We start from the raw sequence: 55,913 nt of genomic DNA, 5'->3' as shown, positions 1-55,913 counted from the left end.
GAACTTGTGAGGGTCTATATATCAATTGATGCCCCACAAGTCCAGGATTGGACGAATGCCATCATCTTTTTTGGGAACTAAAATGCATTGAGAAAAATAAGTTGTGAATCAGATATCAACACTGGCAATGTATAGCATCCTTTTGCAGTAAGGCCCCAACCACCTTTCTGAGCGAGGCAAGAGGTGTAATTCTGAGATGGCCAACTGGCAGGAAACTCAATAACATAACCTCTCCTGATGTATTCAGCACCCAGATAACTGTAGTCACGCCTCCGTAAGTTATCTGCACCACACCTCCAAAAAGGGGCGGAGGCAATCCAAAAATGTTGGCACTGATCTGAGGGGGAGAGTCAACATCAGCTGGAGACAACCATGTTGTGAACCCTATTAAAGGGGCAAAAAGCAAGAAAAGAAAGTGCAAAATAAGCAGAGCTGGCCTGTTGCCCTGCTACGTCAAGCAAGACCACGTCCAAAGAGAAATTAGAAATGGCACCTGGATTGAGCAGGGTGCCTTACCCTACCTCATGTTGGGTTCTGGGTGGAAACTCAGAGTAGGGATATTTGCATTGCTGCCCTTCATAGTAAGGGTGGTAAGGACCTGATAATTCTCCTTCAAGGGGCAGATGGCCAGCAAGTTCTCCAGGAACTGCGACATGCAAATAAGGGTTGCTGAGGCCATAAAATGCCTCTCTGCAGGGAGAGTTACATCCAAGGGGAAAGGTCTGTTGGGCTGAGACTACTCCTGGAAGTCTGCGAGGCCACCTCCAAGGCAGAGTAGGGAGAAGCCTGTTGAATCGAGCCTCTGAAGTATGAATTGTGATGATGCAGCCCTCCCTCCTGCATAGGCTTTTGGAGATGGCATCCCTCAGCTGATTGAGTGTGCATCATTGCACCCTCTCACCTCTGATATAGAGAGGTGGCTTTGGATTTCGACATCATCTAGGGCATAGCCCAAGTCATACAGCACCTGGAAAAGAGGTGGGATGGCGTGTACTCACCAACTCAGCAGTGGATTAGGCACAGTTGAGACCAACTGCTGTGGCGAGAGCAGTTAGGGCAGAGTGCTCACCCCCTTCATTCACTTCTTCCCCTTTATTTGTGCTTCTTGCACGGGTGGAAGGGCTATGGGTGCAGAGGGGGCAGCATGGGTGGTCCTGCCGTTTTAGAGGCCACTGTCTGGCTTGTCAATGGAGATGCTGCCGCTGAAGCTGCATTAGTTGGCAACTGAGGAGAGGTGGTGAATGGTTCTGGTGTTGAGCGTTTCCTCAACCAGTTAGAAGAGGGTTGCAAGGCATGTTCATAAAGCAAAGTTTTTAGGTGTGCCTCACGGGACTTGTGTGCCGGGCGGGTAAATGTTTGGCAAATTTCAGAAGCCCCCACCACATCGGCTTCTCCTAGACACAATAAACAGAGGGCATAAGCATCTTTCTTGTTGATTTCCTTCCTACATGTCTGGTGTCTTCACAAATGCAGCTGCCATAGCGATGGGAACGTAAGGCCAATAAACCCCGAAAGACCCAAGAGAAACTTAGGGGAATAACAAACCCTTGAGAACACTCACAGCAGGAAGGCTAAAATATAGTCCAGGAATAAGGTGAAAGCATTGTCAAACAGTGTGGGCCAAACCAGGAGTCAAGAGTCCAAGGAATTAAGAAATCATTAAACCATCTGATGTCAACACCAGGAAGCATGTTTGTTCAAGGGATATCCACAAGAATAGTCAATTCCAGTCTAAGTCAACTACAATAGTCTTACTTATTCAATGTTCTGGATTATCCAAAGCAGTCTGCCTTTTAGTAGTCAATGTTTTTGTAGTCAATGTTTTCAATACATTGGGATGTTTTGGTACTAAATTCGTAAATACAGTAATTACTGTGCAGCATTACTGCGCATTGAACTACTTTTTCTGTCAAATTTGTTGTTAAACATGTTTTGGTGCTTAATTTGTAAAATCATAACCTAATTTGATGTTTAATAGGCTTTTCCTTAATCCATCCTTATTATCCAACATATTTGCTTATGCAATGGTCTGCCAGCCCATTTATGTTGGATAAGTGAGACTCTACTGTATCTGCTTTAGAGTGAGAGCTGAGAGCAATTCCTTTGCTGCTGCTACTGCAGCAGACGAAAAGGAAAGGAGGTGTTAGTCCCTATAGCAGGCTATATACTCAAGGGGAATTAGTGAGGCTAACACCATAAGATTTTTAAGAGCTCTAGAGAATTCTGACCTGTCTTGCACCTTGTGTACAAGACCCATATGTGCGATTTCACAGAGGCCACAAAGAAGAAAGAACTATACGGAAGAAACTTTGGATTTATCGTTCATGTAGAATTACTGTATTTTGACACCACTTGGAAGTGCCATGATTTAATGCAACAGAATCCTGGGAGTTGTACTTTGTTGAGGCACCAGCACTCTTTACTAGAGAATGATAAAGCACCTTGTAAAGCAACTTCTCTTATGATTATAAAGCATTGAGCCATTTCAGTAAAAGTTGTATGAAACCGCATTAATTCTACAGTACAAATGCATCGAGAGGTAAATGCTTCACAAAACTACAAACCCCAGAATTCCACAGCCTTGAGCCATGGCAGTGATGTCAAACTGCTATACTTCTACCATGTGGATCCAGCCCAAGACCTTTTATGCACCTGAATGTTATTAGTGTGGTCGTGTTCTGCGTTAACTACCCTGTGAAAGGGAAAGGGGCAAACGTTTCACTGCCACCACAAATGACTCGCACGGCAAAACTTGTCATCAATTTTATAGAAGAAAAATAATGATGAGAATAATAAAAGCAAAGGAAACCTAGAGCCAAAAACAGAAGAAGTCCAATGGCCAGTCAGGCAATGGGCCCCAGCACCCTCCGTCAAGGGGAATGGGGCAATGTCTTTTTTTTGGGGGGGGGGGGGACATTTCCTCCCAGCCTGGTCTCCCCCATTGGCCCAGGGCACACAGAGGTAGCAGGTTCAAAAGGTCTCTGTCCCGAGTCTCTATTGGTTTCTTGCGCCATGAGGTAATAAAGCGATTGGACTGACTAGCGTGGAGCTCTCCCGTGAGCACGGAGGGGAGCGCCTGGTGGGTCCGGTCACTTGACATTGCTCTTGCCTCTTATGTCACCGGAAAATCTTGCACATCACATTCATTCTTGGTTCAAATCGTGTTGGTGTCCGATGCCTTCCAGGATCAGGTTCTTTCTCCATCTATTCTTTTCAACTGACTTTATTCACTTTCCCTTTTTTGAGCCTTATTCTGGTATCTTCTCATACCCTCTTCCATCAATTTCTCCCAGAATATCCATTCTGTTTAGAAGAGGTGCCACTGAGTTTCCCCCCCAATGAATAATTTTTTACACACTCTATAGACTCCTTTCTGCTACTGTTCTAACTTCTCCCTTTCCGGCCCATAATCTCAACAGTTTTTAACTCTTCTAGTTTTAATATTCCTGCCTCCATATTTACTTTCCGTTCCCATTAGGAAATTTTAAAGTTTAGCATCCCACCATGTCTCCATTCCAGCAAGTTTTTATTCATCTTGTTTCACCGGTTCCAAGAGCTATCCATATCATCCAGTTTATGTCTCCGCATCTGTTCTTGGATCCAATGTTTTTTAGACTAACGTCTTCATCTTACTCCTCAGCTCAGTCTTTCTCGCTCAGATCATTCACACTCCATATTGTACTATTTACACATTCATACTATTCCCCCCTCCCCATCCTAATAGTGAAAATATACCTCTGAACTAAGCCCTCTATTGGGATTAAGCCAAATTTAACCTCATAGACCCAGGCGGTTACATCCCCTTGCATTGCGACAGAAGAGATGAGGAAAGAAAGAAAAAGGGGGAGGAAGGGAGGAAGGGTAGAAAGAAATTGGACAATCATAAATAGGTTGTGTTCCAATTATTTTTCCAAGCTGCTTTCTATCGGGACAAAAGAAAAACAGAAGCACAGGCACCAATGTGTTGAGTTGTGGTTTTGACTTTTGCAGATTTGGTTATTCACAGATTTGATTAAAGATGTCCTTTTTAGGAATGTCTAGGTCCTCCAATGCAATGCAATGTCAATGAAAGCTGACCACACAGCCATGCTGGAAGATCTAGAAATCCCTAGAGAGGAATTCCCTTACATAAAATAGTGGGTTTTTTAATCGTGTCAGAAACCACTTGAAAACATACTGCAAGTCGCTTCTGGTGTGAGAGAATTGGCTGTTTACAGAAACATTGCCCAGGGGATGCCCGGATGCTTTTCTCATGTCCCTGCAAGGGACAAAAGGTCAGCAACCCAACCTTTCGGTCAGCAGTCCAGCCGGCACAAGGGTTTAATCCACTGCACCACCGAGGCTCCTATAAAAATAATTTCTTTATTCATGGTTTTTGACTAGTGAATGTGGAAGGCCGGCTGTATCCAGAGCTTTTTTGCACAACCAAAGGCATACAGTACTAATATTGTGTTTTAGTCCACACAGCATACATTTTGACTGCAAAGCACTACACTGCCAGACTATTTAAAGCCATTACACTGTTCCTGACAAAACACTACTTTACCATCCATAGCTGTTTCTATGCTTTAGGTTTCCTTTGCAAGGAAATCTGTAACACACAGCTACGGCACCACTCCTAGGTACTGCAAAAGACATCTCACCCTGGAACCAGCAATTATTTTTTTCACTGAGCCAGGGACTGGAATCCCGTTTGTGTTCATTGGCAACAACCAGTCCTCTCCTGCAAATACTGTAGGGACTGGCAGCCAATAGATCAGGGAACACTATTTTGAGTAACACTATCCTATGACATCTATACAGTTTATATGGGAAACTGGTGAGGCTTCACCAACTTTCACATTTCCCTATGGGTGTGCACGCTAAACCATTTATACTATCTTCATATAATCTTCATAAGCCGCCCCGAGTCCCTTTGGGGAGATGGTGGAGGGGTATAAATAAAGTATTATTATTATTATTATTATTATTATTATTATTATTATTATTAATCTTGGCTGGCAGTTTTCAGGGAACTGTGATAATGGCCAAAAGAGACATTTCTTGAGATTTCTGAACCATACATTTCATTAAGCGTATCAGTTACCCCTCCACATTTGCCATTTTGATTTTTGCAGGTTTGATTATTCTCACAGGCACAAATGAGCAAGTTAATCATTCATGGTTTTTCTCTTTCATGAGGGTCCTGTGCCCCTAAACCCAGCAAATGTGGAGAGTTTACAGTTGTGATTTCCTCTTTTAAGATAAAAAAATAGCATTCAGGTGAGGTGAGCAAGACTCTAGGAAGCATGAAGGAGGAGTCAAGACTTTTCCCATCACGATCCCAGCAATCCTCCTATTGTATCCCAGTTCCTATGAATGGGAAATTTCCTTCCAATGACAGTAACAGGTCCACGGGGGATGATTTTCATTCAAAACTATAATGGTGTGTGAGACTACCTATTTTTAAAAAACCACACCATTTGGAATATATAATAAATGTAATTAAATCCTGAGCCGCCACATAGCCATCACTATTGCCACCAGACCAGCACTCACACCCAAATCTGTACCATTTTGTGGAAAACTTTTATCTTTGTTTCTGGACAGTACATTTTTCTGTTCTGCCCAAGATGACCGGCTGGCAAAAAATGTCTCAGAGAAGGGAAAACCTGGTTGGTTATAACATTTGACTCGTAGAAAGAAGCCCTAGCCCGGTGCTAGAGGTCAAGGGAGGGATAAGAATTGAAAAGACAGAAAAGCAGCAAGACTGTGAAATAGCAAGAAAAAATAGATAATAGGAAGTGATCAGTTTAAAATAAATGGTTGGGAGGGGGGTTTAAAAGGGATGGAAATCAAGACTGAAGGCAGTTTGATAAAGAGCATGGTTCAATGCTATGGGATACTTGGTATTCTAGTTTTAAGGTCTTCAGTACTCCCTGCCAAAGAGCGCTGGGCCTCTCCAAATCGCAACTCCCACGATTCTACAGCACTGAGCCATGACAACTCAAGTGGTGTCAAACTGCATTCATTCTACAGAGTAGATGCACTCTGATAGGAAGAAAAATGGATCCCCACTACTCGCAATGCAGCTAATGTAACAGGTATGCTTTGGGTGAGATGGGCTCCCTTTTCCCAATGGCTCCATCCATCCCTAGCCTATTTCAAGCATCCAGCCGTGCACAAAAGGAGGTCAGAAGTCTGTGCTTGCTACTCCTTCTCCTCCTCTAGTGTTCTGAACTGTGATCTAACCTCCACCAACTACCATGGTCTGTTAGATAAAAGTACCATATTGTGTTTGAGAGCTCAGCTTAATGGAGAGATGCCTGTCGGCTACATCTCTTAGTCTAAACAGGGGCACCTGTCAGCCACATATTGGCTCCCAAATTTCTTTCTAGATGGCATCTCAGAGGGACATCCACTTCCTCATTCAGATTATAGCTGTCTTACATCTTTGTATGCAAGGAAACACTTCTTCAAGCCAAGGTACTTGGGTTATCTATCCCACACAAGAGTTTATCGCTGTCATCTTGCACAATCTTGTGTCCAGACTGGAGCAAAGCAGCACTTTCTGTGTTCATTTTCATTCTTTTATTCTCTTTTCTTTTTTTAATGGATTCTGTATAGGATGACGCTGTCCTGGATGAGCACGGCCAGGGGAGAAGATGCCATCTTGGGGTCGACACAGAATCCAAATCTTTGATTGTTTCTCCTTTTTAAAAAAAAAACACTGCAAGTCAATTGTAACAGGAAGACACCGGTTTGCCATCTTGGAATCATCCCGTCATGGAGAGATGCCAACTTCGAAGCCCTGTTTGGCAAACTTCCTGTCTCATCCCAAGAGACCTCTCAGCGCTGCTGCCATCTTGGATCACATCTTACAGGAGATGCCATTTATATATAGGTCCCTCTCAGGCAGATGTTACCTATGAGATCAATCCAGCAGGTTGCGATACTGATCGCAGGTGCCATGTACGACTATTCCCCCAGTCCCTCCAAGGAGATAAACTGTCCTTCTTCTGCCCATCCCCACCCCACCGCCCCCTTGTCTTCATATTGGGTCCCCTTCACCATTTCCAGGCTTGCATCTTGTTTACTAAGAGGTGCCCCTCGGGATCATGGGATAGATCACATCGGGCGGCTTCTGACTTATTTTCCCCAGGGAGCACGGCCACCTTGAATCTTGAGGAGTGCAGTACTGGATTCCCTCCCCATCCCCACCCCAGCATAGTGATCCCTTGGCAGTGAAAAGAGTCCTTTCCCTGCCCGGCTGAGTTCAGGTGTGTTTTCCTTCCCTGGAGCCAGGAGGAGCATGAAAAAGAGGGCTTGGGGGAGGTTTTAGATAGAGGCATGGCACAACAGGATCAGTTGGAGGTGTCGGAGTGGACGCTGCCAGGACCTTCTGTTGGAGAAGTCACGGAGGATGGAGTGGCCGCTTCTTGCCAACCACCATTAGCCTAATGTGGGGAGAAAAAGAAAAAAAAATTGATAATTCATTTTCCTGCGAGATGTTATGTTGGAACTGCATTCTCTTGCAAGATCCAAGCGACCGAACATTTTGCCTTCTTAAAAGCTCAAGCTCAGAAATTTCAGTTGGCTCAAAAAGTGGCAGCCACGTCATTAACTGGGGTTGGCTACAGGGATCTCCCACGGCAATAGCTGCATTGGTTGCCAGCTTGTTTCCCAGCACAATTCAAAATGCTGGTTTTGCTCTACCCTGTTTCCCTGAAAATAAGACATCCTCTGAAAATAAGACCTAGCAGAGATTTTGCTGAATTGTAAATATAAGACCTAGCAAAAATTTTGTTTGGAAGCATGCTCACTGAACAGAACACCAGAGCATGCAGGATTGGTAAATGTATGTCCCATAGATGGAAATAATGGTAGAAATTCCTGATAGGATTCATAGTTTGTGTGGTTATGCTGGTTTGTGATGACAACTACTGTACAGTATATAATAAATTTTCATTTTTTTGTTCAACTATAAATGTGAATTCATATTCATGGAAAAATAAGACATCCCCTGAAAATAAAGACCTAGCAGTAGCTGCTGCATTTCCCACCCTCATCTTATACTCGAGCCAGTATGTTTTCCCACTTCTTTTGTTAAAAAATTAGGTGCCTCGGCTTACATTCGGGATGGCTTATACTTGAGTATATACGGTAATTGGATTTTGGAAAAAAAATGGCTTGTTGTGGAAACAAGGATTGGTGATAAAGCTTCAGCAAAGACATCTTTTCCCCTGATAACTGTTCCTAGGGGTAGATCTCTTCTCACCCCTGTTCTTAAATATGAGTCAGATGTAAGTCAGAAATTCTAGAAAGGGGTTCTTTCGGGAGGTAGGATTATTCAACTTCCAGTTTTTTTATTTTCAGAGGCTCACTTTCATTGTGCCCCTAATCCATGTGATTTTGGAGGGTTAATAGTGCTACAATAGTTATGAAAAATTTTGAAAACATGTAAGGCCGCATGATGGGGTTTAGCAATGTTGTGGCCTTTGTGGTGACATCTGAATGTCCGTCTCCTGGCTCAAGCTCACCCTCATTTCCCGTGGGCTGTACATCTGGGTGGCGGCCATACTGTCTCCGTAGCCACCGGGCCCCATGGAGTGACGCATCGATTCCACCTGGAAGAAAGAGAAAAACAAAGAGAGTACAGTTTTATGAACAAGAGAAATTATGCTGAGTTTCACCTTCCACAAAGACTAAGCAGGTAGGGCCAACATGTCATTCTGTTTCAGACTGCAACTCAAACAGACACACGTGAACATGCACCGTTGGCCCGTCAGATTTCAGAGTTTCATTTCTGCAGATGTGATTATTTTATGGATGAGATCAAAATGTTCTCTAGAATATTGCAAAATGAGGTGACTATAACTGAAAATGAGAAGTTGCAAAAAAATGGCAAAAGTAAACGGTTTCTGAACGCCACCCAGTGGCTGTTTTACACATTTACATGAAACTGGTTGAAGGCTTTCATGGCCAGAATTACTGGGTTGCTGTGGGGTTTTTGGGCTGTGTGGTCATGGTCAAGTAGCATTCTCTCCTGACGTTTCACCTGCATCTATGGTAGGCATCCTTGGAAATTTGTTCAGAAATCTGTTAGAAATGAGGCAGGTGGGGTGTATTTATCTCTGTAGAATGTCCAAGGTGGGAGAAAAAACTCTTTGTCTGTTTGTAGCAAGTGTAAATGTTGCATCAAGCTGGCGAACTGACTTTGCAGCTGCAAGGCAACTCAATGCTAATCAAGCTTGCTAATTGCCACATTCACACTTGCTTCAAACAGACAAGAGTTCTTTCTCCCACCCTGGACAGTCCTCAGATATATATGCACTCCATTTACCTCACATCCAACAGACCTCTGAACAAACCTGCTACAGATGCAGGTGAAACATCAGGAGAGAATGCTGCTGGAACATCGCCATACAGCCCGAAAAACTCAAAGCAATAAAACAATATGCAATGTTTATTACAGACTCTGCAGAAGATGCTTCAGCTATACTTCATAAAATTAAGTATCAGTCTGTTTAGCAAGCCTTGAAAACACTAATTTATTATCCATACACGTTTAATGTTTACACCTATTTTATAGGCATAAAAACCTGGGGTGGAGTAAAAATTTCTCAGGTGAGAGTGGAAAAAGCTCAAGAAGCTTTGCTTTAGTGGAACCTTTAGGTCCTCCTTATGAAAGTTGACTATAGAGTCACACTGGAGGATTTAAACAAGTGGTTCTCAACTTGTGGATCCCCACATGTTTTGGCCTTCAACTCCCAGAAATCGTAACACCTGGTAAACTGGCTGGGATTTCTGGGAGTTGTAAGAAAAAACACCTGGGGACCCACAGGTTGAGAACCACTGAGATAAAGATTCCTACGGGAACCCCTCTCTAGGAGTCACTAGGTGTGGGGAAGTCATAGGGAGGAGGGAGCAAGCTTGTTTTCTGCTGCCCTGGAGACTAGGACCCGGAGCAATGGCTTCAAACTACAGGAAAGGAGATTCCACCTGAACATCAGGAAGAACTTCCTCACAGTGAGAGCTGTTCAGCAGTGGAACTCTCTGCCCCGGAGTGTGGTGGAGGCTCCTTCCTTGGAGGCTTTTAAACAGAGGCTGGATGGCCATCTGTCAGGGGTGTTGTGAATGCGATTTTCCTGATTCTTGGCAGGGGGTGGCCCATGAGGTCTCTTCCAACTCTATGATTCTAGGTCCTCTGGTGTGATTCTATAGTCGATTTCCAACAGAAACTGACTAGAGTCATGTTGGAGAACCAAAAGATTCTTAGTGAAGTGGCCAGTCTTTGTACAAAAATTGCCAGAGAAGGAGACTTCACCACACTATCAGATAGATCAAAATGACCTTTGAGCTGTCATTGATAATGGGTTTTTTGGACATAATAGGTGTGCCACCCAAAACATAGATCATTGCTTTCTAATTCTAACCATCTCTCAGGGTAATCCAATATTTATCCAAATTAACATGCATGATTTAAAATCTAATTTTAGGTTTGGTAACGTCAATCCTCCTCTTTGTTTTTCTTCTTGCAAAATCTTAATTCTAGGCCTCTTGCCTTGCCATATGTATTTAGTTAAGATTTTTTTTCCATTGTTTAAAAGGAGCCTCATAAATTATAATTGGAATATTCTGAAAAAGAAATAGCATTTTTGGTAGTATTCATTTTGATAGTTGAGATTCTTCCCAATAGTGACAACTTTAAGTTATTCTATAACTGTTTCCATTTCTTTCCCTGTCTTTTCACAATTGTTTTGAAAATTGTTGTGTTCTTATTTAAGAGTGTTATTCCTATATATTATTTTTTTCATTTGTAATCCGATATTTCTTTTAATTTATTCTTCTCTTTTTCTGCTAAGATTTTTTTTGTAAGAACCTTTTTTGGTTGGTTTATTTTAAAACTTGTCATTTTCCAAATTCTTCTAATGTATGCAAAAATTCTGTTTTCTCTTAGATCTTCTAACCATTAAATCATCTGCAAATGTGTGTGAATATTTCATCATTAATTTTCAGCCCTTTGTTTTTTTTACCCCTCCTCTCATATCTTCTCTAATAACTTTGAATGATAAAGTGCACAGTGGGGATAATGGGCACCATTGTTTTGTGTTCTTTTGAATCTTACATTCTTTAGAAAGTTCTTCATTCACTAAAACTTTAGAACTTTCTGTTTTTAATTTATTCAATTTTACTATATTAGTTCAAAGTTCTGTTTTTTTTAAAGATTGCAAATAAAAACTCCCAATTTAAATTATCAAATGTTTTTTCTGCATCTATGAACACTAATGCTGCTTTTCTTTCATTATGTTTATCCAGGAATTCAATTATGTCCAAGACTACTCTCAGATAGTCCCAAATATGTCTTTTTGCAAACAAGTATTTTTGATCTTCATGTATGAATTTATTTAGGAACTTTTTGAATCTTTCAACTAATATTGTTGTGAAGATTTTTATACTCATCATTTAATAAAGACATTGATATAAAGTTGCTTGAATTAGTTAATTCTTGTCTTTCCTTTGGTATAAGTATAACTATGGCCATTTCTCATGTATCTAGAAATCTGCTTGATTATAGAATTGAGTTAAATAACTCCTACATGGGTCTTATTCACTTTCAAATTTCTTATAATCAATTGTCGAGAACCCATCTGGTCCTAAGAATTTATTTATTTTACTTTTCTATTAATATAATGATTTCTTCAATTGTAATTGGATTATTCATCTCTTTTTTTGTTCATTTGTTCATTTTGGAAGTTTACTCTTATCAAATAACTATCAATCATTTCATGTTGAATCTGTTTTTCTTTTATCCAATTTTGAATAAAATTTGTGGAAAATCTTCAATATTGTTTCATTATCTGTAATTACATTTTCTTTGCTTTTTATTACTGTGATTTTTTTTCTTTTCCTCCAGATTTGATTAATCATGGATCTGATTCTTAGGTTCTTTCTAGGAACATAAGAATTAATCCATGAATAATCCATGGAAGTTGATCAGAGTCACATTAAAAGACCTAGACATTCATAGAGAACACTCCTCTAGTTCACTGCTTCTTAATCTCTGGGTCCCAACCCCAAATGGCGTCCCTTTGGTTCAATATTGGGGTCCTAAAAACTTGTAACAGTAAAAGTTTTCTGAATGCCATCTAGTGACTGTTTTAGACATTTACACAAATCTGTGGTGCAGTGTTAGCAGTGGATTCTGCAGATGATTCAGTTTTTTTTTTTTTAAAAAAAAAAAGGAAAAGTCTGTTTAGTAGGCTTTGCAAATGGTGATTTGTTACCAGTCACGTAAACATTTCTTGGTCTGAAAGGTGTAATGAGTTGAAAAGTTTAAGAAGCCCTGCTCTAGACATTTATAGGCCCTCCAGTGTGATTGTATAGGTCAACTTCCAAGGGGCCTAGGGATTCCTAGTGTTCTCTCAGATAATGTTTTTAAATTTACTGTTTTTCCATTTTTCTGGAGATTCTTCATTTTTACTGTGCCACGAGCCCCAGTGAAAGTGAAGGATTGATCAGATGACCCTTGGGGTCTTTTCCAATTCTGTGGCTCTACAGCAGTGGTTCTCAACCCTTGGCCTCCGAGTGCTTTGGACCTCCCAGAAATCCCAACCAACTTACCAGCTGTTAGGAAGTGCAGGAGCTGAACTTTTGGAGGCCCAAAAAGGTTGGGAACCACTGCTCTACAGATATTTACTTGTATTTATTTACTCTATTTTTATCTCACCTCCCTCTGAATATAGAGATCCCATGGCATGAGTAACAGATGGAGCCTTAAGTTTAAGGTGTTGTCCTTGAGGACTAAGCAAAGCTGTTCTCCAAGTTTGACAAGTATGGAGCTTTGGGGAAGGGCCTCACCTGACGCTTCAATGACCGAGCAGGCCGAATTTAACCCACAAGTTCCCCATTCCTATCACGACAGCATTGTTTTGACTTAATCAGTGAAGGAAACCAAAATGCCTGGCCAGCCTACGATGTGAAGGAAACTGACCTGTGATGTCGGGTAGGAGTCTCCATTCAGACCTTGCAGGCCCATGAACATGTCCCCAGAACTGGAGAGATTGAAGGAGCCACCAGAGCCTACCGGAAAACAGAAGAAGAGGTGGGAGGGAAGACAGTGGGAGGGTAAATGGGGCGGCAGATGCAGCTGCCTCTAGCAAAGCAAAGGTTAATAATAAATAGCACTGCGAAGACTAGCTGGGGAGCAAGCGAAGAAAACACAACGGAGGGAGGAGCCCTTGGCTACTCTGAGGCCAGAAGTGTTGGGGCACCAATACTAGCACTGTGGGGGAAGGCAAGAGAGGGGGCATCATCTTCTCCTAAATTCAATGGGGCAGCACTGTCTATGGCTAAAGGGGACAAGAGTGCCGGCAGCGGAGGGACCTCCGGCCCTTTCAGAGCAGGGAGGGGGGACTTCAGTGTGTCTCCAATCCCGGCAAGGACTCCTGCACCAACATGGGGTGTGATGGAGTTTTTTGGGGGGAGGGGAGTTACCCGCGGAGGAGGGGGTGTTGGGGGAGTCGCCCCCACTCTGTGCGGCGCTGACAGCCGTTTTCACGGCGTAAATATTGGCTTCCTCTTGGAACTTGCCGATGTTCTTCTTATAGCGGATGCGCTTGTTCCCGAACCAGTTTGAGACCTGGAAGGAGGGAGGGGAAGGGAAGAATTGGGGCAGGGAAGATCAGAATGGAGGGGCAGGAGACGGGGAGGGGAGGAGGGAAAGGGAAGGGGGGAAGGGGAGGAGGGGATTATGTATTGACAGGTCAGCCAAATAAGAAGCCTTTCCCCCGCCACTGCCGCCAACCCCTCTGCCCCACATACACTCCTCTACCCCATGTCACACCCATGGGGCCCATCCCGCTTGATCTCAGACCTGCTGCTGCCCACCAAATGCCCCGGTACCTGTGAGACTGTGATGCCGCATTTCTTGGCAAGCTCCTCCTTCGCCTCCTCACTGGGGTAGGGGTTGCTCAGGTGCGAGTAGAAATACTCATTAAGTACTTCGGTGGCCTGTTTGCTGAAATTGCGTCGCTTCCGCCTGGAGAGCAAAGAAGAGGCAGCAGAGAAGGGACATCATTGGTATCCAATCCATTTCAAGGAAAATATAGAAAACAGGGTGAAAAAGGGAACCTATGGGATTATAAAAGGGGGAAAAGTACAACCAGCCCTCCAGCATGACTCTGCTGGAATGTGAACATAGACTCACACAGGAGGACACTAGATAGTTCTGGTGAAATGTTCCCTCTAGAAATTTCTTGGTCCTCCATCATGAGCAGAGGAAGTTAAAAGGCGAAAGATTTATACAATCTGAAGAGAAACCAGAGTATTGTAATTGGCTGGTCTGGGGTAAAGGGATAGCACTAGGTGAAGGGTAAAAAAAGGTAAATAATATGAGTATATCATATAGTTAGAATACTGAAAAGCAGAGACATCAAACTGGCAATGAAGGTCCACATAGTGAAAGCAATGGTATTTCCCATAGTGACCTATGGATGCGAGAGCTGGACCATAAGGAAGGCTGAGTGAAGGAAGAGAGACGCTTTTGAACTTTGGTGCTGGAGGAAAATCCTGAGAGTGCCTTGGACCGCAAGAAGACCCAACCAGTCCATCCTCCAGGAAATAAAGGATATTAGAGGAAAAGTTGAAGTATTTTGGCCACATCATGAGAAGACAGGAAAGCTTGGAGAAGATCATGATGCTGGGGGAAATGGAAGGAAAAAGGAAGAGAGGACGACCAAGGGCGAGATGGATGGATGGTATCCTTGAAGTGACTGGCTCGACCTTGAAGGAACTGGGGACGGTGACAGCCAACAGGGAGCTCTGGCGTGGACTGGTCCATGAGGTCACGAAGAGTCGAAAACGACTGAACGAGTGAGACGATGAATATAGTTAGAGAGTGAAAATACTAAAGGAGCTATTACATACATGTACTGCAAATTTGTTAAAGAATGTATATGAAGTTTTAAGTACTGAATATATAAAATTCACAATTTTTCAATATTTTAAATTTAAAAAAATAAAATAAAAAATATAATGAGCAGAGGAAGTTGACCACAGAATCACACTGGAGGCTTTAGAGATGCCTAGAGAGAACATTTCAATCAAATCTGGAGTAATTGAATCTGAATAATTGAAAACCTCAATTGCAATAGCAATAAGGTGAGTAAAAAATGCCTACTGCTGCTCTTAAAAAAATTGAAAGTTACCTGGGAAGACCAAGAGCTCGTACACCGTTCCCATCCTAAATATCTCAGTGTCACCTTAGATCGAACACTAACATTTAGGAAACACTGTATGAACACCAAGCACAAAGTAGATGCACGCAATAACATACTGCAGAAACTTACTGGCAGCACATGGGGTGCAGACCCAAAATTAATAAAAACATCAGCCCTGGCCTTGTCTTACTCTACTGCTGATTGTGCCTCCCCCGTCTGGCATAAATCTGCTCACGCGAAGCAGGTGAATATAGCACTGAATGAGACATGTAGAATAATCAAATGTGTCTCAAGCCCACACCTGTTGATAGACTCTATAAGCTAGTTGGCATTGCCCCCCTGATGTTAGATGGGAAGTTGCTGCTAACTGGGAGAGAAATAAGGTTGACCACTTTGAAAGCCACCCACTGCATGGCTATCAGCCTCTTCCCAGTAGACTCAAATCAAGGGAAAGCTTCATGAGAACCACTACGCCTCTTAATGTTTTCCCAACAACAGCAAGAGTATTCCTCTGGGCAGCTAAACCAGGAAATCCCAACTAGATGGCCCCCCACGAGGGTCTTCTTCTAGGGGCAAACTAAGAATGGGCAACTTGGAAGTCCCCGAATAGACTCAGAAGCCGAGTTGGCAGATCAAAAGACAACCTGGCAAAATGGCACGACCTAGAAGAATCCTCCACCTTATGCAACTGTGGAGCAGAACAAACAACTCAGCATCTGTATGCTTGCCCCAAAACACCTGTCTCATGCACGGAGGAAAATTGTTTAATGCCACAGAATGCGGTCACAGAATTTTTTTGGTAAAGAATTATTTAACTGCTTGTGTTTCTTCTATTTTTAACAGTTTTATACTTATTTATGCAATGCTTTTGACACAAAATAAATAACGGCTCTTGTGTGTTTTTAAGTCATTGGTAACTTAGAGCAACCTATCATGGAGTTTTCATGGGAAAGCCTTTGAAAGGGAGCTTATGACTGCCATCTCCAAGATTGAGAGAAGAGTATGACTTGAACAAGGCAACCAGTGGGTTTCTATGGATGAATGGGACATCAAATCCTGGTCTCTCAGCATCCTGTATTCTAACCATTACATCATACTGGTTTTCTCTAGAGGCAGCTTATAGATTCAGGGAAAGAAATCTGGTACAACCATAGTTTAAGAAGAAACATTTTCTAGACTCCATCTCCCAAAGTTCTCCAGCCAGCTTGGGAATCACAATCCAAAACAAGAAATGTGTTTGAGCTTGATCCCCCTTGACAAATACATATAATTGCCGGAAAGGACCACTTCCTCTTTGAAAGAGAAGCCCATCTGAGTCTAGAACAGGGCAAGTGGAATGGAAAGAGACCTCTAGCAATGCAGCAAAAACAGCCAGTATCAATATTCCGACTTTTTGAGCAATTTCGAAATATAGAGATGGGAGCAAGGATTCTTGGGGGCCACAAAAATAGCTTTGGAGAACATTAAAAGACAAAACTAGTGATGCCCAAAGTTTTATTAGGGGTGTGATGCTTTTCAAAGCACCATGGGTCGGGACTGATGTGTCATCCCTACTCCTGGCAATTGTCCCCCAATTATATACAAAATCCAACGCCCTGTCTGAATGCTCCCCTGTAATGCCTTTAGACATTTCAGGCATACAGTTCAAAAGAACAGAGGAAAGGTGGAAGAGATACAGTATTTTCTTCCCTGATGAGTGAGGTGATAATAAGCATTTTCATGCCAGGGTTTTTCTGAAATACATCCCACACTCCTCCATAGTTAGGAAGCTTACATGGATGACAGCCTTCTATTATGTATTTCTTTGCCTATACAGTCACCCATTAGATAGAAATGCCTCAGTGTTGAATCTATGTGAAAATACAATTTCGAGGGACACTTGGGGAATGACTGAGAAAGTCATGATGGAAGGGGATGTAGAAGTGCCTGAGTCATAATCATGTGAGGTTTATGACAAGGGGTTGCATCAGTCATTAGTCCCTTACAGATGTTAAGTTAGCAGGTGATTATAAAAAGTCATATAAAATGCCCAATCTCTCTCTTCCTGTGTGAATCTGGTTGTGTGGACTATGATTTTCGGATGATGTGATTTTAATATTGAATGTAATGTTTTAAATATTAAATGTTTAATATGTATTAATTTTAAAATTAATTGATTTTAAGTCTCTGTTTGTATGTATTTTAAGGCATCTAATGGTTGCCATATGTAAGCTGCATTGAGTCCCATTCAGGGTAGAGAAAGGCAGGGTAGAAATAAGGTAAATAAATAATAAATATCTCTCTGTATATGACTCTTTAAGGATCATTTATAAAGTACAAATCGGATTGTGGATCTGCATAAACTGATTGTACAGCTGTAAATAGTGCAATGCTGAAGATTAAAGCCTCCTGTTATTTTTGGATGAAAAACTGAATATGTGATTTTATTAAACAGTGTATGGAGAAGGTCAGACATTACAGTTGTACTATGCTGGCCAGCTGGCTGACCAAAAGCCTCTATGTTTTTGCTGTGAATGGACTCTGCCATGTTTTGCTTGCCTCTATGTCACTTGTTTGTCCAGTGTGCAGCAGTTCCAGGGAGGTCGTGACTGGAAAACTATAAGGCACTTCACAAACCTATCCTGCAACAACTCCTCCATATTTGCTGGTGTTATGGGCACAGCTTTTAGGAAGATGTTCTTGTTATGGTTCAGTCTGATGATGAAGGGGGATTTGTGTTTGCATAGTCTGAAACAGGAAATGTTGGACAGTCTGAGCAGCCAGAGATTCAGAGAAGGCCGCAGGCAGGCAGCCAAGATGCAGGCAGCCAAGATGAGCTAGCAGGCCGAGATGAGATAACAGAGGCTTCAGATCAGTGACCTTTCTCAGCTCTCAGAATGGGAGGAGGCAGGGAAAGTCAACAACAGCCATGTGGTTCTGAAAGTGATAATGAACAAGTCCAATTAGACAGAGAAACAAGGCTGAGTCTGAGAACCAAGCTCCCTGGGTGTTCGCTAACAATTGCTGCTAAAAGGCTGGGAACCCAAGGTCAAAGGAATGCTTTCATGTCTTGTAAGAATGGATAAATAAGGTGAAATGTGGGGACACATTTCAGATCAAGCAACTTTGCTTTCAGAGCAAGATCTCCTGTTTTCAAGCCTCGAGTCTTTGTTCCAGTTTTGTCTATGTATTTTGGGGAAAGTCTTCTTGCATTCATGTTTCTGTTTGAATCATGTACTTTGGATCCTGCTTTGAAGATCATGTTTCTGTTTTAAGCTTTGCCATTTAAGAATTTACATGCTGCTTTGGGACATTGAATTCTCTTTGGATTTTTTGCATTTCCTTATTGCTTTTTGCCTTACTTTTTGCTACCTTTTTATCAATAAACTGTTTATAACAAGTCTGTCTCGGTGGTGTGTGTTGAGAGCAAGGTGGACCCTCACTGAGGTGCAACAGTTCTTCCTTTGTGGCTAGGAAGAGGCGTTTGCCCCTATTAGGCAGGTGAGAGCACATTTTTGACTTGCTTAGCAAAGCAAACTCAAACTAGGACAGATTTTGTTATTTATCTGAATGAGAATAACAACCTGGCATCAAGGAAGCGGGAGCGGAGGATCATGACGGCTTCGCATGTGCTCTGCTTCAGTTGCATTTGGATAGAGCTGAATTTCCGGTGAATGATGCTGACCATGCGCTCAATCTCCTTTGGTGACACGGGACGCGTGCGGCTCTGTTCCCGAAGCAGGTTCATCACGTGTGTCGTAAACTCATTGCAAGCCTGAGGAGAAAAAGAGAAGTACAGAGTGAAAAAAATATGATACGAATTTGAAGTCACAGCCACATTCTAAATCTAGACCCATCTTCTAGGGTGCATTTATACTACAGAATGAATGCAGTTTGATACCAATTTAACTGCCCTAGTTCAATAATCATGGTAGTTGTATTTTGGTGAGGCACCAGAACACTTTGGCAGAGAAGGCTAAAAACCATGTCAAACCACATTAATGAGCCATAGCAGGCAAAGTGGTATTAAACTGCACTATTTCTACAGTGTAGATGCACCTTAGTAGGCAAAGAAATCAAACCAATGACTCTCTTCCATCTTATCTGATACACAAGACACCAATGCATACAATTATACTGTGTGGAGTTTTTCTACTTGTCATGTAAGGCTAGAATCATTACAAATCAGACTAGGTAAAGTGTTAAAGACCTGCAAGTGTTGACATGTGAATTGGGATTCCTAATCTAAAGAGGGCACTATAAACACACAATAGAGAATGAGATTTAATTCCTGATTTGATGATGATGATGATGATGATAATAATAATAAATAAAACTTTATTTATACCCCACTCCATCTCCCGAAGGACTCGGGACGGCTTACACTGGGACAAGCCCAAAACAGTATTACATCAATAAAAACACAATTAAATCACAATATAATAACACATCTCACAAAAGTTAAAATAACTTAAAACATAGACAGTAATCCCAATCTGTAGTCAAGCACCATAGACCATGGACCATTTCAAGGGGAACGGAAATCTGAAAATGCATATTCTACGGATAGTCCACAGAAAAATGATTTGTTGCGGTGGTTTGCCTTTAAATTGTTTCCGATGTACGGCGATTGGTGACCTAAGGGAAACCTGTCACAGGGTTTTCTTAGTGAGATTTGTTCAGAGGGGAATTGCCTCCCTTAGGCTGAGAAAGTGCAATCTGCCAAAGGTCACTCAGTGGCTTTCCATGGCTAATTAGCATTTCAAAACCTGGTCTCTGGAGCTGTAATTCAACTCTCAAACTATACCACAGTGGTGCTACAATTTTGTTATTACAGATTAATTTAGAATGAGGTTTTTGGTATCTGTTCCCTTGGTCATACAGTCACAACCTGCTGTGGTTTAGGGTCACATAATCCCTGTAAAACCTCAAAACGATAAATAAATTGGGTTTCAGCCTCACAAATCCATTCTCTAGGAATATCTAAGCTCTCTAACATGGCTGTATGGTCAGCTTCAGGTGGATATTGACTGGAGGACATATAGGTTCCTAGAGAGAACATTTTAATCAAATCTGTGAATAAACAAATCCACAAAAGTCGAATCTGCAAATGTGGAGAGACGACTATATTTTAGGAAATTCTGATGTTCATTTTCATGACTTTCATAGGAACCACCGTGGTGGGTCAATTAAAGGTTCACTCTCTGATGTCTTGGGGGAGGCTCACAAACAAAACATGAATCCAAATGGCTTAGTTGTTTCTGAGCTTAATTAAGATATTGGATTTGAGATCTAAAGATGAATTTTCTACACAGACTCATGTCCTATGTGTTTTCTCCAAGTTAACAGGTTCAAAACACAGCACATTCATTGTAGAAATCTCTCAAAGAGTAGTTAAGAAACTGTTTGTATCTGTTTAGTTTTAATATGGCACTATGAACAACAAATAGAGAAGCTGAGAGTTGGAAGGGACCATCTGTACTATTTTGTCAGGACATTGACTTGTTCCATTGTTTTCGTTTTATTAAAATGCTTTTAAAATGAATTGTGATTTTATTGGCTGTTATGTAATTACAGTATATCTTTTTAAGAGCCCTGGAAGGCTGAAAAAGCACTATATAAGTACTTTTTCCATATCCCTCGATTCTGTATTCATGGATTCCACTAACCCCGGCTTAAAATCCTTGTTGTTGTTTTTTTAAAAAAAAAATTCAAAATGCACACCTCAATTTTGTCATTATATATAAGGGACCCCATTTTACTATGCCTTTGTATAAAGTGGAGCTTTGAGCATCCATGGATTTAGGTATCTATGGGGGTGTCCTGGAACCAAAACCCTCATGGATACCAAAGGCTAACTGTATAGGTAAACAACCTTGTGAAATGTATGAAGATCCCTGACATGGAAAAGGCAATAACAACTAGCATCTCACCCATTAAGATCAACCCTCCATATTAATGTGACAAGGGGCACAGGACAACATGAAAGTAAAAAACTGTGATTAAATATATTGGGGTTTTTTTTACCTAAACAAATGCCTATCTAAGAAATCCTTGGTCTTCCAGCATGATTCTATGGTCAACCTCTGCTGAAATTGAAATGTACTGAAGTACCTAGTCTCAACCTGGGGTCCCCAGAGGTTTTTGGCTTACAACTTCCAGAAATCCCAGCCAGTTTACCAGCGGTTAGGATTTCTGGGAGTTGAAGGCCACAAACGTCTGGGGACCCCAGGTTGAGAGCCACTGACCTAGAGAATCCTAAATAGGTGTTTTGTCTAGAAATACTCCAGCATCATTGTAAGACATCTGACTATAGAGTCAAACTGGAGGACCTAAATATTCCTAGAAAGAACATAAAAGGGCCATGGCGGTGCAATGGGCTAAACCTTTGTATTGCTGAACTGCTGACCTGAAGGTTGGCAGTTTGAATCCGCGAGATGGGATGAGCTCCCGCTGTTAGCCCTAGCTCCTGCCAACCTAGCAGTTTGGAAACATGTAAATGTGAGTAGATAAATAGGAACTGCTTCAGTGGGAAAAGGCAAAAAGATGCTCCAGGCAGTCATGCTGGCCACACGACCAGGAGGTATCTACGGACAATGCAGGATTCTCGGCTTGGAAATGAAGAAGAGTACCTCCCACAGAGGTAGAGATGAACACTGCTTCCAGAGCCAGAAATGAAAAGAGAAGCCTTTAACTTTGTCAGTGTATTTTTGTCTCATTGTATTTCACTGTAACAAGATACTGAATGTTTGCCTGTGTCTGTTTATATGCTGTAATCCGCTCTGAGTCCCCTTGTGGAGAAGTCCGGAATATAAATAAAGTGTTATTATTATATTATTTTAAAATCAAATCCGTGAATAATACAACCTGCAAAAGTCAAAATCACAAATGCAGAGGGCCAACTGTATAACTCTCCGAATCCAGTAATCAAGTGGCTAAGGGTTTCTGGAACCGGTGATTCCAAAAAAGTTATTTTTGCAAGCCCTGACTTTACATCTTCAAAATAAACACTGGGCAGTCACAAGGTATTTAATCTAACTGGACCCCTTCTTTAGAACAGACAAAATAGCACCTTGTGAAGATGACAAAACTACCTGCTCACCTGCTCGTACTTCTCCAGCTCCGAGTGGTAGATCTGGCGGATCTGCGAGAGCTTGTTCCGGTAGTCAGAGTGCTCAATGGAGTTATCGGGGGACACTCCACCTGCTGCTGCTGCAGCCGCTGCAGCCGCCGCAGAGCCCCCACCTTTCTCAGGCCCGGCCACCCCCTCGGCCAGAAGCATGTTGTCCAGGCGCATCAGCTGGGGATCCACGGGCTCCTCCTCCTGGGAACTTCGGATGCTGAGTCCTGGAATGGATATAAGAGAAGAGGAAGGGGTGAAGAGAGAGGGTGGTGGTCTTCAAAGAGTGCAGGGACACACTATATCTGCCTGGAGATGATCTCCTTTCCCTTCAAGACCATGTCCTTCTTCTTCTTTCTTCCTTTCCTTCTCTCCATCCTCCCTTCCCTGGTGAAGGTTAACAAAATGCAGAGAGGTCTTCCAAGGATGCAGTGGTCTTTCTTACTTTCCTTGGCAGGCTTCCTATCCCCACTCTCTTCTCCTATCCCATTCCTTTGGGCAATGATGGGCAACCTTTTGCATTGGTGTGTCAAAACTCACCAAAAAACCTAGCATGACTTGAGAAACTAAAAGTCGCTTCTGGTGTGAGAGAATTGGCCGTCTTCAAGGATATTACCTGGAAGACATCTGGATGTTTTTGATGTTTTTACCATCCTTGTGGGAGGCTTCCCTCATGTCCCCGCATGGAGCTGGAGCTTTTTTTTTTCCGTGTCAGGAGCAACTTGAGTCGCTTCTGGAGTGAGAGAATTGGCTGTCTGCAAGGACGTTGCCCAGGGGACGCCTGGATGTTTTTGATGTTTTTACCATCCTTGTGGGAGGCTTCCCTCATGTCCCCGCATGGAGCTGGAGCTGATAGAGAGAGCTCATCCGCACTCTCCCTGGGTGGGATTCTAACCGGCAACCTTCAGGTCAGCAACCCAACCTTCAAGTCATTAGTCCTGCCGGCACAAGGGTTTAACTTGTGACTTGAAGGTTGGGTTGCTGACCTGAAGGCTGCCAGGTTCAAATCCAACCTGGGGAGAGCGTGGATGAGCTCCCTCTATCAGCTCCAGCTCCATGTGGGGACATGAGAGAAGCCTCCCACAAGGATGGTAAAACATCAAAACATCCGGGTGTCCCCTGGGCAACGTCCTTGCAGACGGCCAATTCTCTCACTCCAGAAGCAACTCCGGTTGCTCCTGACACGAAAAAAGGGGGTTTAACCCACTGTGCCACCAGGGGCTCCTAGCCCTTCCTTGGATGAAGGGCTTAATGGAGTGGGTGGTGGTCCTCCTGGTCTTCCAGGGACCTCCCTGGTTTCCCTCTCCAACCCTTTCCCATCCTCCTCCTCCTTCCTTCATTTTTTCCTTTCCTTGGTGGACTTTCTAACCACCCTCCCTCCTTCTCCTTCCTTCCTTCCTTCCTTCTTTCCTTCCTTCCTTCCTTCCTTCCTTGGTGAAGGAGTTAATGGAATGGGTGGTGGTCCTCCAAGGGCCCTCCAGAATCCCCCTCCCTTCCTCTCCTCCTCCACTCTTCTTTCCTTTCTTTCCTTCCTTCTTTCTTTCCTTGGTGGGCTTTCCTATCCCCCCCCTTTCCCTCCTTCCCTCTCTCCCATCCCTTTGGGTGCCTCCTTCCTCTCTGAATGCTTGGCAGGAGACTAGGTCACCGCTGGGTCGTTGCCATGGGGACGGCAGGCCCCGAAAAGGGGATGCCATTTTTGGCAGGCAAGAGAGATATTTGGGGGGGGGGGGGGGTTTCACAGGAAGGGAAGAAATGCAAAGGGAGGAGGAGGAGAAGAAAAGCCTGCAAGGCCCAAGGGAAACAGAGCCAAAAAGGAAACTTAGATGCACATGGTGTTTTCCACCCCTTTTAGCCTCCAAGTCCTTTTAAAAGGAGAATGAAAAGCTGTCCCTCCTGTGTCGCCTGTAGCAGCTGTCTAAGAACAACGTGGAAAAGTTTGGGGGGACTGCACTTCCCCTGAACTGCTCCAGATTAAAGGATATCATATTGAAGATGGAGCATGTCTCAGTCTTCTCACAAATAGAAAGCCGTCCCCATTCTCAGCAACATGGAGTGGACAAAGGATTAGGGGAAATCCAACCCCAAATAGGGAAACAAGTCGTCCAGGAATACCTGGCCGCTCTAAACAAATTCAAGTCCCCAGGGCCAGATCAGCTACATCCAAGAATATTGAAGGAACTAGCGGAAGTTATTTCAGAACCACTGGCAATTATCTTCGAGAGTTCTTGGAGAACGGGACAAGTCCCAGCAGATTGGAGGAGGGTGAATGTGGTCCCTATCTTCAAGAAGGGAAAAAAAAACGACCCAAACAATTACCGTCTAGTCAGCCTCACGTCAATACCAGGCAAGATTCTGGAAAAGATCTTTAAGGAAGTGGTCTGCAAACATTTAGAAATGAATGCAGTCATCGTTAATAGTCAACATGGATTTATCAAAATCAAGTCATGCCAGCCTAATCTGACCTCTTTTTTTAATAGAGTTACAAGATGGGTAGATGCGGCGAATGCTGTGGATGTAGCCTATCTGGATTTCAGGAAGGCCTTCGACAAGGTCCCCCATTACCTTCTGGCAAGGAAACTAGCCAAATGTTGGCTAGGTAAAACTACGGTTAGGTGGATTTGTAATTGGTTAAGTGAACGAATCCAAAGGGTGATTCTCCCCAGTGCTTCCTCTTCATCCTGGAAAGAAGTGATGAGTGGAGTGCCATAAGTGCTATAATATTTATTGCAACATTTATATCCCGCCCTTCTCGCCCAACAGGGGACTAATTATTTAGATGAAGGGTTAGAAGGCATTATCATCAAGTTTGCAGACAACACCAAATTGGGAGGTAGAGCTAATACTCCAGAAGACAGGAGCAGAATTCAAAACGATCTTAACAGATTAGAGAGATGGGCAGAAACTAACAAAATAAAGTTCAACAGGGACAAATGCAAGATAACCAATTAGGCAGAAAAAAATGAAATGCAAAGATACAGAATGGGGGACGCCTGGCTTGACAGCAGTACGTGTGAAGAAGATCTTGGAGTCCTCGTAGACAACAAGTTAAACATGAGCCAACAAGGTAACGCGGAAGCAAAAAAAGCCAATGGGGTTTTGGCCTGCATAAATAGGAGTATAGTGTCTAGATCCAGGGAAGTCATGCTCCCCCTCTATTCTGTCTTGGTCAGACCACACCTGGAATCACAGGTAGGCACCACAATTTAAGGGAGATGTCAACAAGCTGGAATGTGTCCAGAGGAGGGCAACTAAAATGATCAAGGATCTGGAGAACAAGCCTTATGAGGAGGCTTAAAGAGCTGGGCATGTTTAGCCTGCAGAAGAGAAGGCTAAGAGGAGACATGACGAGGGCCATATATCAAGGAAGTCGCAGGGAGGAGGGAGCAGGCTTGTTTTCTGCTGCCCTGGAGACAAGGATTCAATTGAGCAAAAGGTTCAATCTACAAGAAAGGAGATTCCACCTGAACATTAGGAAGAACTTCCTAGTCGTGCGAGCTGTTCAGCAGTGGAACCCTCTGCCCCAGAGTATGGTGGAGGCTCCTTCTTTGGAGGTTTTTAAACAGAGATTGGATGGCCATCTGTCAGGGGTGCCTTGAATGCAATTTTCCTGCTTCTTGGCAGGGGGTTGGACTGGATGGCCCATGAGGTCTCTTCCAACTCTAGGATTCTATATTTTGTTCTCTGCTGGCCTACATTGCAGAATGAATGCAGTTTGGCACCACTTTAAGAGTCATTGTTCAAATCGATAGGACTCTGAGAGTGTTACTTTGCTGAGGCATCTGCACTCTTTGGTTTAAAAAAAACTTGTGAAACTACAGATCCCAGGATTCCATCACATTGAGCCATTGCAGTTGAGATCAAACTGCATCCATTTAACAGTACACCTTTAGGGCTGTAAAGAAAACAAACCCTCTGCAAATTACTATTCACCTCTTGCAGAGACAAATTCAAAATGCTGGCAGCTTTGCCACCAATTCTCTGCAACCAGAAGAAAGCTAGAACAAATAACTTTACCCAAGGCTAGATTCCAGTGGTTAGCAATATGTCCTGGAGCAATTCCAAAAACAGGGTCTTCCTTTGAGCTATTCTAGGAACGGCGGCAGCAGCATAGCAATGGAACAAGTCAGGAATAAAGCAAAGGAAGAACAATAAATAGGCAGCTGAACAAAAATCTTTTTGTGCCGAATCATTTTTAGACTTGAGACAGCTAGAATTCAGGCATTTTTATTCAAACATGTTGCAGTTTGTTGTGTGCCTTCAAGCTATTTCTGAGTGATGGTGTCCGATCGTGGCTGGTTTTATGGCATGGTTTTTTGGCATAATTTGTTCAGAGATGAGTTGCCTTTGTCTTCCTCTGAGGCTAAGAGAGTGTGACTTGCCCAGAGATTCAAACTTTGTTATTTGTCAGTGTTCAACGCTCAAACCACTGTGCTATTAATATCCCATTTTTATCTCAGGAACCAATGCCCAAAGTGGATAACACAACCTCTAAAAACTATATAATTAGTAAATATTAAAATAGAATTAAACTAGGACAATCATTACATCAAGTCAGTCAAAATACCGTATTTCTTCTATTCTAAGATGCACTGTTTTCCCATGTAAACATCTCTAAAAACAGAGTGCATCTTAGAATTGAAGGTGCTTTTTTCCTGTATAAATAAAGCTTTGTTTCTGTAGGCAGTTCTGAAATCAGTGTGTATCTTACACTCAATGGTGTCTTAGAATCAAAAGAATACAGTACTTATGACAACCTTATGAATTTCAAAGGTTTTTTTTAAGGCAAAGAAGGCTCAGAGGTGGTTTTGTTATTTATTTCCTTGTAAATATAGCCTACAGCACCTGATATTAGTTGCTGAATTCCCATCCAAGTACTAACCAGGGCTAAGCTTGCTTAGCTTCCAAAATCAGACCTGGTCTGGTGCCTTCAATGACTTGTAGACATGTTGTTTCATGTCTTCAATTCATTTTCAATTTATGGTAATTAGTTGAGGTGAATTTATCATGGGGTTTATACTCAAGTGTAAAATGCAAAATATTGATGCAACCAACTGGAAGAGTTTAAATAGGGCTAGGAGCCAAGAAAATGATGTTCCAAGGACAAAAAGACTAGAACGAAGATGGAAGAGTCAGGAGATGAAAGTACTGTATTTCTTTAATTCTAAGACACACTTTTTTTCTCCATATGTTACAAACACCTCTAAAAACAGGATGCAGCTTAAAGTTATGGGTGATTTCTATATATATAGCTTTTTCCACATATTGGTGATATTGGAATTAGTGTGTATCTTACCAGCAATGGTGTCTTAGAATCGAAGAAATACAGTATTTTCATGGTGACCTCAATGCATCCTATCCGAAACACCACAAAACATACACTTGGAAACCAGCTCTTTGTTTATTTTGATATCCCACATTTCTTCCAAGGTGGCTTACCATAAAATGAAAATAAAATGCAGCTAAAACAGGTGGGACATAAAAAGACCCTAAACACCAAGTAAAAGAACAACCCTAAAACCAACCACTAAATACCTAAAGAATTCCTAAAGCCCAACTTTACGTGCATCTACACTATAGGATAAATGAAATAATAATAATAGAATAAATGCAGTTTGATACATTTCCATTACCATGTGCTCGGTGCTATGGAATCATGGGAGATGTAGTTTTACAAGGACTTGAGCCTTCTCTGCCAAAGAGAACTTGTGCCTCACCAAATTATAACTCCTGTAAGTCCACAACATTGAACCATAGTTGTTAAAGTGCATTAATTTAACAGTGTAGATACACCTCTAGATTTCTGTTGCGAGAATTCAGAAGACATGAGCTGTGGATAACAGATTCAAAGTGTATTGCACTACAGAACTTAACCACAATATGCTATTCATCCCAACAAAGAGACTGACTTCTGCTGATTTCAGATGCTGATAATGAACCACGTGATTTCCCTTTCAAGCAAAATCTTTCTGGCAACAATTACTCAGATGTACAAGGAGCTTTTTGCTCTGAAACCCAAAACTCTATCCAACTAGGTAATGTATAACAAGCTAAGTTAGATAAACCCTAGTGATTTCATTTGGAATTCTGATATATAATATAATAGCTGCCTTTCTGTTCTCTATTCCACTTTTGCCAGATAAACTCCTTTTAACATCTGGGCATTAGGCTCTGCGGCTTTAGAGGGAAATTGCCTACTAAAACACTCTGTACATTAAAGACTCCACCGTTGCAAAGCTATTCCTTGTATTTCTAGGATTTTGACAAGGGATGGTTGTTTATTATAACTTGTGTTATTTTGGAAATGTTTTGAGTTTTATGCAAAACAATCCAAAGCACTGGGTTTTTTTTTCTTCTCTTTCATTTGACCAGAGACAAATGAGAGGAACAGGTCATTGGCTGAAAAAGGAGCCCCTCATGGCACAATGGGTTAACCCCTTGTGCCAGCAGGACTGATGACTTGAAGGTTGAGTTGCTGTGATGTCTCATGGGCCATGTAGTCCCCTTCCTAGTATTATTGTGGCAGACGAAGAGGAAAACATGGGTTTCCCACCGTTTCAGCCAGAATTGGAGCCCCTGCACCTGCAAGATGTTTGCCCACAAGAAGTCAGCCAAACAAGCCTTGAGCAGAAATCTCCCCCGTTTTCTCGCCGGGATAATTATAATCGAGATAGAGGCGCTAGGGAGGCGAAGCGCCGAAGCGCCAGAATCGCTGCCAGACAATTAGCTGATTAAGCCTGTTTCCCTTGGGAAATCTTAAGGAGTCATGCATCTGGACACAGTATGGGTTTCGTTTCTTGTTCCCCAGGGAAAGTGGTCCTTGGCGGGAAAACAAGATCCTATATAGGTGTTTATCCGCAAGGAAATCCTTGTGGAGTGAGATCGTGTGTGGACTACGCTACTCCAGCCCCTTGCTTCCAGGACCAAGTTCCAAGCCTTGTTTCACGGACCTTGTTCTAGCATCAAGCTTTCCTTGTTTCCACGGACCTCGCCACGGACCTTGTTCTTGCTTCTTGTTGCCACGTATCAAGTCTTGTTGTCAAGAATCCGGTTTGTTTCCAGCCTTGTTGTCAAGCTCCATTGGACTGAAGGACCTTGTCATTTCCCCACACTTGCTTGGCAAGTGTGTGTTTCGGTTATTGGATTACAACTTTGGACTCTAATATCTCATATTGGACATAGTTTTCTGGACTATATTTGACCTTTCCTGAAAGGTCTACTTCTGAACTATATTCTTCACTTGTTTTTATTGACTTTATATATTCCTTTAATAAAGATATTAGATAGATTCTGGTCTCTGCGCATGGTTGTTGGTGCTCTGCAGCCTGGGTCCTGACAGTTGCTGACCTGAAGGTTGCTGGTTCGAATTCAACCCAGGGAGAGCACAGATGAGCTCCTTCTATTAGCTCCAGCTCCAGCTCCATGCGAGGACATGAGAAAAACCTCCCACAAGCATGGTAAAAACATCAAAAACATCCAGGCGTCCCCTGGGCAACATCCTTGCAGACAGCCAGTTCTCTCACATGAGAAGTAGCTCAGAAAAAGTTCAAACATCTCCACATGTTTTAGCCTTAGCCATGGACTCCACATCCGCAGTTTAGTTTATCTGCTCCTGGGGGGAAATGATCTCTCTGCCCCATCTATGCTGCCATATAATCCAGTTTCTGAATGCCAATTAACTGAACTGAACTCGATTACATTACAGTGTAGATCCAACCACTCAAAGTTTGCCAGTTTCTCTAAGATGATGGTATACTTCCCACCTGCCCAAAGTTGCCACAGGGTTGTCCTGGAGTAAATTCCTAGCGAGGATGGTATTATTATTATTATTATTATTATTATTATTATTATTATTATTATTATTATTATTATTATTTGATACACAACAAGATTAGTACACAACAAACAAGATCACTATGCTGATTGTTGTATTGGATCACATGTCGGACACTTCCCAAGTGTTTAGGACTATGTGATGTATCGGCGAATAATGTGTGCAGATCTGAGTAGGGTGGCCTTTTGCAGCTGACAGATGGTAATTTTGTCAGTGCTGACTATGCCAATCACCACTGGAATCACCTTTATTGGCTTGTGTCAGTCTTTGCAGTTCAATAAAAGTGTAAGCTTTTCCAATTGCTTCTCATTATATGAGGATTTGAAGATCGAACTGCAAAGACTCTGGTATTATTACTATCATTACTATGACACAGCAAACAAGATAGATATGCTAGATTTCGTATCACAAAATCACAAGTCGAACACTTCCCAAGTGTCTAGGACTGTGTGATGTATTTTCGGATTATGTGCGCAGATCCCAGTCGGGTGGCCTTTTGCAGTTGGCAGATCGTGATTTTGTCAATGTCTATTGTTTCCAAATGCCAGCTGAGATCTTTTGGCACAGCACCCAATGTGCCGATCACCACCAGGACCACCTGTACTGGTTTCTGCCAGTTTATTATTATTATTATTATTATTATTATTACTACACTTTTTGTCAGGTTAGGATACACACTAGGAATTTCTAGGTCCTCTACATCAGGGTCTCTGAAACTTTGTCTACCTGAGAAATTTGTACATGGCCCTGGGTATATGAGTATATAAAATAGGTATAAAAATAAAATATTTGCTGATAATAAATCAATATTTGCAAGGTTTGCTAAACAGGTTGATTTTCCTTTTTATGAAGCACAGCTGAAGCATTTTCTACAAAGTCCACTGGGTTTTTAATGATTAATTTTAGACAAATTAAACTAAAAACTACATATAAAAAACATAACAAAAACCATCATCAACAACAAAAGATTTAAAATACTTTTTTCTAAAATACTACTACTATATCCAAAACATCAAAAAAAATTAACTACAAACAATTTACATAATCTAATCTAAGGGCTTTACAGTCTCTGTCTAGTGATTATATTCTCTCAGTTCTACATCCATTTAGTGAAAAAAAATTATTGGCACATCCTTTCTCACATAATCACATACTTCTAGTCCAAAAAAACCAGTGATGGAGATTTGGCCCCATCTTTGCTGGAGAAACATAATAAAAGTGTCCCAGTCTATCTCAAAGTTAGTTAGAGATTTCTCCTTAATCAACATAGTAAGTTTATCTGCTTATTGTCATAAGCTAACCACCTTATGATGGAATCAATGAGTCTTTCAATTTTTGAGTGTGCAAAGTCCACCATTAACATTGCACAACAGATTCATATAAATATCTAGGTGGCATCCAAAAACCTTTTACTGTTTCCAGTTTTTTCTTTAACCCAATGCTGAGATAAAGCAACACTATTTGGGGCCAGGACCCACAGTTTAAGAAGCTGTGCTCTAGAGCAATTCTATTGTATGCTGGGACTAGAAATTTGTTCATATCTAGGGTTTCAGACAACTGTGGTCTGCAGACATGGGAATTATACTGTATTACGACTTCTTAGAGGAGGGAGCATTGGAAAAGAAGGTCTATCGGCAAACTTCGGCCTTCTAGATGTTTTGGACACCAACTTTCACAATTCCTAATGGTGGAAGTCCAAAACACCCGGAGGGCTGAAGTTTGCCCATGTTGGTCTAGCAGTAATAAAAGCCATCCCTTTCCTTCCGGATTCATAGCATCTTATCTTACTGGATCATAATTTAGCCTGATGCGAACAGGGAAAAGAAAGGCACAGAAAAACATAGACTCTTGCAGAACTGCTTTTGATGCTGAGAGCAGTCTGGAAACTTTGCTAAAGTGAGGTTTGTCACCTCGTCTGGGCCAAAAGGTTGTGGTTAACATTAACTTTGTTTTTAGAGCCAAGGCTGCTAAAATCAACTACTGCTACGATTAACACTTGCTCTGCATCTGGACAATACAAGAAGCACTGGGGCTTCTAAATCCTTACAAAGAGGGTGGGGGGCAGATTTGGCGTTAGAACCCCGTTTCAATTTGGGAAGCGGCTTGCTGACAGCATTCCGGGTTTGGGTGGGCCCAAAGGCATGGGGTTGGGCCAAGGACTGAATTGCCCTGAGCCAAAGGGAAGCAGAAAGGGTTCGATGCAATGCTTTGCAAGTCTGGACTCTTCCCAACAAGTACTCTAAGCACAGCTTAGTTCCCAGCGTGTCTACTTGGTAATTATCGCCAGGAGAACAGCTCCCCTGATCATAATGTACAACATGGTTTCGTATAACAGCTTTCTTGCCAACTAAACAGTTTTTCCTCCACAGTTTCTTGCTTGCAAAGGACCGCTCAAGTTTGTGTGACAGGCCCCCTCTGTTCTAGGGCTGCGTTTATATTGTAGAACGAATATAGTTTGACACCACTTTAACTGCCATAGCTCAATGCTATGGAATTCTGGAAGTTGTAGTTTTACAAAAAGAGAGGGTATGATTTTTAAAAGCTATTTTAAGTGTATTGATTATATTTTAATCTGTTTTTACCACATTATGATATTGTACTGTTTTTCAACTTTTGTACTGCGCTTTCTAAACTATGATTGGGCCCGGGCTGTGGCGCAGGCTGGAGAGCAAGCCAGCTGCAACTGGCTGCAAAGAATCACTCTGACCAGGAGGTCATGAGTTCGAGGCCCGCTCAGAGCCTATGTTTGTCTTGTCTTTCTTCTACGTTAAAAGGCATTGAATGTTTGCCTATATGTGTAATGTGATCCGCCCTGAGTCCCCTTCGGGGTGAGAAGGGCGGAATATAAATGCTGTAAATAAATAAAATGATTAAAGTGTGGGATTGTTAGTCATCTTAGATGAGAAAAGTAAAAGGTAAAGGTTTTCCCCTGACATTAAGTCTAGTTGTGCCCAACTCTGGGAGTTGGTGCTCATCTCCATTTCTAAGCCGAAGACTTAGCGTTCTCTGTAGACACCTCCAAGGTCATGTGGCCGGTATGACTGCCTTCCCGTCAAAGCAGTACCTATTGATCTACTCACATTTGCATGTTTTCTAACTGTTAGGTTGGCAGAAGCTGGGGCTAACAGCAGGAGCTCAGCCCGCTCACCGGATTTGAACTGCCAACCTTTTAGTCAGCAAGTTCAGCAGCTAGGGGCTCCACAATGAGAAAGGCGGGGTATAAAATTAATATTAATAATAATTCTTTGACGGATGCCTTACCAAACTACAGGATCCCACAGAACTCCTCAAACACAACTCTATGGACATTGACCAAGGAATCACACTGGCGAAACTACAAATGCCTAGACACGTATTCCCTTTAGTAATACCTAGATCCTCCCAATGCATCTCGTTGAGAGGAGCTGACACTAGAGGATCTATAAATTCCTAGATAACAAATTAATGAAATCTATGCATAACCAAACTTTTTTCACTTTCACTAAACCCAGCGAATGTGAAGCACTGACTGAACAAGGCTCATTTTCCTGGCTCATGGTCTCAGCAGCTATGTTACACCATGCCAGCTCACATACAGCTAACAAAACAAATACTGTGTCCAATTTTTGTAACAGAACTATTCTACATTTTGCTGTTGGGCCTCCTTTATGTACAGATACAAGTCAAACAGTTGTACTGTGAGATAAAACCGCACAGATGTTTCCACTTAGTATCAGTTTTGCCAAATGAAGCTGGTTGCACAGGGCTTTGACTTTGTCAGGTTCAATATATCCAACGCCTCCCATTTCCAACCCTTCCCCAACCTGGGATTTATTAAAACTCAGTCATAGAATACTTTTGGGGCTCTTTGATGAAAACCAGCCCAAAATAGCACCAAACTAATAAGTAAAAATGAGAGTTCTGCAAGTGCCCTGAGAGATTTCCAAAATAAAATTTACAAATAAATGCAAAATTTACAAACAAAGTGTCCTGTGAGATGGTTATTTCAGGGAATAATTAGGAATCATTTCAAAATGTTCACATCACTTTAGGGATACAGATTTCAGAATAGCCAAGACACATGACCCTGTCCTTTCCAACCACCTGTTTTCCCATAAGCTGCCCTTTCAGTTGTGAACTGGTTTTTTTTTAAAGCTGAATGTCCCTATGATCTTTGGGTTAGATCCAGATACATGCAAGCAGGAATAATATTGGCAGTGGGACAAACAGCCATAAAACACTCTGCAAAGGCTAACAGATGACCATGTGGAAGTCATTGCATGAACAGAAGCACATTGCTAAATCCAGATATTATTTTGTGTAGGAACTTTGTACTGAGCCAGGAAATGCTCTTCTACACCACATCTGGGATGATAAAACATCATAAGGACCTTATAGGTGACAAAGCCAGGTTCAACTCCAGCTGTAAAGGAGCATTGTGAAACAAAGAAAGAAAGACTCTATAAAGTTTGAAGAGGGGTGAAGACAGACACAAGACATATGACTGACGCATTGTTTGAATCATTGGTAAACACAGCTGTCAAAAGCATTGCAAAGGCAAGGAGAATCCAGGCTCATCCCATGGGAAGGTAAAAACTGTAGTAGCGAGTGCTGTTTTGTTTGGTTATTACTACTGCTATTATCAAGTACAGTGAAAACCTTATGCAATGCATTATGCGAAAATGCCGACACTTAGCACTATCAACATTTGAAGCGGGCCAACTGTTTTGTCCAGCTTAACAAGACCATTTTTTAAATCATTAGGCGTGCCTATCATGCTTCCCAACAGAAGAATGTCACTGTATTTCAAAAAGCAAGTTGGTCTATGCCCTGACTTTGTAAGACCTGAGCTGGACCTTTAATAACAGCTTGTTTGGGAAGTCTCTTATTCAAAGAAGTGCCTTGACTTAAAACTGACTTGAGAACAAACAGGAATAACAACCTGTGTTAATACTGGTTTCTTCGATTCTACAATGCGTTCCGCACCCATATAAACATTTCTAAAAACACAGTGCATATTGAAAACAATATTAGGATACTTCCAAGTTAAAAACTTATATCTCTAGTCAATTTCTCCCAAACTGAGAAGCAAATTATCCAGCTTTTGCATTAAGAGGCTATGAAGAATGTTCTTTGTGATTCGCTTGCAGTTGCCAACGCTTGGGAAAATCACTTTTTTAAAAAACGTTAGTTTGTGGTTCCACTCCAAAAGTACCCAACAACTGAATATATACACACACACACACACACACACACACACTAGCTGTGCCCGGCCACGCGTTGCTGTGGTGAAGTATGGTGATATGGGAAATAAAGTATCTTATATTATCTGCTTAGAACTGGATTATATGAGGCCCCTTCTACTCAGCTGTATAAAATGCACACTGAAGTGGATTATATGGCAGTGTGGAGTCAAGATAATTCAGTTCAAAGCAGATAATATAAGATTATAAATGGGTTATATAGCTGTGTGGAAGGGCCTTGAGTCTGCACTGCCATATAATCCAGTTAAAATAAGATAATCTGTATTTTATAGTGTGGAAGAGGCCTAAGTGAGGCCTAACTCTGTCTGTCCCCTGGGCTGAGTAGGTTGCTAGGAGACCAAGTGGGCAGAGCTTAGCCTTCTAACTGGCAGCAACTGGCTAAAAACAATTATTCCTCTCCCTCTAATTAGGACTTTATTATTTTTTGTTGTTGTTGTTTGAACGTAGAGGCATGGATGAGGGGTTGTGCTGCCAAGTTTAGTGTTTCTGGGATGTGTAGTTTTGTTGTTTTGTCCTAGGCCGAAATTTCATTACCCTTTTATATATATATAGATACACACACACACACAAGCATAAATCTAAAGTTCGGCCCAGCTACAGGAGACCCACCAAAACAATGGCACTCAGCTATGTATGTTCGTGCCAAGTTCCTATTGATTCAATGGGTTCAGTCTAGTTAGAATCAGGCCAAAAGCCCTGTGGCAACTTTTGAGACCAGCAGATTTATGGTGACATGTGCTCTCCTACCTTTGGCACCAGAGCCAAGCCCAGGAAGGTTCATGCTATAATCAATCTTAAAATTGACACAGGACTCTTTGGCTGTTTTTTTTTCCAGCTGCACCAGACAATTACAGCTACTATTTTGTTATTTGTTGGCAAAAGAAACATTATTTTCTCATGATTCCAAAGTGTCTGAAACTGTTACAAGCCCTGGCCCGCAGTACAAATAGCAAGACGTGTGATCAAATACACTGTTAACTATAAAGTACAGTTGGCTCTCCACATTTGCAAGTTAAACTTCTTATGGATTTGATTACACTATGTAACAAAATTTGGAAAACCTCCTGTTCCTGGGTTGAAAATGTTATTTCCTGTTATACTCCAGAAACTTTGTGTTTGTGGCTGCCACAAACTCTGCTGAATCGGTTGAGACTAATGAGATATTCATTGGAAAGCTATAGCAAAATGTGCTTCAGGATGTCCCTCTCACAAAAACAAAGTTGTTTTTTTTTTCAGTTTAATGTCTTTCTTTCTTTCCCTCACATAGCAACTCATCAGCTTCACTCCCTTTCTTTTCCAGTGACATCACAGAGGGCCACTTCACCTAGCAACAGCCAACCTATTTTTATCTTTTCCCTCTACTCAGGTCCTAAAAAGAATGGAGGGTTTTTTTTAGCTCAAAGCCCTTGATTACTTTAAATTGGATAATGAAAGGTATGTATGCCAAGTTTGATCCAGATACATCACACCATTTTGGAGTTATTGTGCTACAAACTGACAAACAAACAGGCAGAAAAACAAACCTGAATACACTGACTTTTGTATATAGATAAAACTTTTTTTTTCTGTTGGTGGTACTGAAATTTGTGTGTGTCTTACAAGCAGTGGTTTTTAAAATCTAAGAAATACAGTAGGCAAGATTGCTAATGTATTTGGAGACAGGGTTAAACACCTTGGATAATTTCCTTAAACTTTGGAACGAAACCCAAGTTCATCACTTTGTTGACTTGAAAGACGCAAGGGATTACAAGTAACATGTTACTCTCCACTGGTATAAGATGGCCATAAGAGATTCCTTTGCAGAAAATGGTAAATCTGTGAAAAATTGAATCTGCAAAAGTCGGGGGGGGGGGGGGGCTATAGAAATAAAGTACTCCTCTCAAACTCTGGAATTATTTTGTTTCTGAGCATAAGGCCAGCAGAAATTTTCCTCTACCTAAATGGTAAAGGGCAAAAAGTGTGCCCAGCTTAGAAGAACAGTCATGCCTGAAAGTATGTGTATATGAAACAAATTGATTTCATGTTTAGGCTTGAGTCCCATCTCCATGATGTAAGGTAAAGGCAAAAGTTAAGTCTAGTTGTATCCGACTCTGGGAGTTGGTGCTCATCTCCATTTCTAAGCCAAAGAGCCAGTGTTGTCCATAGACAACTCCAAGGTCATGTGGCCGGCATGACTGCATAGAGTGCCGTTACCTACGCACTGGAGCGGTACCTATTGATCTACTCACAATTGCATGTTTTCGAACTGCTAGGTTGGCAGAAGCTGGGGCTTACTGACTTTTCGGTCAGTAAATTCAGCAGCTCAGCAGTTTAACCCGCTGCACCGCCGGGGACTCCTTCTCCATGATGTACAAATATGCAGATATAAGTATTTCAAAATCCAAAGGCAGAAACACTTCCCGTTTCAAGCATTCTGGATCAGGGATACTCAATCTGTACTGGTCAAATGTAGATGGAATGGTGGGCATCATGTATTTTTGCCTCAGGCAGCAATATATGTCAGCCACCCTTGGATGTCAAACAGAGGGTCTCCTCCTACTGTTGCCCCCCCCGAGTTCCTATCCTGAGCACCATCCTTCTTCTCCATCTGACAAGCCATTCATCTGGTACAATTCCTTATTACCTATGATCCTGGTTCTCAGCCTTTGATCAGATGCTTTAGCCTTCACCTGCCAAAATTCCTGACTGTTAGTCACAGTGTCTCAGGGTGCATTTGTATTGTAGAATTGGTGAAGTTTGACACCACTTTAAATCTCAATGTTTTAAAATTCTGAGATTTGTAGTTAGGAGAGGCACCAGCATCTTTGGCAAAGAAAGCAAAAGGCCTTGTAAAACTACAACTCTCAAAAATCCATAGCATTGAACTATGGCAGTTAAGATGGTGTCAGTGTCAAACTGCATTCATGCTTCACTGTAGATGCACCCTCAGGCTTCTGCTAGCTGAAGCCCAATTTTAAAATCCCAGGCATCTGGAAAAGAAACGTCGGAGCATTTTACAGCTTTCACATTCTCCTTGATTACCCAAAGTAGGCTTAATTATGCGAAATAAGCAAAACTACGAACATTTGCTCAATTCAGCTTTTTTTCTGGCACGGAAGGCAGGCTTCCAGGAGGGCGATTTAGCAAGGATTGTACATGGTGTTCTCCTCAATACAGAAAATTAGGATTGTTTTTTAGCACTCAGGGAGGGGCCAGGTTGTCAGCCTCTCCGCAGGTACCAGAGAAGGCAGGGCAAAGATTCAAAATGTAAATAAGTGAATGTACAATTACCTGTGGCAACCGAGGGAGTGGGGAGGGATAATAAATGGCATGACTTGGCATGCACAGAGGCAGCCCAGAAATGCAGTCTGCTAGGCATCCTGAATTACAGTTTTAATTTACCTGCCATTTTTAAGTTGACAATGGCTTCCGGCAAAAATAAAACCAGTATCACAAATACTATAAAATGAGTGTAAGCAACTGCATGGGCATTGAGGGCTAATTTCTTCCTCACAGGATTTCTCCCACCCTCAACAGTAACAATTTTGTATCACCTCCTATGCTTACTTTGGCAGGGGATAAGGCTGAAAGAGGAGATGTTTCGGGACAAGAAGTTCCTGGGAGATCTAGAAGGACTCTATACTGCTTTAGTCAGGCCTCACCTGGAATAACCCCATGTCCAATTCTGGGCACCACAATCCAAGGAGGATATTGAAAAGCTCAAACATGTCCAGAGAAGGAGAACCAAAATAGTCAAAGTTTTAGAAGAATATGGCTGAGGGAGCTGGTTAAGTTTAATTTAGAGAAGTCTGAGTGGGGACATGACAGCCATATTTAAATATTTGAAAGGATATCACACTGAGAAGGAGGCAATCTTGTTTTCTGCTGTGTTAGAGATGAGGACGCAGAGCAATGGATTCAAGCTGCAGGAAAAGCAAGTCCACCTAAATGTTAGGAAGAACTTTCTGACAGTAAGAGTTGTTCAGCAATGGATTATGTTGCTGACTGGGAGTGTAGTCTCCTTTACAAGAGGTTCTTAAGTAGAAGCTGGATGGCTATTTATTGGAACTGCTTTGATTTGTGTCCCTGCACTGCAAATGGGGGTTGGACTGGATGGGCCTTGTAGTCTCTTCCAACTCTATGACTCTATTTATTTATTTACAGCATTTATATTCCGCCCTTCTCACCCCGAAGGGGACTCAGGGCGGATCACATTGCACACCTAAAGGCAAATATTCAATGATTAAACATAGAACAGAGACAGAGACAAGACGCAGGCATGGGCTGGCCTCGAACTCATGACCTCTTGGTCAGAGTGATTTGTTGCAGCTGGCTTGCTTTCCAGCCTGCGCCACAGCCCAGCCTACTCATCTATGATACTGATGAGTTTTTCCTGCTTAATTCAGGTGGTGACATGCCATACCTAAAAATCTTGACCTGAGAGGGGAGATTTTGGGAAACCAGAAAAGTCAGTCACACCTATATTGCAACCTACATTCTCCCACCTCCTGAGATAAAATACAAATTATAAAGTTGTTGCCGAGTGCCTTCAAGGTGTCTTTCCAAGTTACGGTGACCCTATCACAGGGGCTTCTGTGGCTGAGAGGTAGCCCAGTGAAATCATAGAATTGGAAGAGATCACATGGGCCATCTAGTCCAACCCCCGCCATGCAGAAAAGGCACATTCAAAACAACCAACATATGGCCGTCCAACCTCCAAAGAAGAATCCTCACAACCTCTGAGGATGCCTGCCATAGATGTGGGTGAAACGTCAGAAGAGAATACTTCTGGAACATGGCCATACAGCCCGGAAAACATACAACAAACCAAGGAACAGAAAGTCCCACTGCTAAACAGGTCTTACTGCCAAGAAGTTCTTCCTAATGGTCAGGTGGAATCTTCTCTCCTATCATTTGAACCCATTTCCATGGGCCAGCAAGGGATCAAAAACTGGTCTCCAAAGTCAGAGTCCAATGCTCAAACCACTTCACCATACTGGCTCATACATGAAGACCCGATCAGTAAAAAGCAGAGTAGCTTTGAGTCTCCTTTGTGGAGGGAAAAAGTAGGATATAAATAATGATGATGGTGGTGGCAAGTCAGCACCTGCACCAAAGGTGCCAAATTTAATACAACAATTTATACTGTCCAAGGGACAAACCAGACTAAGTAGTAATGTGTGAATGCTTTTTTTTAAAAAAAGGGAAAGGATAAATAGAGGATTGTTTGTTCTGGTCTGGGATCTGAGAGGGAGGCGGAGGGATTTTTAACACCATGCCTCCTGCTTTAGTTTGTTTTGGAGGCAAAAGGTCTCCTTCTCACCAAAGGACCAGAAGGGACAAAAAGCTATTATCCATAAAAACGGTCTCGATTCAACCTCTGGTTTCTCTGTGTTTGTGGCTATGACTGCTATTTAGTCGGCTCTCTGTAGCCATGGATTCCGAATCCCAAATTCAACCATCCTGTGAGGGCAAAATAATGTGCGAAAACACAGGATATATATTTCTTTCCTATGTCACTTTAATTATAGAATGTCTTTCTTTTGGATGCCTGATTGGCACAATAATAATTTCATTCAATGTGAATGTGCAATATGTTTGTCACTATCTCAAATGGTGTTAACTGGCAATAAATTACTTGATTTTAACTGGAAAAAACTATTTAAGATAGGTTGCTGTGAGTTTTCCAGGCTGTATGGCCATGTTCCAGAAGCATTCTCTCCTGATATTTCACCCACATCTATGGCAGGCATCCTCAGAGTTTGTATGGCAAGTGAGGTTTATATATCTGTGGAATAATGTCCAGGGTGGGAGAAAGAACTCTTGTCAGTTTGAGGCAAGTGTGAATGTTGCAATTGGTTAGCTTGATTAGCATTCACACTTGCCTCAAACAGACAAGAGTTATTTCGCCCAACCTGAACTTTCCACAGATATATAAACCCCACTTGCCTAGTTTCCAACAGACCTCACAACCTATGAGTTTTCCTGACATAGACATGGCCAGAAGGTCAGGAGATAATGCTTCTGGAACATATCCATACAGCCCAGAAAACGCACAGCATCCCAATGATTCCAGCCATGAAAGCTTTCGACAACACAGTTTTAAAGATATTTTCAGGTTTTAAAATAATTAATATTACATATTCCCTTAGAGTTATTTTATTGTACACCACTCAGAGATCTTTGGATATAGGGTGGGGATGTAAATATTTTAGGAAACAAAGCAATAAAATAATACTGAACCCAAAGGCATCCCTCTAGAGTCGGCCCTCCATATTTAAACATTTGACTTTTGCAGCTTTGATTATTCCATGTTATACCTTACAATCTCCAGGTCCTCTACCATGACTCTACGAATATGCTGGAAGATGACTTTGTGGGATCAAAACGTTCCTATCGAGAACACCTTTCTAGAAGTCTCTGATCATCCAGTGTGATTCTATGGTCAGCTTCCAGCAAAGGTTGACCCCAGAGTTATGCTGGAGGTCCTAGAAATGAGAAATTCTTAGATGTCCTCTAGGTCAGGGGTCCCCAAACTAAGGCCCGGGGCCCGGATGCAGCCCATCGAAGCTATTTATCCGGCCCCCATGGCACAAGGGCAGAAGGGGGTTGGGCTAAATGACCCAAGGGGTCTCTTCTTCTCTTAGAACCCTTATTATTATTATTTCAAACAAAACAACAGACACTTTGCTGGCTGTTCTACTGGATCATACGCCAGACACTTCCCAAGTGTCTAGGACTGTGTGATGTATCGAAGAATAATGCGCGCAGATCCCAGTAAGGTGGCCTTCTGCAGCTGGCAGGTGGTAATTTTGTCAGCGCCGATTGTGTTTAAGTGCAGGCCAAGGTCTTTAGGCACTTGTACCCAGTGTGCCGATCACCACTGGGACCACCTTGACTGGCTTGTGCCAGAGTCTTTGTAATTCAATCTTTAAATCCTCATATTGTGTCAGCTTTTCCAGTTGTTTCTCCTCAATCCTGCTGTCCCCTGGGATTGCAACATCGACAATCCATACTTTGTTTTTTAACATGATTGTAAGGTCAGGAGTATTGTGTTCCAAAACCCTGTATTATTATTATTATTATTATTATTATTATTATTATTATTATTAATAATATTATTAATATTAATATTATTATTATTATTATTATTAATTATTATTATTCTGCACAAAGGTAGAAGGGGATTAGACTCAATGGCCCAAATGATCTCTTCCAACTCTCTTTATTATTGTTGTTGTTGTTGTTGTTTTTGTTGTTATTACAATAATAATAATTATTATTATTATTGCTCGGCGGCCAACTATATTCCGGCCCTCCAACGGTCCGAAGGATTGTGAATTGGCCCCCTGTTCAAAAGGTTTGGGGACCCCTGCTCTAGGTTTTAAAAAAAGAAATACATATTTTTATTGATGGTTTTTCACTTTCATGAGGATCCTGTGATACTATTCCTAGCAAATATGGAGGGTTGGCCATACTTTAGTTGGCTAGTGGCCTGGCCCACAGTGCTCTCAAGGCAACTATCAGCATAGCCTACCTGAAGCAGTGGCCTTACTCTGCCAAATAGCAGAGAGAGCCCTGTAAAAACCTGTAGTACAAAATCTCAGGGGCAACCACCATGCTTATATTCCTAGAATCAAAAGGTTTTACATCAGGAAATGAAATTCTACGGGAATAAATCCCAGTTCCTTGACAGAAAATCCACAGCAGAAACATCCCTGACAGATGGCCACCCAATATTTGTTTAATAACTCATGCTGATGTCTGCTGCTTTATGGGTGGATGGAGGTTTGGGAGGGGGGCAAATCCATCTAAGTTGCTTTCCTGGTCAAGTAAAAACAATTAAAAATCAGATTGTTATTTCCATCTAATAGTAACAAGCCATACTTACAGCTAGTATGAGACATTGCTATTTACAAGGCTAGATGACTTGTAACTCCTTATACCTGGGGCAGACAAAAGGTGCATCTACATTGTAGAATTAATGCGGTTTGACACCCCTTTAAGTTCAGTTGTTCAATGTTCTGTAATCATGGGAGCTGTACTTTTACAAGGTCTATAGTTGTCTCTGCCAAAGAATGCTGGTGCATCAACTCCCAGGATTCCCTAATATTGAGTCATGGCAGTTAAAATGAGATGTAAAGGAGAGCTGAGGTGGCGCAATGGGTTAAATCCTTGTGTCAGCTGAACTGCTGACCTGAAGGTTGGGTTGCTGACCTAAAGGTTGGCGGTTCGAATCCACAAGATAGGGTGAGTTCCTGTCTGTCAGCTCTAGCTTGCGGGGACATGAGAGAAGCCTCCCAGCAGGATAGTAACACATCCAGGGGCAACATCTCTATAGACGGCCAATGCTCTCACACTAGAAGCGGCTACCAGTCTGTTCTCAAGTTGCTTTTGACACAATAAAAAAAATGGCAGTTAAACGGGTGTCAAACTGTATTAATTCAACAGTGTAGATGCGCCCAAAATGTGGCCCTCCAGGTACTGGTAGATTCTAATCCCCAACAGTAAGGAATGTTAGGAGTTGCAATCCAATAAACATCTGGAGAGCTATACTTTGCCTACATACCCTAACAAATCTTTGTTTCTTTCACAGCCACCCACTATTGCAGGACTTCGTTTTGAAGTCTAGACCACACAGGGCTTTAATGAACAGTACATATGTTTCATATATACCATTTCATGCTACCAACTCCCACTCATGAATTCCACATTTGTTTCTGCAGAATTACACAAAGTATATACCTGAAACAGAAAGAGAAAGGTACCCCTCTTGGCATCTTTTGGAAAACATCAGCCAACTGATAGCCAAGCCCTGTATATTTTTATTTGAAGCCCATTGTGTTCACTGGAGCTTGAACTGTTCAAAAGATGGAAGCCTAAGGCTTCTATCATAGACATATTTACTTGGGAGCACTCTTCGTTGCAATAAATATTATTTCTTCCAGAATAATATGCAGAGAAATGAACCAAACCTTCTTTTACTACTACTACTACTATAATTATTATTTTTCTGGGAACTGTCATTCAAGCAGTAACTTTTCCAAAGTTTGGCTTTGGCGGATATTTCAGTAAAACATTTCATCTAATAAAATGCAATTTTTGGCCACATAAGGGGCTATTTTCTGTAAGGATGTACAAAAAATAAAAAATAAAAGTGTATAATGTAGACTATGTGGCAATGGATTCTGTTTATAAAATCCTAGAGTTGGGATGAGATCCCAAAGGCCATCCAATCCACCTCCATTTTCCCATAAATGCATAGCAATCCAAGCAATCACCACAGATATCCATCCAGCTTCTGTTTGAAATCCTCCAGAAAAGGAAACTCCATCATATTCCACAACAGCAGTATCAAATAGTTCTTATCATCAGAGAGTTTATCCTAACATTTAGATGTAATCGCTTTCCCTGGTGTTTGAATCCATCACTCGATGAAGGATATCACATTTCTATTCCGAGGTCAAAATGACCCTCTGCTCAAAACAGAACAGAGTAAGGTAACCTTCAGAGTACGAATACGAAGCCTGATGACCGCCAAATTATGGACTACAGTTTCTATCAACCCTAACCAGCACAGCCAATGATAAGTAATCATGAGAGTTGTAGTAAAAGTCATCTGGATGGTTTGTACACAGAGAAGCCATTGAAATCCACAAGCATGTGGGCAATTTCAACAGAAAGGAGGAAACCATGAAAATGAACAAAATCTGGCTACCAGTATTTTAAAAACTCTAAAATCAGGACAAACACAGCAAACAGGGGAATTCCAGACAGGAAACAATCAGGACCAGCTAACACCTCCCAACAAAGGATTCCCCCAGGCAGGAAGCAGCCAGGCTTTGAAGCTGCAAGGCCATTCAATGCTAATCAAGGTGGCCAATTGCAACATTCACACTTGCCTCCAACAGACAAGAGTTCTTTCTCCCACCCTGGACATTATTTCACAGATATGTAAACACCACTTGCCTAGTTTCCAACAGACCTCACAACCTCTGAGGATGCCTGCCATAGATGTGGGTGAAACGTCAGGAGAGAATGCTTCTGGAATATGGCCATACAGCCCGGGAAACTTACAGCAAACAATCTGGATAGTGTTAAATTAGCCCTTGGGGACCAGGGTTTAAGTATTCACTAGACAGTTTTTCACCAGGTACTTTATCTTTCAGCCAAATTACAAGACTGTAAAGGTGGAGGGGGGATAATTTCCTATTGCTGTTGTGTGCCTCTAAGTCGTTTCTGATGTATGGCAATCTTAAGGTGAATCCATACAGGTTTATTTGTTCACAGAGGCTTGCCTTTGCCTTCATCGAAGGATGAGAGACTGTGAGCTGCCCAAGGCCATGGTCAAACGGAGATTTGAACTCCGGTCTCTAGAATCGCAACACAATGTTCAAGCCACTACGCCATGCCGACTCGCAGAACCACATCTGCACCTTCAACGAGGCAATAAAACAGAATAAACTATTTCACATAAAACTGAACAACTGCTTCCCAGCCAGAGACTGATGGTGATAAATTAGCATAGCAAGACAGGCAGTGTTAACAAACTCCAAGAGGAATGTTCCTTTTACATCCCCCGCTTATGCAAATAGTTTTCTAAACTTACAAACCTAGGAGCCATTTTTAATCTCAAATCACCAAGCAGAGCTTGCTTTAAAGTTACACCACAAGCCTTTTTATATCTTCTGTATCTCCCCAGTATCCTTTTAATTTCTTTCAACAAATAGCCCCAAATAGCAATTACAGAAAAGGAGAAGAAAGAACGGGGAAGCACAGAAACAGGACTCAATTCCATCATGGTGTGACCCAATTCTGGATCCCAACCCACCAGTTGGAAACTTGTGCATCTTTCAACAAAACCATTCATAGTTATTACCTTATTTTATTCTCTCTCATACACACAAAAACTTCCCAAAGAATGTTGTTATTCTTATTCTTATGATGTGATACACAACAAGATTAGTACATAGCAAACAAATCACTATGCTGGCTGTTGTATTGGATCACACATCAGACACTTCCCAAGTGTCTAGGACTATGTGATGTATTGGCAAATAACTTGTGAACCTGAGTATTATCATCATCATCATTATTATTATTTCCCTTATCTGGATTCCCAAAATCTAAAAGTCTTCCAAATCCCAAACTTGTCCCCATGGGTGTCACTTTGCTTTCTAATAGCATGGGGTTGTCCTGGATGGCCCATGAGGTTTCTTCCAACTCTACAATGCTATGATTCTAATGGGTCAATATACACAAACTTTTGTTTCATACACAAAATTATTTTTTAAAAATTACCTATGTGTATATGAAACATAAATAAATTTCATATTTAGACTTAGGTCCCATCTCAAAGATATCTCATTATGTACATTATAGACAAATTCGATATTTCAAAATCAGAGGGGGGAAAAAAACTCAAAATCAAAACACACCTGATTCCAAGGAGTTCAGATAAGGAATATGCAACTTGTACATACACATTCAAAAATAACATAAAACACTGACATCCCAGACACTTCTGGTTCCAAGCATTTTTCATTATTATTATTATTATTTTATTGTATGACACAGCAAACAAGATAGACATGCTGGATTTCGTATCACAAAATCGCAAGTCAAACACTTCCCAAACATTTAGGACTGTGTGATGTATTTTCAGATGATGCGTGCAGATCCCAGTAGGGTGGCCTTTTGCAGTTGGCACATCGTAATTTTGTCAATGTCTATTGTTTCCAAATGCCGGCTGAGATCTTTTGGCACGGCACCCAATGTGCCCATCACCACCGGGACCACCTGCACTGGTTTCTGCCAGAGTATTATTATTATTATTATTATTATTATTATTATTTTATTCTTATACCCCACAACCATCTCTCTGAAGAGACTCGGGGTGGCTTACATATGGGACAAAATGCCCACAGACACAAATACAAACAATCCATCAAAGCAAAAACAAAATAAAAATAAAAATATAGTTAAATATAACAATTCAGATAAAAGGACAATTCACTAAAACATGAGAGTATAAAACAGCAGTGTTAAAAATCAATTAAAACAATACTCAACAAAGACATTGCCAGCAGTACAATGAACGTGACCAGGCTATAAAAGGGCCGGGCATGGGATAGTGCAAGCAGCGTATCATAGGGCCGGGTACTGGATGAAATGCAGAGAACAAAATATTATTATGGAACCTAGGGACTGGGGTGGGCATTTATAACTAGGGACTAGGCGTTCTCAAATGCAAGCTGAAACATCCAGGTTTTCAAATCCCTGCGAAAGGACAATGTAGGGACTTGCCTAACTTCCCTTGGGAGGAAGTTCCAAAGTTGGGGGGCCACCGCCGAGAAGACCCTCTCCCTTGTCCCCACCAACTGTGCTTTTGACAGTGGTGGGTGTGAGAAGAGGGCCTCCCCAGCAGATCTGTCCATGTCTGTTCATAAGGGGAGATGAGGTCCCGAAGATAGGCAGGTCCTGAACCGTTTAAGGCTTTAACCTTCACTTTGAATTGGGACCAGAAACTGATCAGCAGCCAGTGGAGCTGCTTTAATAGGGGTGTTGTGAACTCCCTATAATTAGCTCCAGTTAGAAGCCTGGCTGCAGACCTTTGTACCAATTGAAATTTCCAGGCTGTCTTCAAAGGTAGCCCCACATAGAGCGCATTATAGTAGCCCAATCTGGATGTCACTAAGGCGTGGACCACCGTGGCCAAGTCAGGCTTCTCAAGGTACAGGATAACCATGTGATAAATGCAAACATAGGCATTCCAAAATCAGGAAAAAAATCCAAAATCCAAAACTATTCTAGTCTCAAGCACTTTGTATAAGGGATATATGCAAATACAAGTACAGTAGAGTGTCACTAGTCCAACATAAACGGGCCGGCAGAACGATGGATAAGCAAATATGTTGGATAATAAGGAGGGATTAAGGAAAACCCTATTAAACATCAAATTAGATTATGATTTTACAAATTAAACACCAAAACATCATGTTATACAACAAATTTGACAGAAAAAGTAGTTCAATATGCAGTAATGCTATGTAGTGATTACTGTATTTACGAATTTAGCACCAAAATATCACAATGTATTGAAAACATTGACTACAAAAATGCGCTGGATAATCCAGAATGTTGGATAAGTGAGACTCTACTGTATTCCAAAATAACATTAAACCCTGAAATCCCAAACACTTCTGGTACCAAGCATTTTGGACATGGGAGACTCAAGCTGAATAGGAAAAAAAACAGGTATTCCATATAAAATGTAAACACAACACCCCATCCAAAATCCCAAACATTTCAGGTCCCAAAAATTTCAGATAAGGCATATCGAGCCAATATATACAAATATGGGTTTTTTCCAAATCAGGGGGGGAAAGATCCAAAAACATTTGGGTCCCAAGAATTTTAGATAAGGGATAGTACTGTCTCTTGTATTTTGTTTGCAGTTCTTGACTAGGGATAAGCTGCTAGTCGCCTTGAGTCCGTATATTGGGAAAAAGATGGGATGAATAAAAATAAAATAAATATAATGCAAAAGCAGTGTCAGTGGGCACAAGGATCGCCGCAGCCTTCAAGGCGGCTGTGCATGGCTTGGGATCTACATGGCCCAAATCCAGTGGCTTAAGACCAGATGAACTTTTAATGACAACCCAGACGTAGGCTCACTCTCCTTTTCCCTAATCCTTTTAAGGCCCCACAGCCATTTCACTTTTTAATCGAGTCAGAGTGCAAATGCCAAGAGCGGGAGGGAAGAGCGATTCCACCTTTCTCCCTTTTAATACTCGTCTCTCTTTTATACACTCTCTCACACGCAAAGACACCTGGCAAAGGACCCCCAAATGTGTGATTTTTTTTTCAAAAGCCGAGGTGGAAAAAACATCAGGAAAAAAAACAGGAGAGATGGTGGAAAGAAGGGGGGAATTTTGACTGATTCTTGTGGACAAAAGACCCAGCTGGTGCCCTGAGATCCCTCTTGTGATCTTCAGCAGTGTAAACACACAAAAGGGAAGAAGAGCGAGCTCTTCTTTCTCCCCTTTCCTCCAAAACATAATGCTGGGGAAAAAAGGAGACAAGAGGGGGAAAAGAAAGGGAGGGGGATAAAGTGCCTACAAAGAAAACCAAGGCGAAGGCAGGCAAAGACATTCCAGGCGCGCCAAGATGGCGCAGCCAACGACAGGCCTCCGGCGAAGCCTCTCGAGGGGGGAAAAACACACGCTCTCCTTGTTCTTTTTCCTCTCTCTTTCTCTCTCTCTACCACACCAAACTCTCCTGGAGCCTTATTTGCTTTTTCCCCTTTGCTTTTGCCCACACTGCCAGTATTTCCTAGCACGCTGAAGTGTATTTGGCACGGTTTGGATACAAAACAAGTAAAAATCCCGCACAAAACAGTCTCCCCTTCAGACCCCCGACCCAAACAATACCTGTTTTTTCTTTGATTTCACAGAGGACGGTGAATAAGGCCGGCTTCATGCGGTGACAATTCAGCGCGTGTTTCCTGCAGTTTAAACAGTGGGAAAGAGAACAGATAAAGCCGATATTTGTGGAAAGAGGTTTTTTGAGAGTATAATACATATATTTTTAAAAAAACATAAAGAAGAATTTATATCTCTTTCCGCAATAGCTCCGAGTCTTCAAGCTGGAGAAGAAGTCAACCTTGGTTTTGTTTGTGCCTATGTTTATTTGTATTTATTTGTATCCTGCTTTTATCTCTTTGAGTGAGACACAAAGCAGCTCACAAAAAATTAAAAATGTAATTCAAAATCTCCAGCACATAGATGTTAAAATAGAATTAAACACACAATTTGGTCAACATCCTTTAAAAACACTAAAAACAGTCAAAATGCTTACAACACTATGTAGGACCCTCCTGGCCTGATCTTAACAACTTTATTCTTTAAAGTTTATTCTTTAGATTTTATAATGGAGTCCTCACTCCATCCTGAATCATTCCCAATATAATTCCAGTGTTCACACAACCGCAACAATTAAAAAAACGTACATTTCCTTCCATTATGAGGTGGTTTATCAAATGTTGTGGTTGTTGCGGATCAAAGTAAAATGCCAAACTTTGTAAAAGTTCAGGAAGATAGGAGGTACATAATTTCAAACAAGGAATACATATTCAACCTTTACTGGGAGAAATGATAAAATAATGTTTCCTCATATATATATGTGTGTGTGTGTGTGTGTGTGTGTGTGTGTGTGTGTATCAGAATCGGTCTTCTTTTTTAATTTAAACTATTTAGTGTTTTCAGTGTAAAGCAATTTTTAAAACACAGATGCCTTGCTGCGATACATATCCATTCTCTTTAAAATGTGATATTTTCCATTCTGGCTGCAGAATTCATCCCATTTCGAAACAATAATGCAATCCACAGCTGGAATCAATTTTGCAAATTAAAACCATGCACATAGCGATTGAACCTTCAATGCCAGGCAATAGTGATGTACACAAAAACATAGTGAAATGAAACCATTGACAAATAGCTAATTTTTGGTTTCCCCCTCAAATAAGCCATGCAAACAAAGGGAACCTCATTTAGCTCACCATATAAACATGAATTTCCATCATCAATACCTCTCCAAAACCCATCTTTCACATTGCAGAATAAAATAGAGAATGGAGACCTTCTTTTCCGTTTACAGTGGTACAAAGTCTACCACGCAGTGATTTAAGACCAACCCATAATTCACCTCACATTCAATTTAATACAGAGAGCCACACGGGTCTCAGAAAATGCACCCTTGAGGAACCTAACTTTCCAAATGTACAATGCCTCACTCTTTTTCTTCCAAACCACAGATTCGCAATAGTTAAACACCGCTACTGTATTCTCTCAACCACATTGACAACTCCCAGGTGAAAGCCACTAAATAGGAATTAAAACAGGCCTTTGGAGAGGAACCAATAGGTCTCACACAAAACCCAGCCTCAAAAATATATATTTGAAACCCTCCTCTCGCAAACTTGGAACCCTGATACCAGAACTATCTGAAAAGATTTCCTTCGAATATCAATCAATACAATTTATATTTTAAAAATAATAGTCACACAAATATTTTCCAAACTAACAAAACCCACAATTCAGCAATGACTAAATGAGGGCCACAAAAGTGTGCATCTGTTTCAGAACTTTGCACATTCATGTGCTGCATTTTTATGATCTCAACTGTAAATTTTGGTTAGATTTTTTCACTCCTTATGGACCAGTATAAATGTCTTTGTTATTTCAAAGTTTGGCACTCAAAAGAGCCATTAACTTAACATAAAGTCCCGTTTCCAAGTGGGTGATGTACAACCTGTTTGCTGCTTTCTCCTTCCAGTTTGTATTTATATAGAGAGTTAATACCAAATTTAATGGCCAATACTGTACTGATAATGCAGAAACCCTGTAATAATATTAAATGGGTTGTCTAGATAAAATTAAAAATGTAAACTTGTGGCTTAGACAGACAATCCACAAAAGGGTTAAAAACCAAATGCATGTATCTCTGGAAGAGAAATGCTATATGGCTGTTTAAACTAGAGACATAAGGCTCGGTAACTGTAAAGTAAGGGAGTAATCTACATACTTTCCCCATCAACCACATCTAAGATCTCCTAATCACTATGGATCACATCCAGATTTAGCAGCACTTTGAGTGCACCCACTGAAATCTCATTTTCTATTAATCTAATTCTAGGCCAGGTCTGGATCTCTTTACGATTCCCCAATGCATCGTAATTTTTGTTTCCCATTTTAAATTCGAAATCAGTACATTAATTGTATACATGCATATGCCATAAACCAAGGCCAAAAGAAATGTCAGATCCTATATTCAATGTACCACTGCCCAAGTTCCCCTTTTTCATGCCCAAACATCAGATCAAATATCCTCATCTGAAAAAAACACTCTCTAATCAACACTTCATTAGCCCAAACTATGATTTATTCCCTTCCAACTGTCCATTCCATATTTTTTTAAAGAAAAAACCAACTTGTTCCATGCTTATAGGCCCTGGCTCTCCCTGAGAGACTCCACCAAGGTCTCCCCTACAAATCATGCCATTCTTGCAAACAATATTCTTCAGCCCCCTAAAAATACCCCAGGAAGCACCTTCAGTTTTCAATTTCACCGCACACCAACCTTACCTGACATGCCAAAGAGCTCACCCCTCAAATTGGGGGAATGCTAAATAAAAAACAGCCCCTCAATTCCTAGAGGTGACCCCCAACTTGATTCCAATGTAATTATTTAATTTCCAAGCACTTCTCCAAGGCTCCTTCTAGACAACTGATTAAAATCCTACATTATCTGCTCTGGACTGGAATATATGGCAGTGTGGACTCAGATAACCCAGTTCAAATTAGATATTGTGGGATTTTCTGCCTTGATATTCTTGATTATATGGCTGTGTGGAAGGGCCCCAAGAGCCCAACCTGACAACCATACCCCTGAAAATCTCCAAGTGCAAAAAATAAAATCCCAACACTTTGCTGTGGGGTTGATCTTGATGCTGAATTTCCAAGCTCTTTTCCAAGAGCCCCATATGGCATCCCAAACCACTAAAAATCTCCAAGTGCAAAAACAAAAACCAAGGTTTTGGTGTGGGTATGATGTCAATCCTGAATCTCCAAGCACTCCTTCAAGCACCCAATCTGACCACTCAAAGCCCCTGAAAACCTCCAAGTACAAAAAAACCCAACAACAACACAGAAATGCTGGACCACTCTAACAACCACTAAGTCAGACTACACAGAGAAGCCATTGAAATCCACAAGCATGTGGACAATTTCAACAGAAAGGAGGAAACCATGGAAATGAAAAAAATCTGGCCACCAGTATTTAAAAAAAATCAGGACAGTAAATAAAGGGGAATTCCAAACAGGAAACAATCAGGGCCAGCTAACACTTCCCAACAAAGGATTCCCCCAAACAGGAAACAGCCAGGCTTTGAAGCTGCAAGGCTTTTTAATGCTAATCAATGTGATTAATTGCAACATTCACACTCGCCTCCAACAGACAAGAGTTCTTTTTCCCACCCTGGACCTTCCACAGAGATATAAACCCCAATTGCTTAGTTTCCAATATACTTCACAACCATTGAGGATGCCTGCCATAGATGTGGGGGGAAAAAAGGAGAGAATGCTTCTGGAACATGGCCATACAGCCTGGAAAACTCACTGCAACCCAAAGACCCAAAACTTAGCTTTGAGGCTGATCCTGATGCTGAATTTCCAAGCTCTTTTCATAGAGTCTAATATGGCACTTCAAACCACTGAAAATCTCCAAGTGCAAAAAAGAAAAACCCAGGACTTTGCTGTGGGGTTGATCCCAATCCTGGGTTTCCATGTGGTTCTCCAAGTACCCAATCTGACACCCCAAGAGCCTCGTCACACTTGAGCATTTATCCACTTTAAATCCGGTTTCTGCCTCCTGCAGAATTCTGGGGTTTGTAGTTTGGTGAGGCCCCGGACCTGTCTGGCTGAGCTGTTTAAAGGCCTCTTCCTAAAGTGGATTTAAAGTGGATCCAAACTCTAGTGTGATGAAACCCCAAGGCCTTTGGTAATTTTCAAGTGCAAAAACCAAACAGAAAACCGAGACCTGAGTGTAGGGTTGAGACCGATCTTTCATTTCCAGACACTTCTGCTTGGCACCCTACACCTTGAAAATCTCCAAATGCAAAAACAAAACAAAACCCTTTGCTGTGAGCTTGATCCCAATCCTGGGTTCCCAAGTGCTTCTCCAAGAACCCAATCTGACACCTCAAGGCCTTTGGTTCTTCAAGTGCAAAACCAAACAGAAAACCAAGACTCTGAGTGTGGGGTTGAGACCAATCTCTCATTTCCAAACACTTCTGAAACATCCCAGCCTGGCACCCCACATCCCTGAAAATTGCCAAGCGCAAAAACAAAACTAAACCTCAAGGCTTTGGTGTGGGCTTGATCCCAATCCTGGGTTTCCAAGTGCTTCTCCAATAATCCAATCCGACACCTCAAGGCCTTTGGTAATAATCTCCAAGTGCAATAACAAAACAGAAAACCAAGAGTTTGAGTGTGGGGTTGAGACCAATCCTTCATTTCCAAGCACTTCTGAAACATCCCGGCCTGGCACCCCACATCCTTGAAAACCGCCAAGTGCAAAAACAAAACCCTTTGGCGTGAAAAGTCCAAAAAGCCAAGACTTTGCTATGGGCTTGATCCCAATCCTGGGTTTCCAAGTGCTTCTCTAAGTGCCCAACCTGATGCCCCAAGGCGCCTGGAAATCTCCAAGAGCAAACAAGGGAGAAGGAGAGACTTTGGTGTGGAGTAGCACCCCCACACCTTTCCCCAGCTCCACTAAACAAACCCTTCCTTGGTCTTGAGTTCTGCCCCACACAAAGGGCCCCACTGCCCGACCCACCCCGCTCCCTGCCCTTCCCCAAAAAGCCAGAAGGGGGTAACCAACTTTGCCTGCGCTTCGTCCAAGCTTTGGTCCGTGATGGTCATGATCTGCTGGAGGATGTCTCCGATGTCCTGCTTGCGGGGCTCCCCGTTGTCCGAGGGGGGCTCGTGGAGGGCGTGCGGGGGCATCGCCGGCACCCCGGGCACCGAGGGGTGGCCCGGAAGACCCACCGGGCCCCGCGCCTGCAGCAGCCGCCCTTGCTCGTCCATTCTCGCCTCCCAAAAAGAGGGGGGAAAGGCAAAACACACGATGTATCCACAGACCACCACAAAAAGAAACGCACCCAGGAAGGAGCGCGCAAACAAGTCGCACCGCCACGCAACACACACACAAAAGGCGTCGATCTGGGGGGCTCGCTTGCTGCTCTTTTCCCTCCAAATCAAGGGGGGAAAGGAGGGTGGGTGAGCAGAAAAAAAGGTTGGTTATTCCATCTTGGATGCGCGCTCCCAAGGCCCCTTTCCTTGGAGACTTTGGGGCTGGGAAAATGGAGTCCCGCACAAGGGCTGGGGGAGGAGCTGCTGGAGATGGGGAGGGAGGAAGAGGAGGAGGAGGAGGAGGAGGAGGGAAAACGAGGAGAGCTGAGCAGCCTCTCAGCTGGCTTTCCCCCTTCGCAGCCCTCCCTCCCTCCTTCCTTCCTTCCTTCCTTCTCTTCCAACCAGGCCTCCCCTTTTGCTCTCTGGAAGGAGCCCTGGTGGCTGAGAGGAGGGGGCTCAAGGCTGGCCTCTCCCTCCACCACCTCCCTCCTTCTCTCTTTCTCTCTCTCTGCTTGCTGCCCTCCGCTGGATGGTTGCAAGGCAAGCCCAGGAGAAGAGGAGGAAAAGGAAAGAGAAAGCCCAGCAGGCAGAAGGGGAAAAATAGGAGGGAGTCTGGAGGAAGGAATGAGATGCTCACCACAGAGGGAAAGACTGGGAATATGGTGCCAGTGGAGACTTCTGGAGGGCCCCATCAGCACTGAACAATCAATACACTTTCAAACTGGTATTGTAGAATCATAGAATAGTAGAGTTGGAAGAGACCTCATGGGCCATCCAGTCCAACCTCCTGCCAAGTAGCAGGAAATCGCGTTTAAAGCACCCCCGACAGATGGCCATCCAGTCTCTGCTTAAAATCCTCCAAAGAAGGAG

The 55,913-nt window shown here is 42.0% G+C and overlaps 1 protein-coding gene across 2 annotated transcripts; it reads right to left on the bottom strand.

Annotated features, from left to right (window-relative positions):
- Positions 1-2,747: 2,747 nt before the first annotated feature.
- Positions 2,748-55,379, bottom strand: pbx2 (PBX homeobox 2). Of its 2 annotated transcripts, none has more exons than XM_062973647.1 (9): positions 54,793-55,379; positions 49,785-49,858; positions 22,282-22,526; positions 18,764-18,954; positions 13,885-14,020; positions 13,573-13,621; positions 12,974-13,062; positions 8,520-8,606; positions 2,748-7,436 (listed from the first exon to the last, which is right to left on the bottom strand). In XM_062973647.1, exons 1-9 carry the CDS (start codon positions 54,996-54,998, stop codon positions 7,344-7,346), a joined length of 1,170 nt encoding a protein of 389 aa, XP_062829717.1. In that variant the 5' UTR covers positions 54,999-55,379; the 3' UTR covers positions 2,748-7,343. The 2 variants fall into 2 exon arrangements, with proteins under 2 accessions (XP_062829717.1, XP_003218083.2); XM_003218035.4 differs by having other exon boundaries at positions 13,477-13,621; positions 54,793-55,373.
- Positions 55,380-55,913: the final 534 nt, after the last annotated feature.

The sequence above is a fragment of the Anolis carolinensis genome, chromosome 2 (genome assembly GCF_035594765.1).
Source record: "Anolis carolinensis isolate JA03-04 chromosome 2, rAnoCar3.1.pri, whole genome shotgun sequence".
In the NCBI taxonomy this organism is placed as follows: Eukaryota; Metazoa; Chordata; class Lepidosauria; order Squamata; family Dactyloidae; genus Anolis; species Anolis carolinensis.
This window is presented reverse-complemented; position numbering and strand designations above follow the sequence as displayed.

Bases quoted from the DNA above. Each gene is read 5' to 3' on its own strand.
- pbx2 (XM_003218035.4), bottom strand. From the start codon at position 54,998: ATGGACGAGCAAGGGCGGCTGCTGCAGGCGCGGGGCCCGGTGGGTCTT. The intron at 14,021-18,763 runs GTTGTTATTCTC...TTTGCTCTCCAG, and splicing joins TCCCGCTTCCTTGATGCCAG to GCGGAAGCGACGCAATTTCA. The intron at 13,622-13,884 runs GTACCGGGGCAT...CCCTCCTTCCAG, and splicing joins GCGGCATCACAGTCTCACAG to GTCTCAAACTGGTTCGGGAA.